Source organism: Hemitrygon akajei, chromosome 2 (genome assembly GCF_048418815.1).
Source record: "Hemitrygon akajei chromosome 2, sHemAka1.3, whole genome shotgun sequence".
NCBI classification, from domain to species: domain Eukaryota; kingdom Metazoa; phylum Chordata; class Chondrichthyes; order Myliobatiformes; family Dasyatidae; genus Hemitrygon; species Hemitrygon akajei.
Genome location: NC_133125.1, coordinates 189,624,867 through 189,685,814, shown reverse-complemented (window position 1 = coordinate 189,685,814; position 60,948 = coordinate 189,624,867). Strand labels below are relative to the sequence as shown.

The window sequence follows — 60,948 nt, the reverse complement described above, 5'->3', positions numbered from 1 at the left end:
CAGATGGACATGAAGTGGACATGAGTTAGCTTTAGGGGGTCAGATAAAGGTGATTCCAAACAGATTCTTTGAGTCTGTGGGAAACAAAAGGGTAACTGGTGAGGGAATATGCCCCTTGAAGGATCAGTGTGGTCTTCTATGTGTGGAGACACAGCTGATGGGTGAGTCTGAAATAAATACTTCTCATCAGTATTTACTGTGGAGAAGGTGATGGAAGCTGGGGAATTCCGGGAGGAGAATACGAATGTCCTGAAACATGCCGACATTACAAAGGAGGCTGGCCAGCTTAATCACAGAAAGCTGAATAAATCCCGGGGTCTGACCCAGTGTATCGTCTGACATGGTGGGAATCCAGGGAGGAAATTGCTGAGTCCCTGGCTGTGATATTTCAAACACTGAACACAGAACAGTACAGTACAGAAACAGGCCATTCGGCCCACGATGTCTGTGCTGACCATGATGTAATCACATTTGCCTGCAAATGACCCAAACCCTCCATTACCTGTCTGTTCATTTCCCTGTTTAAATGTCTGTTAAACATCACGATCGTATCTCATTTCAGCACTCCCCATCCCGGCCGTGCATTCCAGGAAGATACCACTCATTGTGTCCAAAAACATTCCTTGAACATCCCGGTTCAACTTTGACCCTCTGACTTTAAAGCTTTACCCTTCACGTAGTGTCCTCGGGGAGATTACACTGACTGAGACTGTCTGATAATTAGCAGAATAAGAGGTGTTCTCACTGGCACAGACACAGTCTCGCTGGGTATTGACAGGGTAGAGGCAGGAATGATGGGGTGTGGAACCGGGGGTCACAGACTCACAATCAGAGGTCCCCTCAGCAGGACTGAGATGAGGAAAACTTCCTCTCCCAGTGTGTGATGGAATTCTCTACAAAAGATTTCTGGATTTAAGGGGACGAGAAGATGGGATGGTGCAGGAATTTGTCACTGAAGTCAATGATCAGCCAAGTTCTGAGTGAAGAGTAGAACAGATGAAAGGGGCCGAATGGCCACTTCTTGTCCAGTTTCTTACTTTCATGAAACACAAATCGATCTTGGTACCTTTAACGTTTTGATGTTCAGTCTGTCGGATTACACAGGGGAGCGGTAACCAATGCACTCTGTGTAGAGCATCCTCTGTACCCGTGTTGACTGTATTCACTCCACTGGCCCCAGTGTTTGTAACAGGATGCAGAGTTTGTTGTATTCTTCCCTCATCAATCTCCTATAAACCTTCTCCTCTCACCTTGTATTTACTCTCTGTAGTATTTGACATTCCCACACTGGGAACAAGGAGAGTGATTCCTCACAACTCCTGCTGGACAGTGGGGAGCAGCGGGTGTGCACTTGGCATCTGCTGACACACTCCGTCCCGACAGGGTGGGAGCAGAGAGTGAGAGCGAATAACTGGAGCAATTCCCCCACCGCACAGGTCTCTCTCTCTCTCTCTCTCTCTCTCTCTCTCTCTCTCTCTCTCTCTCTCTCTCTCTCTCTCTCATCTCTCTCTCTCTCATTACAATTTTCAATTAAACTAAATAAATAAGTATACATAGAACATAGAATAGTACAGCACAGTACAGGCCCTTCGGTCCACAATGTTGTGCCGACACGTAAACCCTACCTCCCATATAACCCCCCCACTTTAAATTCCTCCATATACCTACCAGTCTCTTAAATTTCACTAGTGTATCTGCCTCCACCACTGACTCAGGCAGTGCATTCCACACACCAACCACTCTCTGAGTGAAAAACCTTCCTCTAATATCCTCTTTGAACTTCCCTCCCCTTAACTTAAAGCCATGTCCTCTTGTACTGAGCAGTGGTGCCCTGGGAAAGTGACGCTGGCTGTCCACTCTGTCTATTCCTCTTAATATTTGTATACCTCTATCATGTCTCCTCTCATCCTCCTTTCCAAAGAGTAAAGCCCTAGCTCCCTTAATTTCTTATCATAATGCATACACTCTAAACCAGGCAGCATCCTGGTAAATCTCCTCTGTATCCTTTCCAATGCTTCCACATCCTTCCTATACTGAGGCGACCAGAACTGGACACAGTACTCCAAGTGTGGCCTAACTAGAGTTTTATAGAGCTGCATCGTTACTCCGCGACTCTTCAATTCTATCCGTCGACATATGAAAGCTAATACCCCGTATCTACCTGTGAGGCAACTTTCAGGGATCTACGGACATGTACCCCCAGATCCCTCTGGTCCTCCACTCTGCCAAGTATCATGCCATTTACTTTGTACTCTGCCTTGGAGTTTGTCCTAATCGCCGGCGCTGTAAAGCGATTGCACTACCGCCAGGTTGCCGTGCCCAACTACCATAAATGTTCACACAACAGCAGAACATCATTTTCCTGTAGGAATCGGTCTCTACGCGAATCCCTTTCCCACTCGTCAGTCTGCACTAACCCCAACCTGCAACATTTTGTTCCGACTCCTCCTGCGGTACCGGTGTCCAGCAGCAGGTGGCGATCCTGCACCGTGAATCTGCGCAGATCTTTATGCTGCTCGCCATCGCCACCGTCTGGTTGCAAACGGCAATGCAATGAACTCACCTCGGCGCTGAACCGATTCCACAACCTCTGGACTCACCTCCAATGATTCGACAACTCATGTTCTCAGGATTATTTATTTATTCATTTATTATTTTCACAATACATTGGTTGTTTACCAGTCTCTGTGTGGATTTTCATTCTATTGAGTTTCTGCGTACTTACAGTGAATACCCGCAAGAAAATTAATCATAGGTCAGGATAGAATCTGGTGACACTGACAGACATTGATAATAAATTTACTTTGAATGTTTGAACTTTATGGCTGACCCGACCACAGAGGGTGATTTATCTCACAGGTTTCCCAAATGTCCTTGTTGACGGAGTTTTGCTGGTGCATCGTGTGTTATTTGATGTGTAACCTTGGCTTGTGCTCAACACCCTGACTGACGAGAGACTGCAATGAAAAACGTTTGGCCCGAAGGAATTAAAAGTGTTGCGAGGGAGAATTTGAAAGCTGCTTTATGGAGATGGAATATGGCATGAATTAGACGTCAGTGCGATAATGGAGGCTGAATTCCGATGGAGAAACAAAGGCCAACAGGATAATGAGTTCCACAGTTTAGTTTGAAGGCATTCAGGATGATGTAGGAAATTGGATCAACATTGGCTCAGCGGGTGAAGCCAGAGATGTTCCCTCTCTGACCGGAGAGCAGCACGAGTGAACACCAGAGGGTAGGACAGAAATGAGCGAACACAGGAGGGCAGTACTGCCTCAGCGTCTCCTCCCCTGAGCGACTGCCACAGGCCACCCGCAGCCTCGGCCTGGGCCTAGACCTTCCCATAACCAATGAAATGCCCCTCTCCCACCATCGGTCTCTCCAGTGGACCAGTGACCCGGTGACCCTTCTGCTGGGATTTGGGAATGAGGTTTAACTGGAGGAGGAACGGGACATAAGTAGAGATGGGTAGAACGGTTAAAACAGGAGTGAGTGGAAGGTGAGCACTCCACTGACTCCTATGCCTCCGGGCCCACTGGGCGCCTCTCCACTGCCTACACACATTTTAATTATATTTTATTAACTTACTTATGGTAATTTGAGCCATTTTGTGTGCGATACATGTGGGTGCTTGTAGTCTGGAGAAATGTTGTTTCATTTGGTTCTATATCTGTACAGACGGATGACAATAAATTGAATCTGAGAGGAAATTTTTTTTGAAACATTTCAGACGCTGTGTTGACCTGACAGGTTAAATACTGAGAGGATATTTGCCCTGGTGGTGCATGGTGCGAGGGGTGTGTCGGGGTTTTGAATAGCAGTTGGATCAGAGTCATCAGAAATTCTGCAGATGCTGGAAATCCAGAGCAACACACACAAAATGCTGGATGAATTCAGCAGGTCAGGCAGCATCCATGGAGAGGAATAAAGAGTCGACGTTTCAGACTGAGATCTGAAGATTTTTTTCAGATTCAGATTGGGTTTATTTGTCACATGTAAAAGGCAGCATACAGTGAAATACGTTGTTCGTATTAACAACCAACACAACCTCAGGATGTGCCGGGGGCAGCCCGCAAGAGTCACCACACATCCCAGCACCAACTCAGCATTTGCATGTCCACAATGTTCAGTAAAGCTACACAGACCACAGAGACAACACGACACAACAAACAACAACAGCAAAACAAGCTCCTTGCTGCTCTCCCATTCACCCTCTCACACACAAAGTCCGACAACTACAGGACCGGCCTCTGGGCCTCCTGTCCAGGAGTTGCCCATCCAGTTGCAACTTCCGGACTTCCCAAAGACCGTTTGGGCTTTGAACGTCAGTATCCACTCTCACATTGATTGATGACGGGCGGCTGATTTGGTGTCATCGGCAAACTTACTAACCAGGTGATCTGCATTCTCACTCTCATCGTTAATATACAGGACACGAGTAACAACGGTGACCCAGAACTGATCCTGTGGTACAGGCTTCACAGGTCACAGGCTTCTAGTCTGAAAAAGAAACCTCCACTCTCACCCTCTGAATCCTCACAACAAGCTGATTTTAGAACACAGAATGATTTTAGTACGGGGGCGCATGGTAGCACGGTGGTTAGTGTTAATGCTTCACAGTGTCAGTGACCTGGGTTCAATTCCTGCCGCTGTCTGTAACGAGTTTCAATCATCGACACTCTCCTCAGCACTGAACTCACCCCGTGGCTACGGCCTGTGGCCATCGGGCTCCTGGACCAGTTTCCCTCACTGTCCCTGACCAGACGAAGGTCATCGAGCCGCATCTCCAGTTCCGTGACCCGGTCCCTAAGGAGCTGCAGCTCGACGTACCTGGTGCAGATGTGGCCGTCCGGGAGGCTGTTCTCACTAATATACCCTCTCTTTGGCTTTTACTGATAAGTCTGATTTAGCTTCTTCTCAGATTTCAGGGTGAATTCGATCACATTATGGTCACTTTATCTGAAACCCTCTGATCAATCCTGGTTCAGCGTACAACACCCAATCCGGAATTGCTGATCCCCAAGTGGGCTCGACCATGAGCTGCTGTAAAAAAATCATCTCGCTGACACTCCAGCAATTTCCCTGCTGGAGTCCAACACCAATATACCTGCATATTGAAACCCCTTTGACGATCGTAATATTGCCCTTTTGACATGCATTTCAGTCTCTTGTGTAATTTGTAGACCGTATCCTTACCACTGTTTGGGGTTTGTATGCAATTTCCATCAGGGTATTTTTACTCTTGCCGTTCCTTAGCTCCGTCCCCACTGATTCAACACCTTCCGACACCATGTCACCTCCTTCTAATGATTTGATTTCAGTTTTTATTACCAACAGAGTGACACCCCCCCCCCCCACGCCTTCCTGTCTGTTCAATCTGTACCCTTGGACATTAAGCTCCCAGCTATAATCTTCTTTCAGCCGTGATTCAGTGATGCCAATACCTGCCAGTCTGTAACTGTGCTACAAGTTCATCTCCTTTATTCCGTATACTGCACACATTCAAATATAACACTTTCAGTCCTGGATCCTTTTCAGTTTTGTCTGCCTTTTACATTACAACTCATCCAGTTGATTTTAGTTTTGCCTTATCGACATCCTCCCCTCACTACACATTGCCTCTGTTTGTAAACCAGCCACCTCATCTTCAGCCCTGTCACCTGCCTTTCCTACGACACTTCTTGCATTGAAATACAGGCAGCTCAGGACACTGGATGCACAATGTCCAGCCTTTCATTCCTGACTTTGAGGTCTTACCAGCATCTGCCTCCACAACCTCTCCACGAACTGTTCTGACACTCTGGTTCCCATTCCCCCGCAACTCTAGTTTAAACCCCACTGTATAGCATTAACAAACCTTCCTGCCAGGATATTATTCCCCCTCCAGTTCAGGTGCAAACTGTCCCTTCTGTACAGGTCCCACCTTCCCTGGAAGAGAGTTCAATGATCCAAAAACCTCTGCCCTCCTTAACACAGCAACTTCTTAGCCAGGTGTTAAACTGCATAATCTTCCTAGTTCTGACCTCACCAGCACGTGACATGTGTAGCAATACTGAGATCACAACACTGGATGTCCTGCCCTTTAACTTATCAGTGAACTCCCTGTGCAGAGCCTCATCGCTCGTAAATAATACTATTGTTGTCTGCGTGATTTGTTTTCTCTCTCTGCACATTGGGTGTTCAATGTCTTTTCCTAAAATGTGTTCTGTTGGGTTTTTGTTCTGTGGCTGCCTGTAAGGAGACAAACCTCATGGTTCCATAATGTATACGTACTTTGATAATAAATGTACTTTAAACGGTGAAATCTGAAAGCCTCCTTCCTACACCAGCTCCTTAGCCAGGCGTTAAACTGTATGATCTTCCTGTTTCTGGCCTCTCTAGCACGTGGTACGGGCAGCAATCCTGGGATCAGAACCCTGGGTCCTGTCCTGGAACTTAGCACCGAACTCCTTAAACTCAGATGGAGGGACTGCTTTGTCGAGCACTTTCACTCCATCCGCCTCAAAATGCACCATTTCTTGGTGACCTCCTATTTCAACTCAATCTCTCATTGCAGAATCTCGTGTTAAACGCTCGAGAAACTAAATCAAAAACAGAAAATATCAGAATCCACAGGACGGGTGGTGTTTGAATAAAAGATGCTGGAAATCGAGAGCAACACACACAAAATGTTGGAGAAACTCAGCAGGCCAGGCAGCGACTATGGAGAAGTGTAAACAGTAGACGATTCAGGCTGTGACCCTTCATCAGGGCAGGAAAGGAAGGGGAAAGGTGGGGGGAGGGGAGGAAGAAGTACAAAGTGACGGGTGATAGGTGGAGATCTCGGGAGAGATAATCGGTGTGAAATATGAACTCCATGGATTGTGACTGACCGGGTGAATGCTTCCGACATTTTACCCTCCTCACCCACCCTCTCCATCTGCCCATCATCTTTGTCACTGCCACCTCTCACCTCACAGCTTCTGACACATTTCCACACTCCACCCCTCCCTCGTGTCTTTATCACCCCCTCACCTGCCAGCTCTTACCCTGGCTTTCCATCCAAATCCTACACCGGTCATCTCCGCTCTCACTTTCAGTCCAGTGGGAGGACATTGAGCCAAAATGTCAATTATCCATTTCCCTCTATAGATGCTGCCTGACACGCTGAGATTCTCCAGCCTGTTACCGTCATGTGTCCCGTCTCCCCAAGGTTCACCTTGACCTCCCTGTCCCAGTCAGCATCACCACCACTTGTCCCACTTCACCTGTCTCGGTGCGGGTGGACTTTAGCACCCGGGGGAGCCCAGGACCCGCCGCCCGCGGCTGCTGCTGAATCCGCAGTGTTTCTGTTCCGTTGACGGATGCGGTGAACGAGTTAAAATTAATGGATCGATAATTCTCACATCGTGTTTATTTCACTCTCCGCACATTTATATTTACACTGACTTACTCCTGACGCCGGTCCCGGACCCGACCCGTTTACAGACCCGGAGCGGAACCGGAGCAGATTCTCAGACACTCGTTTTTATATCCAGACCAGAAGAAAGGATAAAGTTTGTCCGTGAATTTATTCCCAGTGAAGGTGTGGAGATGGGACTTGGTCTCTGCGTTGTAAAATGAAACTGTCCCGGACTCGTAACGGAGATAAACTCCCACCCTCCCGGGGATGGGACCGGCAGGGAGACGGGACTCAGGGGAGGTGAGAACCCGCATCTCGTCATCACGCCGCGCGATGATCCAGAATCCGGTCTCCGGACTCAGACTGACCCCTCCCTTCCTGTCCACAGACTCTGCGGCGACTCCCAGACCCCACCACCGATTCCCCGTCACCTCCACCTCCCAGTAATGTCTCCCCGATGTGAATCCCTCCGATCCCAGCACACAGGCCCGGTTTGTGAACCTCTTCCCGGTGTCAGGGAGATTCCTCCGGGTCCGGGTCAATCTCACACTCTTCCGATCCTCAGACACCTCGAGCCCCGGATGCGCCGTTTCCACATCCAGGGTGACAGAGACTGCGGGGAGAAGCAGAGAATTAGAGAGTCCCCGGGATCGGGGGCAGACTCGGGCAGCGCGTCCCCGGGGACCGGCGGAGACTCGGGCAGCGCGGCCCCAGGACCCGGGGGGACTCGGGCAGCGCGTCCCCGGGGACCGGGGGAGACTCGGGCAGCGCGGCCTCGGGACCGGGGGGAGAATCGGGCAGCGCGTCCCCGGGGACCGGGGGAGACTCGGGCAGCACGGCCCCGGGATCGGGGGAGACACTGGCGGCTCCGGAACCGGGAGAGAGGCCGCTGGGCCTCAGGCACAGTCGGGTGGCGACCGGAACCTTTCCCGGGGATTTACCCAAACACAGCGGATGGACAACCAGCACCTTCCCGAGGTTTTACCTCCGGATTGGAGAGCAGAATTTTCTGAACAACACAGGGATGATTTCCTGTCACAGTATGTTGACAGGCCGACTAGGGGGAATACCATACTAGATCTAGTATTAGGCAATGAACCGGGTCAGGTCACAGATCTGTCAGTGGATGAGCATCACCGCTCAGTGGACAGAGATCACCGCTCCCTGACCTTTAGCATTATCATGGAAAAGGATAGAATCAGAGAGGACAGGAAAATTTTTAATTGGGGAAGGGCAAATTATGAGGCTACAAGGCTAGAATTTGCGGGTGTGAACTGGGATGATGTTTTTGCAGGGAATGTACTATGGACACATAGTCGATGTTTAAGGATCTCTTGCAGTATGTTAGGGATAAATTTGTCCCGGTGAGGAAGATAAAGAATGGTAGGGTGAAGGAACCATGGGTGACAAGTGAAGTGGAAAATCTAGTCAGGTGGAAGAAGGCAGCATACATGAGGTTTAGGAAGCAAGGATCAGATGGGTCTATTGAGGAATATAGGGTAGCTAGAAAGGAGCTTAAGAAGGGGCTGGGAAGAGCAAGAAGGGGGCATGAGAAGGCCTTGGTGAGTAGGGTAAGGGAAAACCCCAAGGCATTCTTCAATTATGTGAAGAACAAAAGGATGACAGGAGTGAAGTAGGACCGATTAGAGATAGAAGTCTGAAGATGTGCCTAGAGGCTGTGGAAGTGAGCGAGGTCCTCAATGAATACTTCTCTTCGGTATTCACCACTGAGAGGGAACTTGATGACGGTGAGGACAATATGAATGAGGTTGATGTTCTGGAGCATGTTGATATTAAGGTAGAGGAGGTATTGGAGTTCTTAGAATACATTAGGATGGATAAGTCCCTGGGGCCTGACGGAATATTCCCCAGGCTGCTCACGAGGTGACGGAAGAGATTGCTGAGCCTCTGGCTAGGATCTTTATGTCCTCGTTGTCCACGGGAATGGTACCGGAGGATTGGAGGGAGGCGAATGTTGTCCCCTTGTTCTAAAAAGGTAGTAGGGATAGTCCGGGTAAATATAGACTAGTGAGCCTTACGTCTGTGGTGGGAAAGTTGTTGGAAAAGATTCTTAGAGATTGGATCTATGGGCATTTAGAGAATCATGGTCTGATCAGGGACAGTCAGCATGGCTTTGTGAAGGGCAGATCGTGCCTAACAAGCCTGATAGAGTTCTTTGAGGAGGTGACCAGGCATATAGATGAGGGTAGTGCAGTGGATGTGATCTACATGGATTTTAGTAAGGCATTTGACAAGGTTCCACACAGTAGGCTTATTCAGAAAGTCAGAAGGCATGGGATCCAGGGAAGTTTGGCCAGGTGGGTTCAGAATTGGCTTGCCTGCAAAAGGCAGAGGGTTGTGGTGGAGGGAGTACATTCAGATTGGAGGGTTGTGACTAGTGGTGTCCCACAAGGATCTGTTCTGGGACCTCCACTTTTCGTGATTTTTATTAACGACCTGGATGTGGGGGTAGAAGGGTGGGTTGGCAAGTTTGCAGATGACACAAAGGTTGGTGGTGCTGTAGATAGTGTAGAGGATTGTCGAAGATTGCAGAGAGACATTGATAGGATGCAGAAGTGGCAGATGGAGTTCAACCCGGAGAAGTGTGAGGTGGTACACTTTGGAAGGACAAACTCCAAGGCAGAGTATAAAGTAAATGGCAGGATACTTGGTAGTGTGGAGGAGCAGAGGGATCTGGGGGTACAAGTCCACAGATCCCTGAAAGTTGCCTCACAGGTAGATAGGGTAGTTAAGAAAGCTTATGGGGTGTTAGCTTTCATAAGTCGAGGGATAGAGTTTAAGAGACGTGATGTAATGATGCAGCTCTATAAAACTCTAGTTAGGCCACACTTGGAGTACTGTGTCCAGTTCTGGTCACCTCACTATAGGAAGGATGTGGAAGCATTGGAAAGGGTACAGAGGAGATTTACCAGGATGCTGCCTGGTTTAGAGAGTATGAATTATGATCACAGATTAAGGGAGTTAGGGCTTTACTCTTTGGAGAGAGGGAGGATGAGAGGAGACATGATAGAGGTGTACAAGATATTAAGAGGAATAGACAGAGTGAACAGCCAGCACCTCTTCCCCAGGGCACCACTGCTCAGTACAAGAGGACATGGCTTTAAGATAAGGGGAGGGAAGTTCAAGGGGGATAGTAGAGGAAGGTTTTTCACTCAGAGAGTAGTCGGTGCGTGGAATGCACTGCCTGAGTCAGTGGTGGAGGCAGATACACTAGTGAAGTTTAATAGACTACTAGACAAGTATATGGAAGAATTTAAGTTGGGGGTTATATGTCCTTGTGAAGTACAGATGTAATGTTAAAATTTATAAAGCACTGGTGGGGCCTCACTTGAAGTATTGTGAAGTATTATCTGAGAAAGGATTGGTACTGAAACTGGAGAGTGTTCAAAGGGGTTTCACAAAAATGATTCCAGGATCGAATGTCTTGTCATATGAAGAGCGTTTGGTGGCTCTGGGTCTGTATTCACTAGAATTCAGATGAATGATGAGAGACCTCATTGAAACCAATCAAACGGTTAAAGTGGATGTGGAGAGGATGTTTCCTATGGAGGGAGAGTCTAACACCAGAGGACACAGCCTCAGAATAGAGGGGCGTCCTTTTACAATGGAGAATTTCTTTACCCAGAGAGTGGTGAATCTGTGGAATTCTTTGCCACAGGCAGCTGTGGAGGCCAAGATTTTATGTATGATTAAGACAGAGAGTGATAGATCCTGCCGAAGGGTCTCGGCCTGAAACACTGACTGTACTGTTTCTCACAGATGCTGTCTGGCCTGCTGAGTTCCTCCAGCACTTTGTGTATGTTGTCTTGATAGATTCTTGATTGGTCAGGGTACCAAAGGATACGGGGAGAGGGCAGGAGAGTGGGAGGAAAATTGGATCAGCATGATGAGATAGCAGAGCAGACGATGGACCAAATGGCCTAATTCTGCTCCTATATCTTATGCTCATATGGTCTTATCTGAGGGGTGAGTTTATTGAACAGTGAGTGGGTGATGTTGGAACTTGCTGCCAGAGGAGGTGATGGAATCAGATACAATCACTGTGTTTAACAGACACTTCAATCGGGAAGGCACTGAAGGAGACTGACCCAATGCCAACCAATGGGATGAGTGTAGTTGGTAAATAGGTCAGCACAGAGGTGATGGGCCGAAGGGCCCATTTCTGTGCTGTACAACAATGACTCTGTGACTTTAAATGGACTAAATCACTGAGAGCCCACAACCCTCCGGTTTAGGAAGTTCGAAAGATACCCCATCCTCTGAGGGTCCACCCCATCCTGAGACAGTGACCCCTGACCCTCGACTCCTCAGACAGGGGAAACATCCTCCCTGCATCCCGTCTGTTGAGCCCGGGAAGAGTTTTGTGTTTCCCTGAGATCTCCTCTCATTCTTCGAAACAGGGAACAGAGAACATGGAACAGTACAGCACAGGAACAGGCCCTTCATTCAATGTGACAGAGACTGGTCGATGTCAGCATCAATTCCACATCTGTACCAGTTCCCCAAGATCTCAATTCCTCATCCCAGTTCGCCAAAACTTCAATTCCACGATCTTTCAAAATCTTTCTCTAACTCCACCTTAAACATATCCAATAATCAGGCCTCACACAATCTGCTGGAGGAACTCAGGGGGTCGAGCAGCATCTGTCGGAGAAAGGGACTGTCAACGTTTTGGATCAAAACCCTGTATCAGGACTGAGAGTGGAGAGGGTGATGGCCGGTATAGAAAGGAGAAGGGGAGTGATAAGACAGGAGTCTGAGGTGACTGTGGACTGAGGAGGGGTGAGGGATGATGAGACGAGTCTGAGGTAACTGTGGACTGAGGTGTGTGAGGGATGATGAGACGGAGGGGTGAGGGATGATGAGACGAGTCTGAGGTGACTGTGGACTGAGGAGGGGTGAGGGATGATAAGACGAGTCTGAGGTGACTGTGGACTGAGGAGGGGTGAGTAATGATGAGACGAGTCTGAGGTGACGGTGGACTGAGGATGGGTGAGGGATGATGAGTCTGAGGTGACTGTGGACTGAGGACGGGTGAGGGATGATGAGACGAGTCTGAGGTGACTGTGGACTGAGGATGGGTGAGGGATGATGAGTCTGAGGTGACTGTGGACTCAGGAGGGGTGAGGAAGGATGAGTCTGAGGTGATTGTGGACTGGGGAGGGTGAGGGATGATGAGACGAGTCTGAGGTGACTGTGGACTGAGGATGGGTGAGGGATGATGAGTCTGAGGTGACTGTGGACTGAGGAGGGGTGAGGAAGGATGAGTCTGAGGTGATTGTGGACTGGGGAGGGTGAGGGATGATGAGACGAGTCTGAGGTGACTGTGGACTGAGGAGGGGTGAGGGATGATGAGGAGTCTGAGGTGACTGTGGACTGAGGAGGGTGAGGGATGATGAGGAGTCTGAGGTGACTGTGGACTGAGGAGGGGTGAGGGATGATGAGGAGTCTGAGGTGACTGTGGACTGAGGAGGGGTGAGGGATGATAAGACGAGTCTGAGGTGACTGTGGACTGAGGAGGGGTGAGTGATGATGAGACGAGTCTGAGGTGACTGTGGACTGAGGAGGGGTGAGGGATGATGAGTCTGAGGTGACTGTGGACTGGGGAGGGTGAGGGATGATGAGGAGTCTGAGGTGTCTGTGGAGTGAGGAGGGTGAAGGATGATGAGTCTGAGGTGACTGGACTGAGGAGGGGTGAGGGATGATGAGGCAAGTCTGAGGTGACTGTGGAGTGAGGAGGTGTGAGGGATGATGAGACGAGTCTGAGGTGACTGTGGACTGAGGAGGGGTGAGGGATGATGAGACGAGTCTGACGTGACTGTGGACTGAGGAGGGGTGAGGGATGATGAGACGAGTCTGAGGTGACTGTGGACTGAGGAGGGGTGAGGGATGATGAGACGAGTCTGAGGTGACTGTGGACTGAGGAGGGGTGAGGGATGATGAGGAGTCTGAGGTGACTGTGGACTGAGGAGGGTGAGGGATGATGAGGAGTCTGAGGTGACTGTGGACTGAGGAGGGGTGAGGGATGATGAGGAGTCTGAGGTGACTGTGGACTGAGGAGGGGTGAGGGATGATGAGGAGTCTGAGGTGACTGTGGACTGAGGAGGGTGAGGGATGATGAGGAGTCTGAGGTGACTGTGGACTGAGGAGGGGTGAGGGATGATGAGGAGTCTGAGGTGACTGTGGACTGAGGAGGGTGAGGGATGATGAGGAGTCTGAGGTGACTGTGGACTGAGGAGGGGTGAGGGATGATGAGACGAGTCTGACGTGACTGTGGACTGAGGAGGGGTGAGGGATGATGAGACGAGTCTGTGGTGACTGTGGACTGAGGAGGGGTGAGGGATGATGAGACGAGTCTGACGTGACTGTGGACTGAGGAGGGGTGAGGGATGATGAGACGAGTCTGTGGTGACTGTGGACTGAGGAGGGGTGAGGGATGATGAGGAGTCTGAGGTGACTGTGGACTGAGGAGGGTGAGGGATGATGAGGAGTCTGAGGTGACTGTGGACTGAGGAGGGTGAGGGATGATGAGGAGTCTGAGGTGACTGTGGACTGAAGAGGGGTGAGGGATGATGAGACGAGTCTGAGGTGACTGTGGACTGAGGAGGGTGAGGGATGATGAGGAGTCTGAGGTGACTGTGGATTGAGGAGGGGTGAGGGATGATGAGACGAGTCTGAGTTGACTGTGGACTGAGGAGGGTGAGGGATGATGAGGAGTCTGAGGTGACTGTGGACTGAGGAGGGGTGAGGGATGATGAGGAGTCTGAGGTGACGTGGACTGAGGAGGGTGAGGGATGATGAGATGAGTCTGAGGTGACTGTGGACTGAGGAGGGGTGAGGGATGATGAGACGAGTCTGAGGTGACTGTGGACTGAGGAGGGGTGAGGGATGATGAGACGAGTCTGTGGTGACTGTGGACTGAGGAGGGGTGAGGGATGATGAGGAGTCTGAGGTGACTGTGGACTGAGGAGGGTGAGGGATGATGAGGAGTCTGAGGTGACTGTGGACTGAGGAGGGTGAGGGATGATGAGGAGTCTGAGGTGACTGTGGACTGAGGAGGGTGAGGGATGATGAGGAGTCTGAGGTGACTGTGGACTGAGGAGGGTGAGGGATGATGAGGAGTCTGAGGTGACTGTGGACTGAGGAGGGGTGAGGGATGATGAGACGAGTCTGAGGTGACTGTGGACTGAGGAGGGGTGAGGGATGATGAGATGAGTCTGAGGTGACTGTGGACTGAGGAGGGGTGAGGGATGATGAGACGAGTCTGAGGTGACTGTGGACTGAGGAGGGGTGAGGGATGATGAGACGAGTCTGTGGTGACTGTGGACTGAGGAGGGGTGAGGGATGATGAGATGAGTCTGTGGTGAATGTGGACTGAGGAGGGGTGAGGGATGATGAGGAGTCTGAGGTGACTGTGGACTGAGGAGGGTGAGAGATGATGAGACGAGTCTGAGGTGACTGTGGAGTGAGGAGGTGTGAGGGATGATGAGACGAGTCTGAGGTGACTGTGGACTGAGGAGGGGTGAGGGATGATGAGACGAGTCTGACGTGACTGTGGACTGAGGAGGGGTGAGGGATGATGAGACGAGTCTGAGGTGACTGTGGACTGAGGAGGGGTGAGGGATGATGAGGAGTCTGAGGTGACTGTGGACTGAGGAGGGTGAGGGATGATGAGGAGTCTGAGGTGACTGTGGACTGAGGAGGGGTGAGGGATGATGAGGAGTCTGAGGTGACTGTGGACTGAGGAGGGTTGAGGGATGATGAGGAGTCTGAGGTGACTGTGGACTGAGGAGGGGTGAGGGATGATGAGGAGTCTGAGGTGACTGTGGACTGAGGAGGGGTGAGGGATGATGAGACGAGGCTGAGGTGACTGTGGACTGAGGAGGGGTGAGGGATGATGAGACGAGTCTGAGGTGACTGTGGACTGAGGAGGGGTGAGGGATGATGAGGAGTCTGAGGTGACTGTGGACTGAGGAGGGGTGAGGGATGATGAGACGAGTCTGTGGTGACTGTGGACTGAGGAGGGGTGAGGGATGATGAGATGAGTCTGTGGTGACTGTGGACTGAGGAGGGGTGAGGGATGATGAGGAGTCTGAGGTGACTGTGGACTGAGGAGGGTGAGGGATGATGAGGAGTCTGAGGTGACTGTGGACTGAGGAGGGTGAGGGATGATGAGGAGTCTGAGGTGACTGTGGACTGAGGAGGGTGAGGGATGATGAGGAGTCTGAGGTGACTGTGGACTGAGGAGGGTGAGGGATGATGAGGAGTCTGAGGTGACTGTGGACTGAGGAGGGTGAGGGATGATGAGGAGTCTGAGGTGACTGTGGACTGAGGAGGGTGAGGGATGATGAGGAGTCTGAGGTGACTGTGGACTGAGGAGGGGTGAGGGATGATGAGACGAGTCTGAGGTGACTGTGGACTGAGGAGGGTGAGGGATGATGAGGAGTCTGAGGTGACTGTGGACTGAGGAGGGGTGAGGGATGATGAGACGAGTCTGAGGTGACTGTGGACTGAGGAGGGTGAGGGATGATGAGGAGTCTGAGGTGACTGTGGACTGAGGAGGGGTGAGGGATGATGAGGAGTCTGAGGTGACGTGGACTGAGGAGGGTGAGGGATGATGAGATGAATCCGAGGTGACTGTGGACTGAGGACGGGTGAGGGATGATGAGATGAGTCTGAGGTGACTGTGGACTGAGGAGGGGTGAGGGATGATGAGGAGTCTGAGGTGACTGTGGACTGAGGACGGGTGAGGGATGATGAGATGAGTCTGAGGTGACTGTGGACTGAGGAGGGGTGAGGGATGATGAGGAGTCTGAGGTGACTGTGGACTGAGGAGGGTGAGGGATGATAAGGAGTCTGAGGTGACTGTGGACTGAGGAAGGTGAGGGATGATGAGGAGTCTGAGGTGACTGTGGACTGAGGAGGGGTGAGGGATGATGAGGAGTCTGAGGTGACTGTGGACTGAGGAGGGGTGAGGGATGATGAGATGAATCCGAGGTGACTGTGGACTGAGGAGGGCTGAGGGATGATGAGACGAGTCTGAGGTGACTGTGGACTGAGGAGGGGTGAGTGATGATGAGATGAATCCGAGGTGACTGTGGACTGAGGACGGGTGAGGGATGATGAGGAGTCTGAGGTGACTGTGGACTGAGGAAGGTGAGGGATGATGAGGAGTCTGAGGTGACTGTGGACTGAGGAGGGGTGAGGGATGATGAGATGAATCCGAGGTGACTGTGGACTGAGGACGGGTGAGGGATGATGAGATGAGTCTGAGGTGACTGTGGACTGAGGAGGGGTGAGGGATGATGAGACGAGTCTGAGGTGACTGTGGACTGAGGAGGGGTGAGGGATGATGAGGAGTCTGAGGTGACTGTGGACTGAGGAGGGTGAGGGATGATGAGATGAATCCGAGGTGACTGTGGACTGAGGACGGGTGAAGGATGATCAGCCGAGTCTGAGGTGACTGTGGACTGAGGAGGGGTGAGGGATGATGAGACGAGTCTGAGGTGACTGTGGACTGAGGAGGGGTGAGGGATGATGAGGAGTCTGAGGTGACTGTGGACTGAGGAGGGTGAGGGATGATGAGGAGTCTGAGGTGACTGTGGACTGAGGAGGGTGAGGGATGATGAGGAGTCTGAGGTGACTGTGGACTGAGGAGGGGTGAGGGATGATGAGGAGTCTGAGGTGACTGTGGACTGAGGAGGGTGAGGGATGATGAGGAGTCTGAGGTGACTGTGGACTGAGGAGGGGTGAGGGATGATGAGGAGTCTGAGGTGACTGTGGACTGAGGAGGGTGAGGGATGATGAGGAGTCTGAGGTGACTGTGGACTGAGGAGGGGTGAGGGATGATGAGACGAGTCTGAGGTGACTGTGGACTGAGGAGGGGTGAGGGATGATGAGACGAGTCTGAGGTGACTGTGGACTGAGGAGGGGTGAGGGATGATGAGGAGTCTGAGGTGACTGTGGACTGAGGAGGGGTGAGGGATGATGAGACGAGTCTGTGGTGACTGTGGACTGAGGAGGGGTGAGGGATGATGAGATGAGTCTGTGGTGACTGTGGACTGAGGAGGGGTGAGGGATGATGAGGAGTCTGAGGTGACTGTGGACTGAGGAGGGTGAGGGATGATGAGGAGTCTGAGGTGACTGTGGACTGAGGAGGGTGAGGGATGATGAGGAGTCTGAGGTGACTGTGGACTGAGGAGGGTGAGGGATGATGAGGAGTCTGAGGTGACTGTGGACTGAGGAGGGTGAGGGATGATGAGGAGTCTGAGGTGACTGTGGACTGAGGAGGGTGAGGGATGATGAGGAGTCTGAGGTGACTGTGGACTGAGGAGGGTGAGGGATGATGAGGAGTCTGAGGTGACTGTGGACTGAGGAGGGGTGAGGGATGATGAGACGAGTCTGAGGTGACTGTGGACTGAGGAGGGTGAGGGATGATGAGGAGTCTGAGGTGACTGTGGACTGAGGAGGGGTGAGGGATGATGAGACGAGTCTGAGGTGACTGTGGACTGAGGAGGGTGAGGGATGATGAGGAGTCTGAGGTGACTGTGGACTGAGGAGGGGTGAGGGATGATGAGGAGTCTGAGGTGACGTGGACTGAGGAGGGTGAGGGATGATGAGATGAATCCGAGGTGACTGTGGACTGAGGACGGGTGAGGGATGATGAGATGAGTCTGAGGTGACTGTGGACTGAGGAGGGGTGAGGGATGATGAGGAGTCTGAGGTGACTGTGGACTGAGGACGGGTGAGGGATGATGAGATGAGTCTGAGGTGACTGTGGACTGAGGAGGGGTGAGGGATGATGAGGAGTCTGAGGTGACTGTGGACTGAGGAGGGTGAGGGATGATAAGGAGTCTGAGGTGACTGTGGACTGAGGAAGGTGAGGGATGATGAGGAGTCTGAGGTGACTGTGGACTGAGGAGGGGTGAGGGATGATGAGGAGTCTGAGGTGACTGTGGACTGAGGAGGGGTGAGGGATGATGAGATGAATCCGAGGTGACTGTGGACTGAGGAGGGGTGAGGGATGATGAGACGAGTCTGAGGTGACTGTGGACTGAGGAGGGGTGAGTGATGATGAGATGAATCCGAGGTGACTGTGGACTGAGGACGGGTGAGGGATGATGAGGAGTCTGAGGTGACTGTGGACTGAGGAAGGTGAGGGATGATGAGGAGTCTGAGGTGACTGGACTGAGGAGGGGTGAGGGATGATGAGATGAATCCGAGGTGACTGTGGACTGAGGACGGGTGAGGGATGATGAGATGAGTCTGAGGTGACTGTGGACTGAGGAGGGGTGAGGGATGATGAGACGAGTCTGAGGTGACTGTGGACTGAGGAGGGGTGAGGGATGATGAGGAGTCTGAGGTGACTGTGGACTGAGGAGGGTGAGGGATGATGAGATGAATCCGAGGTGACTGTGGACTGAGGACGGGTGAAGGATGATCAGCCGAGTCTGAGGTGACTGTGGACTGAGGAGGGGTGAGGGATGATGAGACGAGTCTGAGGTGACTGTGGACTGAGGAGGGGTGAGGGATGATGAGGAGTCTGAGGTGACTGTGGACTGAGGAGGGTGAGGGATGATGAGGAGTCTGAGGTGACTGTGGACTGAGGAGGGTGAGGGATGATGAGGAGTCTGAGGTGACTGTGGACTGAGGAGGGGTGAGGGATGATGAGATGAATCCGAGGTGACTGTGGACTGAGGACGGGTGAGGGATGATGAGGAGTCTGAGGTGACTGTGGACTGAGGAGGGTGAGGGATGATGAGGAGTCTGAGGTGACTGTGGACTGAGGAGGGGTGAGGGATGATGAGATGAATCCGAGGTGACTGTGGACTGAGGAGGGGTGAGGGATGATGAGACGAGTCTGAGGTGACTGTGGACTGAGGAGGGGTGAGTGATGATGAGATGAATCCGAGGTGACTGTGGACTGAGGACGGGTGAGGGATGATGAGGAGTCTGAGGTGACTGTGGACTGAGGAAGGTGAGGGATGATGAGGAGTCTGAGGTGACTGTGGACTGAGGAGGGGTGAGGGATGATGAGATGAATCCGAGGTGACTGTGGACTGAGGACGGGTGAGGGATGATGAGATGAGTCTGAGGTGACTGTGGACTGAGGAGGGGTGAGGGATGATGAGACGAGTCTGAGGTGACTGTGGACTGAGGAGGGGTGAGGGATGATGAGGAGTCTGAGGTGACTGTGGACTGAGGAGGGTGAGGGATGATGAGATGAATCCGAGGTGACTGTGGACTGAGGACGGGTGAAGGATGATCAGCCGAGTCTGAGGTGACTGTGGACTGAGGAGGGGTGAGGGATGATGAGACGAGTCTGAGGTGACTGTGGACTGAGGAGGGGTGAGGGATGATGAGGAGTCTGAGGTGACTGTGGACTGAGGAGGGTGAGGGATGATGAGGAGTCTGAGGTGACTGTGGACTGAGGAGGGGTGAGGGATGATGAGATGAATCCGAGGTGACTGTGGACTGAGGACGGGTGAGGGATGATGAGGAGTCTGAGGTGACTGTGGACTGAGGAGGGTGAGGGATGATGAGGAGTCTGAGGTGACTGTGGACTGAGGAGGGGTGAGGGATGATGAGATGAATCCGAGGTGACTGTGGACTGAGGACGGGTGAGGGATGATGAGGAGTCTGAGGTGACTGTGGACTGAGGAGGGTGAGGGATGATGAGGAGTCTGAGGTGACTGTGGACTGAGGAGGGGTGAGGGATGATGAGATGAATCCGAGGTGACTGTGGACTGAGGACGGGTGAGGGATGATGAGGAGTCTGAGGTGACTGTGGACTGAGGAGGGGTGAGGGATGATGAGGAGTCTGGGGTGACTGTGGACTGAGGAGGGGTGAGGGATGATGAGGAGTCTGAGGTGACTGTGGACTGAGGAGGGGTTGAGGGATGATAAGCAGGTTGCCCCAGGTAGGGAAGGGGTGGGGATGTGGGCTGGAGTTGGGAGACATTGGGAAGTGAATGATAGATGAAGACAGACACAGAGACAAAATGGTGAGAGGAAGATGGACGAAGTTTCGGGGGAGGGTGGGGAGTCTGAGCTGATGATGGGAACCATTAGGGGAGAGATGAATGACAGATGGAACCAGAACCAGGTGGGGGAGGTGGAAAGCCTGTGGGTGAACTGTGTGTGGAGTGGGAACTCGAAGGTGGAGGGGAATGAAGATGGATGATTTGGGTCGATTTGCCCCTTTCTATAACCCCAACCTCCTCAGACCCTCATTAGGATAAGGGTTTCATTTACGGGGGCACTGGCAGATACATTTGCTTTGCATTCAGCCACAGCTGATGTCCCAGATGATTGGAAGGTGGCTGAGGTTGTGCATTTCGTTAATGGGGCTGGAAGATCACTCCAGGGAACTCCAGGACACTGAGTCTAACGTCAGTGGTTGGGAAGTTTCTGAGGACAGGATCGAGCAACATTTGGAAAGGCAAGGATGACGTTGTGCTCGGGAAATCACGTCTCACAAATCTGATTGAGTTGTTTGAAGAGGTGACGGAGGATTGTCCAGGACAGGGTAGTAGACATTGTCCACATGGACTTCACCAAGGCCATTGACATCGAGGGTAGACCACACTCGGAGTACTGTGTACATTCCTGGTTCCCGGACTATGGGACGGATGTCATTACACTGGACAGGAAGCTTCAGGAGGATGTTACCAGGACTGGAGGGCTTGGCTTAAAATGAGAGAGTGGATAAGCTGGGGCTATTTCCCTGGAGTGTAGGGGTGACCCCTAGTCAAAGTATATAAAATCATAGGGGGCATAGATAATGTGTCTTTTTCCAGAATAAGGTGTCCAAAACCAGAGGGTGTAGATTTAAGGTGAGAGGGGAATGATTTATAAGGGATCTTTGTCCCCCTTCCCACAAACCCACTCCCCTCACGGCCCCTCATCACCCACACACTCCACTCTCTGTCTGGATACAGGGTTTTTCATTAAGGATCAGTTTAATAGACACAGAGGGGAATCGGCCCTTCCAGCCCTTCGAACCACACCACACAGCAATCCCCTGATTTAATCCCAGACGCATCATGGGACAATTTACAATGACTGACCAACCGGTACATCTCTCAACTGTGGGAGGAAACCGGAGCACACGGAGGAAACCCACACTGTCCCGGGGAGAATGTACAAACTCCGTGCGGGCAGCAGTGGGAATTGAACCCTTGTCACCTGTACTGTGAAGCGTTGTGCTAACCACTGCACTACCGTGCCACTCCACCTGGAGTCACAGGAGATGGGAGAGGCCCTCAGTGTATTTCCCAGAGACATGGGTATGCAAGATAATGAATAATGAGTAGACCAGAGGAGCATAAGATACAGGAGTGGAATTAGGCCATTCAGCCCATCGAGTCTGCTCTGCTGTTCCGTCATGGCCTATCCCAGATTCCACTCAAACCCACTACATCTGCCCTCTCCATAAACCGACCAATCAGAAAACGATCAATTTTCACTTTAAATATACCCACCGTCTGGTCTTCCACAGCTCTCTGTGGCGGAACATTCCACAGATTCATTACACTCTGACTAAAAAAAAATTCCTCCTCATCTCTGTTCTAAAGGGTCACCCCTCAATTATGAGGCTGTGCCCTCAAGTTCTGGACACTCTCACCATTGGAAACATCCTCTCCACATCCACCCTATCGAGTACTTTCAACATTCGGTAGGTTTCATGAGATCCCCCACATCCTCCTAAATTCCAGTGAGTACAGGCCCAAAGCTGACAAACACTCCCCGTGTGTTAACCCTTTCATTCCTGAAATCATCCTCGTGAACCTTCTCTGGACTGTACTTATCCTATCCAAGATAACGGGGTTTGAAATGCGGAGACTATCCAATGAGAGAAATTTTCTTCTTTCTTGTGATTCTGGAGAAGAGAATTCCAGTCTTTTGCTGGGGAGAGATTAGGAGAGAAGATGTGAACAGAGAGTGTTGGTAGACCGCCGGAGGGAGTGGACTTGGAGTGAGGGTCCGAAGGTGAGTGACAATCGGAGGAGGTCGATGGTGGACAACTGGCTTATCAGTGAGCTCCAGAGTTGTGCATTAGACTGTTTCATGAGAAGCGGCCCTTTTTCTTTTCCTTGTTTCCTTTAGTAACCATATAGTCAAATTAAGAATTATAAAGCTCAATTGTTTAATCACATATTCTGTACTGTGTGTTATTGCGGGGTACTGATTTGTAACGGGAACACATCACGCAGTATCCACCCAAATGAGATTTCTTAAGTTTGGCCGGGCTGAGGACTATCACCCCCAATATTAAGCTGCTAGCTGAAGCGAGAGTTACACCAACATTGCATTTGCCATCTTTACCACAGACTCCACCTGTAAATTAACCTTCGGGGAGTCTTGCATGAGGACCACTAAATCCCTCTGCACCTCTGATGTTTGAATTTTCTCCCCATTTAGATAACAGTCTGCACTATTGTTCCTTTCACCACAATGCATTATCATACACCTGACATTATCATAGACTGTCACCTCTCTTTTACTCTTTATGTATCTGAAAATCTTTTCAGATCCTCATCCAATCGATGGATTCACTGTCAAGGACTCCTCTTCCCAGGTTCTTGATATTTATCAGTATTATTTCTTTTTTGTTGCTTCTTTTTGTGTTTGTTGTCACTGGTTGTCCCTGTTAATGCAGTCTTTCATTGCTTCTATTATGGTTATGGGATTTACTGAGTATGCCCGCAAGAAAATGAATCTCATCATTGTATATGGTGACACATGTCCTTTCAGAATAAAATTACTTTGAACTTTGAACCATCCCTGAAGGTGTCTCCTTCCCATCAGCTTTGGCCAACTCCTGTCTGATGCCTCTGTAATTCCCTTTACTCCACTGTCACACTAATACATCTGACTTTATCTCCTCCCTGTTAATCTGCAAGGGTGAATTCTCTCATGTTATGATCACTATCTACTAAAGGTTCCTTTACCTTAAGCTCCCCAATCAAATTCGGTTCATTACACAACACTCAATGCAGAATACATGATCTCCTTGTATGCTCGAGCACAAGCTGCTCTAAAAGCCATCTTATAGACATCCTCCAAATTCCATTTCTCAGGCTCCAGCTCAACCAGATTTTCCCAACCCAGTTACATATTGAAATCCCCCATAATTATCGGAATGTTGCCCGTATTACAGGTCCTTTTTATCTCCCATTGTAATGTATATCCCATATCCAGGCTACTGTTTGGAGGAATGTGTCTAACTCCCAACAGGGTCTTTTTACCTTTGCAGTCTCTTAGCTCGACCCACAAGAATCCAAACCTTCCAATCCTGTGTCACCTCTTTCTGAGGATTTGATTTCAATTTTTACCAACAGAGCCACCACACCCACTCTGCCTACCTGCCGGTCCTTCCGATGCAATGTGTATCCTTGGATGTTCAGCTCCCAACTATGATCTTCTTTCAGCCACGATTCAGTGATGCCCACGATGTCATACGTCTCTAACTATGCTACAAGATCATCTACCTTATTCTCTGTCCCGAGTGCATTCACCTTCAGTCCTGTATCAGTCACTCTTTCTGATTTTGCCCCCGTTTGACTACAGCTCATCCCACCGACTGCAATTCTGCCCCATCATCTGTCTGTTCTTCCTCACAGTCCCACTACACAATGCATCAACTTGTATATCAACTGCCCCTTCCTCAGCCCTGTCACTCCCGCCCCCATCCCCTTCCACAATAGGGATTTTCCCCATCCTCAGCCCTGTCACTCCAGTCCCCATCCCCTTCCACATTAGGGATTTTCCCCTTCCTCAGCCCTGTCACTCCGGTCCCCATCCCCTTCCACATTAGGGGTTTTCCCCAGGGAGGGTGTGTGAAGAACAGGAGTGCAAAGGTTTATGATCAGAGGCGATGGATTTAAAAGGGACATCTGGAACTTTTCTTCACACACAGGGTGGTGCATATTTGGAATGAGCTGCTGGAAATAAGCAACGTTTAAAAGAATCTACAGTGGATAGTACCTGGATTGAAGAGTTTTATTGGGTTTTGGACCAAATGTGGGCAGATGTCACCAGCTCACTGGGCAAAACAGTCAGCATGGACATTGGGTCAAATGTATGACCCCCTGACTCGAACAGGTCACCCTGAGGGTCAATGTGGTCATCCATAAAAGGAGAGGGGGGAGGTTTTAAATGAATATTTCCCAGGGAGAGGGTCACGGAAGCTAAGGAATTAAGGAAAATGAACAGTAATGTCTTGGAACATATCACAGTGCAAAAGCGAAGGTGTTGGAGGTATTAGAGGTGGATGAGCCCCAGACCGTGATCTGCTCTGTCTGATACCTCGACTAGGGAACGAATTCCAGGGCCCTGGAGGATAAATTTGCTTCACATTTCACCACAGGTGAGCTGCTGGAAGACAGGAGGGTGGCTCAGGTGTTGTCTTGAGTTCAGAAGGATGGGAAGGTCAAGCCAGGGAACTCCAGGCCACTGAGCCTAACATCAGTGGTGGGACAATTACTGGAATGGACACTGAGAGACAGATTTACCAGCATTTGGAAAGGCAGGGACTGAGTCAGGATAGTCAGCTCTGTTTATACCCGGGAAATAGTGACTCACAAATTTAATTAATTTTTCATTGATGAGGGGACAGAAAGGATCGTTGAGAATAGGGTGATGGACATTGTCCACATGAACTTCAGCAGGACCTTTGACAAGGTTCATGGTGAGTGAGTTTGCAGATGACAGTAAAATTGGTGGTATAGTGAACAGTGGAGGTGTTTATCTAGATCACTACAGGATCACTGAAACATTTTTGATTATTTACAATGTTATTTATCCTCATTATTTATAATTATAGTATGGACAAGATGGGCTGAAGGGCCTGATTCCATGTTTATTTCTCAATGACTGGAATGAGATATCGACAGAGGATGTGGGGGTGTTGCTACAGCTTTTCACTGAATGTCCTGTTTCTCAACTCGATAAAAGATCCACCCGAGGGGAGGGAACGAGGATCTGACAACCGCAGAAACACTGGGGATTCAGTGTAGGGAGGTGCCGGCTTCTGAAATGATCAGATCTCCGTGCAGTCAGATTTGTGGGGAGAGGAGAAATAAAGTGAACGAAAGCTGTAACTGGAGCCTCAGTGAACAACCACAGAAGGTTCACAGTTTACTGGCCACAAATGTGTGTTGTTGTCCCTGTGAATAAACTTCTGCCAAACCCCTTCCCAGATCATCCTCCTGAGGAATCTCACCCTGGAGCCTGGCTGTGTTGAGGAATTCCATGGAAAGGTATAAACTTCTAACAAGGCTCGATGGGCTGGATGCAGGGAGAATGTTTCCCTTGGCCGATGAGTCTGGAACCACGGCTCACCGACTCTGAATAAGGGAAATGTCATTCAGGATTGAGAAGAGGAGAACTTTCTTCTCACAGAGGGGTGTGAATCTTTGGAACTCTCTATCCTGGTGGCTCTGGAGTCTCAGTCACTGGGTTCACTCACAACCGGAATCTTGCCGGCCACACACACAAAACGCCAGACAAACTCGAGTCACGCACGGTTTACGGAGGGAAATGAACACTTTGGGCTGAGACCCTTCACTCAGACTGGAGAGGAAGGCAACAGGATGCAGAATAAGAAGCTGAGGGAGGGGGACGAGCAAAAGCTGAAAGACTCACCAGGAGAGTCCAGGCGAGGGAGAAGGTAGGTGGAGGGGAGAGGGGGGATGATAGGGAACGATGTGAGAAACTGCGATGTGATAGGTGGAAGACACAAAGGTCTAAAGAAGAAGGAATCTGATTAGGGAGGGCAATAGACCTTGGAATAAATGGAAGGAGGTGGGGAGGAGATGAGCAGGTCATGAGGTACTTGGACGCTTTGTTGAGGATTTGGCCACAGTCTGCCAGTCGGTCTGTGTATGTACGTGAGGGAGCTTTGCCAGTCCGGCTATGATGTATGAGCTTCTCCCGAGATGAAATCTGGACCAATGTCAATGCTGGTTGCTGTGTCCGGGCTCAGTCTGACAACGCTTCAATGTGGGGGTTTGATAATAGTGAGACTCGTGAGTCCAGCAGGGGGCAGACCTGAGTCAATCAGAGTCTGCAGTCACGGACGCTTCAGACAGGCTGAGTGACGCAGATTTCCTTCTCTGAAGGACTCGTATGTATTTTTCTGAAAATCCCAGTCACATGACAGACGCCAGCTTTTATTACCTGGTGATGTCTTGGTGTGTTTATACAGTGTGAATTGGTTCAGGATTCAGTGGGCACTGAGCATCATAGGAAGTCATTCCTGCCTGTGGCCATCAAACTTCACAACTCCTCCCTCGGAGTGTCAGACACCCTGAGCCAATAGGCTGGTCCTGGACTCATTTCCACTTGGCATAATTTACTTATTATTATTTAATTATTTATGGTTTTATGTTGCTATATTTCTACAGTATTCTTGGTTGGTGCGACTGTAACGAAACCCAATTTCCCTCAGAATCAATAAAATATGTCTGTCTGTAATCTAATAGTCCTGTGTATTGGTTGTATCGTCCCCCTGTGTAGGTGTGTTCGGGGTCTGACATCTCCAGCTGACCATGTGACAGTGATGTCTTCACCCAGAGTTACAGAGAGTCTTTGTGAGTAAATATCACTTAAAATTGTTCACAAACAAGGAGAAAGGAAACTGTAAATGTTTACCTCGCTTAATTGTATCAGACATTTCTCTCAACGTTGTGTTCAACAAAAAGGGGTGATTGAATTTTTCAACAGGTAGGGTGCCATGTGTCACTGACAGCACCTGTTCATCATCACTGATCCTGTAAATATTACACAGCCGGTCATAAACTGAGCATCAGTGATATTTGAACTATTTTACAAATCCACACTATGTTTCAGTAAAGACCATGTCCTACCTCCTCTTCCGACGAGCGTTCTCCTGAAATAAACAAAACACAGATCTCAATTGACTGACTGCATCCTGGCCGCAGGAATTTGAGCCAAGTTATTACAAGCTGCTGAAATTTCCCACTTCCCAGCTCTCTCTCACTGACACACACGGAGAAAGGGGAGACTGTAACAAGGGGCACAGAACCCGGGAGAAAGTTGATAATTATCCCATAACTGAGAGGATGGAACTGACGGGAAAGACTGGACAGGCTGTGAATGTTTTTCTGGATACGATGTCAGGGAGGATCAGATGCCGGAATTTAAGATTAGTGGTGGATTGGACTGGGTGTGGATGGAGAACACATCTCTGCTTGAAATGTAGTGAAGGGAATGTGGAACTCACTGTCACAGGAGTGGTTGAAGTGGAACAGCAGAGATTGAATGTGATGGGGAAGCCGGATAAACACATACAGACCGGTCCAACTGAGCGTGTTGTTGGGGAGAGTGTGAGAGTGAGAGAAACAGGTTTGGCTGGTTTGGCCTGTAGCATTCTTTTGCTCTATTTTAAATCACAGACACGACTGCTTCTATAACTTGTGTTTGGTCACCTTACAGGGGCAGCAAAGGAATATTTTTCTGGCCTATCCCTTGTTTTGAGCAGCCATGCATAAGCAGTTCACAGCACCCATGGTAACAGAGGCACTGAGCGTGTTTTATCAAAGACAGAAAGCCAACCAATGATGAGAATAGTGATGGGATTGTCGCAGGACTAACAAGGCGGGACTAATAGTTGCTTCGCAGTGTAGTTTACTGGTGGACAGAGCAGAGTTTACCGATTTTGGCTCAAGAGGCTTCGGTGAGGAGGAACAGTTGATTAGCTGGTAGAGGGTTTGTAGTGGATGAATAAAAAGTCACGAAACTACAACTAATTACCGTAAATAAAGTAGGGATGGTGCAGGATCGGGTGATGTGCTGTAGCTGCATGATGTGGGAGCTGGTGGGCCCCATTGCGGTTCCTGGTGACCACATCTGCAGCGAGTGTCGGCTGCTCGAGGAACTCGGGCTCAAAGTTGATGACCTAGAATCTGAGCTTCAAACACTGTGGCACATCAGGGAGGGGGAGAGTTCCCTGGATTCTCTGTTTCAGGAGGTAGTCACACCCATTAGATTAGCTGCCACAACTTCGGTCTGTGTCAGGGACAAGAGGGTGTGACTGTGTGTGAGGCAGGTAGAGGTTACAAGAGACAGTGATGGAGGAGCCTCAGCCCTTCAGCTTGTCCAACAGGTCTGAGATTCTTGCTCCCTGTGTGGATGAGAGTGGGGGCTGTAGGAAGGATGAGCAACCTAACTGTGGCACAGTGGTTCAGGGGGCCATTCAAGAGGGGGGAGAGAAGAGAAATGTAGTGGTGATGGGGATAGTATAGTCAGGGAACTGGACAAAGTTCTCTGTCGTGAGAATAGAACGTCCCAAACGTTCTGTTGCTTTCATGGTGCCTGGGTTTGGGACATCTTATCTGACCTGAGGAATTTGCAGTGGGGGGGAAAGATCCATTTGTCATGGTCCATGTGAGTACCAACAACGTAGGTAGAATGAGGAAAGAGGTTCTGCTGAGGGAATTTGAGTAGCTAGGGACTAAATTATAAAGCAGAGCCAAACATTGGTCTCCTCTGGATTCACCTGCAAATTGGCACAGGGTTAAGAAGATTCAGAGAGCTTAATGTGAGGCTCCACCATTGGTGTGGGGGAAGTGGGTTTGAATTCACGGGAAACTGGCACCAGTACTAGGGGATGGAGGGAGCTGTTCCATTGGGATCAGCTGCACCATTGGTGTGGGGGAAGTGGGTTTGAATTCACGTGGAACTGGCACCAGTACTGGGGAAGGAGGGAGCTGTTCTATTGGGATCGGCTCCACCATTGGTGTGGGGGAAGTGGGTTTGAATTCACGGGAAACTGGCACCAGTACTGGGGAAGGAGGGAGCTGTTCTATAGGGATCAGCTCCACCATTGGTGTGGGGGAAGTGGGTTTGAATTCACGGGAAACTGGCACCAGTACTGGGGAAGGAGGGAGCTGTTCCATTGGGATCAGCTGCACCATTGGTGTGGGGGAAGTGGGTTTGAATTCACGTGGAACTGGCACCAGTACTGGGGAAGGAGGGAGCTGTTCCATTGGGATCGGCTCCACCATTGGTGTGGGGGAAGTGGGTTTGAATTCACGGGAAACTGGCACCAGTACTGGGGAAGGAGGGAGTTGTTCCATTGGGATCGGCTCCACCATTGGTGTGGGGGAAGTGGGTTTGAATTCACGTGGAACTGGCACCAGTACTGGGGAAGGAGGGAGCTGTTCTATTGGGATCGGCTCCACCATTGGTGTGGGGGAAGTGGGTTTGAATTCACGGGAAACTGGCACCAGTACTGGGGAAGGAGGGAGCTGTTCTATTGGGATCGGCTCCACCATTGGTGTGGGGGAAGTGGGTCTGAATTCACGGGAAACTGGCACCAGTACTGGGGAAGGAGGGAGCTGTTCTATTGGGATCGGCTCCACCTTTGGTGTGGGGGAAGTGGGTCTGAATTCACAGGAAACTGGCACCAGTACTGGGGAAGGAGGGAGCTGTTCCATTGGGATCGGCTCCACCATTGGTGTGGGGGAAGTGGGTCTGAATTCACGGGAAACTGGCACCAGTACTGGGGAAGGAGGGAGCTGTTCCATTGGGATCGGCTCCACCATTGGTGTGGGGGAAGTGGGTTTGAATTCACGGGAAACTGGCACCAGTACTGGGGAAGGAGGGAGCTGTTCTATTGGGATCGGCTCCACCATTGGTGTGGGGGAAGTGGGTTTGAATTCACGGGAAACTGGCACCAGTACTGGGGAAGGAGGGAGCTGTTCTGTTGGGATCGGCTCCACCATTGGTGTGGGGGAAGTGGGTCTGAATTCACGGGAAACTGGCACCAGTACTGGGGAAGGAGGGAGCTGTTCTGTTGGGATCGGCTCCACCATTGGTGTGGGGGAAGTGGGTCTGAATTCACGGGAAACTGGCACCAGTACTGGGGAAGGAGGGAGCTGTTCTGTTGGGATCGGCTCCACCATTGGTGTGGGGGAAGTGGGTCTGAATTCACGGGAAACTGGCACCAGTACTGGGGAAGGAGGGAGCTGTTCTATTGGGATCGGCTCCACCATTGGTGTGGGGGAAGTGGGTTTGAATTCACGGGAAACTGGCACCAGTACTGGGGAAGGAGGGAGCTGTTCTATTGGGATCGGCTCCACCATTTGTGTGGGAGAAGTGGGTCTGAATTCACGGGAAACTGGCACCAGTACTGGGGAAGGAGGGAGCTGTTCTATTGGGATCGGCTCCACCATTGGTGTGGGGGAAGTGGGTCTGAATTCACGGGAAACTGGCACCAGTACTGGGGAAGGAGGGAGCTGTTCTATTGGGATTGGCTCCACCATTGGTGTGGGGGAAGTGGATTTGAATTCACGGGAAACTGGCACCAGTACTGGGGAAGGAGGGAGCTGTTCTATTGGGATCGGTTCCACCATTGGTGTGGGAGATTGGGGTTTGAATTCACAGGAAACTGGCACCAGTACTGGGGAAGGAGGGAGCTGTTCTATTGGGATCGGCTCCACCATTGGTGTGGGAGAAGTGGGTTTGAATTCACGGGAAACTGGCACCAGTACTGGGGGAAGGAGGGAGCTGTTCCATTGGGATCGGCTCCACCTGAACCAGGATGGGACCCGGATCCTGGTGAATCGCATACCTGAGACTGCGGGTTCGGCTTTAAACTAAATAACAGGGGGGTAGGTTCAACAGATCGGAGAAGTATGGACAAAGTAAAACAGAAAAGCAAAGATAAAGATAAAGAAAAAGCAAAAGTTAAAAAAGAGAAAAGTAAGGGCAGAATAGACAAGTGCAAAAGATGCAAAGGTTACTGGATTGTAAGGACACTTTACCTGAATGCCCAGAGTATTCGTAACAAGGTTAGTCAGTCGTGGCACCAGTCAGTATAAAGGGGTATGGTTTAATGGCCATCACAGAAACATGGTTGCAGGGTGGAGAGGATTGGGAATTTAATATCCAAGGATATCAGGTAACACGGAAGGATAGGCAGGAAGGTAAGGGAGGTGGGGTAGGGCTCTTAATTAAGGATGAGATCAGGGCGATAGTGAGAGACGATACAAGATCTAAGGAGCAGAATGTTGAATCCATCTGGGTAGCGATTAGGAATCGTAAAGGGAAAAATCACTGGTGGGAGTTGTCTATCGGCCACTGAACAATTACATCACAGTGGCACAGGCAATAAACGGAGAAATATCTGAGGCACGAGCAGTTATCGTGGGGTAGTTTGACTGGGTGAATCAAGTTGGTCCAGGCAGTCCTGAGGAGGACTTCACAGAATAATATGTGATAGCTGTCTTGAACAACATGTTACTGAACCTACAAGGGAACATGCTGTCTTGGATCCGGTCTTGTGCAGTGAGAAAGGTAAAATTAGCAATTTGTAGTTAAGGATCGTTTTGGGAAGAGTGATCATGCTATGGGTGAGTTTCTCATACAAATGGAGGGTGCAATAGTTTCATCTTAAACCAGTGTATTCTGCCTAAACAAGGGAGGGAGGAGGGAGAAGTTGTACAGGATGGACTGGGAACACAGGATATATGGTGGGATGGTTGAGGAACATGGTGCTCAACAAAAGGATGTAGGCAAAAGGCAGGTAACTATAGGCCAGTTAATTTAACGTTTGTAGTTGGGAAAATGCTTGAAGCTATCATTAAAGAAGAAATAGCAAGAAATGGACCCATCAGGCAGAGCAGCATGGATTCAGCAAAGGCAGGTCGGTTTGACAAACTTACTGGGGTTCTTTGAGGATATACCGGGCGCAGTGGATAGAGGGGAACAGATGGATGTCATTTACTTGGATTTCCAGAAGGTGTTCAATAAGGTGCCACATGAAAGACTTATCCATAAAACAAGGATGTATGGAGTTGGGGGTGATGTATTAGCATGGATAGAGGATTAGTTAACCAATAGAAAGCAGAGAATTGTGAGACATGGATGTTTCTCTGGTTGGCAATCAGAGGTGAGGGGTGTGTCACAGGGGTCGGTGAAGGGCCCACAACTGTTGGCGATAGACATTAATGATCTGGAAGAGGGGACCGAGTGTAACGTATCTAAGTTTGCTGGTGACACAAAACTGGGAGTAAAAGCATATTGTGCAGAGAGGTTTACATCGGTTAATCGAGTGGCCGAGGGCCTGGCAGATGGAGGACAGTGTTGGTCAATGAAAGGTTTTGCCCTTCACCGACTGGATTTTCATCCAAAATATGTGACTGGTACTCAAAGGCCTATAAAAGATCCTTCCCCTTGGAAGCTGGTCTCGCCATCTTTGGATGTTGGCAATCCACTCTACGCTTCCCTGCAGCCATACAACAGTCTCTGATGCCTGGGATGACTGTCGCTAAAGACTCATCCTGAGGGAACGGAAATCACCCTCTCCCCCTTCTCTCCGGAGATGGACGGCTGACATGATCTCAGTCGTACAGATGGAGAGACTCAGGTTCTTGAGAACCAATTCAATTAAAGATTTTCGGCCGTCTGGGATCCATTTCTTGCCGACCTAGACGAGGCCGGGGGCAGATGAAGAACTTCCCCCCAGCTCATCTTTCACGGCACTCATTTGAGACTTAATGTTTAGCACTTTTGAGCACTCTGTACAACAGGCATCCCTTATGTCCTTTAATTTTGTTCACTTTATTTTCACATATGTCTGAGCTTATGTGTGCTTGTTGATTTTATTGTTTCTTGAAAATTTTGAAAATAAAGTAATTAAAAAAAGAAAAGCAAAGGGAATGTGACTTTCATTGCTGGAGGGATTGTATTTTAGAGCAGGGATGTTATGCTGCAACTGTACAGGGTACTGGTGAGGCAACTGTACAGGGTACTGGAGTACTGTGTGCAGTTCTGGTCTCCTTACTTGAGGAAGGAAATACTGGCTTTGGAGGTGGCGCAGAGGAGGTTCACCAGCTTGATCCAGAGATGAGGGGTTAGACATGAGGAGAGATTGAGTCACCTGGGACTGTCCTCGCTGGAATTCAGAAGAATGAGAGGAGATCTTGTAGAAACATAAAATTATGAAAGGGATAGAGGCAGTAAAGTTGTTTCCACTGATACGTGAGACTAGAACTAGGGGACATAGCCTCAAGATTCAGGGGAGCAAATTTAGGACAGAGATGAGGAGAAACTGCTTTTCCCAGAGATTGGTGAATCTGTGGAATTCTCTGCCCAATGAAACAGAGGAGGCCACTTCAATAAATATACTTTAGACAAAGTTGGATAGAGTTTGGCATTGTTGGAGAATTACGGGGAAAAGGCAGGTAGGTGGAGATGAGTCCAGGATCAATAGGATCAGACATGATCCTGTTGAATGATGGAGCAGGCTCGATGGTCCAGGTGGCCTACTCCTGCTCCTAATTCTTATGAAATTCAGGCATTGTTGCCAGCAGTGGTGATAGGTGGGAGGTTGCTTGTGAAGTAGAGAAGTTGATAGGAGAAGAAGGGTTGAAAGACCTGTCTATTGTGTAAAATGGGATATAATCCAATGAAGAATATGTCTGAAAAAGAAAGACAGGGCAATAGTCTCTGAAACGATGAGCTTGATGCAAGCTGGATATAGACATTAATAGGATGCAAAACTGGGCTGAGAGGTGGCAGATGGAGTTCAACCCAGGTAAGTGTGAGGTGGTTCATTTTGGTAGGTCAAATATGATGGCAGAATATAGTACTGATGGTAAGACTCTTGGCAGTGTGGAGGATCAGAAGGATCTTGCGGCCCAAGTCCATTGGACAGTCAAAGCAGCTGCGCAGGTTGACTCTGTGGTTAAGAAGGTGTATTGGCTTTCATCAATCATGAAATTGAACTTAGGAGCTGAGAGGTACTGTTCCAGCTCTATAGGACCCTGGTCAGACCCCACTTGGAGTACTGTGCTCAGTTCTGGTCACCTCACTACAGGAAGGATGTGGAAGTCGTAGAAAGGGTGCAGAAGAGATCTACAGGGATGTTCCCTGGATTGGGGAGCATGCCTTATGAGAATAGGTTGAGGGAACTTGGCTTTTTCTCCTTGGAGCGATGGAGGATGGGAGGTGACCTGATAGAGGTGTATAAGATGATGAGAGGCATAGATCGTGTGGATAGTCAGAGGCTTTTTCCCAGGGCTGAAATGGTTGCCACAAGAGGACACAGGTTGAAGATGCTGGGGAGTAGGTACAGAGGAGATGTCAGGGGTAAGTTTTTTTTACACAGAGAGTGGTGAGTGCATGGAATGGGCTTCCAGCAACGGTGGTGGAGGGGGATACGATAGGGTCTTTTAAGAGACTTAGATAGGTACATGGAGCTTAGTAAAATAGAGGGCTATAGGTAAGGTTAGTAATTTCTAAGGTAGGGACATGTTCGGCACAACTCTGTGGGCCGAAGGGCCTGTATTGTACTGTAGGTTTTCTATGTTTCTATGCTTAGAAAAAGTATTCACTGCCCTTGGAAGTTTTGATGTTTCATTGTTTTACAACATTGAATCACAGTGGATTTAATTTGGCTTGTTTGACACTGATCAACAAAGACACACCAGTGTCAAAAAGGTTCTTTCATGTCAAACTGAAAATGGATCTGTACAAAGTAATCTAAATTATTTAAAGCACATAATAATTGATTGCATTAGAATTCATCCTCCTTTAATATAACACACCAAATTATCACTCGTGCAGCCAATTGGTTTTAGAATTCACATAATCGTTTCAATGGGGATCTGTTTTTTGAGACCTGTGTGCAGTGAAGGTGTTTCAACTGACTGTAGTTAAATTACACCTGTATCTGGAATCTCCAACTGCTGGTGAGTCAGTATCCTGGCAAAAACTACACCATGAAGACAAAAGAACACTCCAAGCAACTCCACAAAAAGGTTATTGAAAAGCACAAGTCAGGAGATGGACACAGAAAATTTCAAAGTCACTGAATATCCCTTACAATACAGTTTCAGTAATCATCATGATGTGGCACAGCTGTAAATCTGCTGAGAGCAGGCTGTCCTCAAAGACTGGGTGTCTGCGCAAGAAGGGGACTCGTGAGGGAGGCCTCCAAAAGACCTATGACAACTCTGGAGGAGTTACAAGCTTCAGTGGCTGAGATGGGAGAAACTCTCACGCAACTGTCGACCAGTCACAGCTTTATGGGAGAGTGGCAAAGAGAAAGCCACTGTTGAAAAAAGCTCACATGAAATCTCAGCTAGAGTTTGCCAGAAGGCACACGGGAGACTGAAACCAGCAGGACGAAGGTTCTATGGTCTGAGGAAACCAAAATTGAGCATTTTGGCCATCAGTCTACATGCTGTTTTGGGCCTGGTGGTGGCTGCATCATGCTTCACTGCAGCAGGCCCTAGAAGGCTTGTAAAGGTAGAGACTGAAATGAAGGCAGCAAAATACAGGGAAATCCTGGAGGAAAACCTGATGCAGTCTGCAAGAGAACTGTGACTTGGAAGAAGATTTGTTTTCCAGCAAGACAATGACCCCAAGCATAAAGCCAAAGCTACACAGGAATGGCTTAAAATCAACAAAGTTAATGTCCTGGAGTGGCCGAGTCAGCGTCCAGTCTCAATCCATTGAGAACTGTGGCTGGATTTGACGAGGGCTGTTCACTCACGATCCCCGTGCAATCTGACAGAAATTGTGCAGTTTTGTAAAGAAGAATGGGGAAAGATTGCAGTGTCCGGATGTGCAAAGCTGATAGAGACCGATCCACACAGGCTCAAGGTTGTAATTGCTGCCAAAGATACATCTACTAAATACTGACTTCAAGTGGACGAATACTTATGCAATCAGTTATTTTGTGTTTTATATTTCTAATTAATTTAGATTAATGTAGAGATCTGTTTTCACTTTGAGACAATGAAACATGAAAAACAATGAAACTTCCAATCTGGTGGGGGGGGGGGGGGTTGGTGGTAAATACTTTTTATAAACACTGCAGATGCTTAATCTGATGTGTGGGCGTCATGGTCCGGTCCGTGAAGTCTGCGTTCTGTCTCACATTCCAGTCCGTGGACTCCAGACTCCGGGTCTTCCGGCGTTCCCTTGTCTCATTTGGGCTTAATCGTAGGCACCTGATTCTCGTCTTGGGGCCGGGAATATAAGTGGCTCTGGGGTCAAGGGTGGTTGCTGGTTTGTCTCGTCAGTATCCTGTCCTTGTCTTTGTGTGGGTTTGTTCTGTTGGTATCCTGTCCTCACTTCCGTAAGGTAAGTCAGGTTGTCCTTGCTGTTACCCCACGGTGGGATCTGTCCCTCCCGGTCCTTGCCTCTGTTGGTTAAGTCAGGCCGTCATTGCTGTTACCCTGAGGCTGGACTGTTCCCTTCTTTCCCTCCGAAGCCCTGCCTGCAACCTTGTCTGGAGCCTCCCCTTGCCTCTGCCTGGAGCCCTGCCCTGTTTGGAACTGTCTGTCTGTGTCCACACCTTCGCTGGGTAGGTCTATCCATTTTGCCGCTACCTAGCGTTGGGAACTGCCTCTCCATGTCCATCCGTTCGCTAGGTAGGTCTGGCTGTTTTGCCACTACCTAGCATTGGGAACTGTCTCGTCGTGTCCAGTGTTCTGTGTAATGACCCCTGGCCCCACGTCCTGTACACAAGGAGGGTCCCGGCTCAGTGTTCCATGTTCCTGTCTCTCCCTTGACCAAGGCTCTGGGTTCTCCTCATGTCCATGTGCCTCTCCCAGCCCAGGAGTACCTTGCCCAGCCCGGTGCTGGGATTCCCTCGTCCTGTGCTGGGATTCCCTTGTCCTGTCCAGGAGTCTCATGTCCAGTCCTGTGCCTCTCATCATCCTGCAGCCACGTCTTGTCCTCGCCTGGTTCTGGAGTCCGAGCCCAAGTCAAGACACAGGTTCTGGGTCTTTGTCCAGTCTCTGGCTCGGAGTCCAAGCCCAGGCTCCTAGTTCCCAGTTCCAGTTCCTGGTTCCACTATCCTCATCAAGTCCTAGCCCAGGCCCGAAGTCCTTGTCTCGTGCGGGGCCTGTGTCGCGTCCAGTGTCCTTTCTTCCTCAATTCCCCTGCTTCCTTCTCACGCCTAGTCCTGTTCTTGGTAGTTCAGTGTCTGTGTCTTGCTTTTGGGTCCAATCCCAATGCACCCAGTATGACAGTGGGTCACATTCTGCAATTCAATCTCAGTTGCCACTGATCGACGGAGTGACACTCACACCCACCACACCAGACACACTGACAGCCTGTGACTGTAACTGGGTGTTACTCTGAGTATCGGGGATATTATACGTGGGAATCACAGAAACGGTCACCAGCTCAGTGCTCTGATCAGAGTAACTCATTCCCGAGAAGGTTGCAGACTGTCCTGTGATGTACAGATGCTACGGGAGGCCGGTTTGGGGAACACAACAGTCCTGAACAGTCAAAACATCTGTCCGGTTTAAATCTGTTTATAATGATTGTATCTGTAAATACCACACTGAGTTAAAATACATCATTTTGAGACAGTGCACTTTTACAAAACCAAACTGAAATCTCACCATGAGAAATGTCACATTGTCTTGTTGATCCATCTGTTCCTGTAACTTTGACATTTTCTCCCGGATAGAATTTAAATTCTCTTGAATCTCTCGAAGATTTTTCTTCATCGGATTCAGAATCCTCTCCTCCTCTTCCCTGAGATCTCTGAGTAAACGCTGCTCTTTCTCAGTGATAATCCGGCGCAGTTCATCAAACTGGGATGTGATGTGGGACTGAACACTGTGTGACTGTTCCTGTCAAATGAAAGGAGAGGCTAGTTTATTATTTGGCTGTAAAGTATTTCCCTATGACATGGAAGGAGACCATTCAGCCCACTGGCCCTATGCTATTTCTCAGATATTCAATCCCATTCATTCACGTCTCCCTGAAACCTATTCTTCCTCACTGATCCATCAACTCCCACCTGATTCACAGACCACCCGCCATCACAGGGTTAATTACAGCACCGAATTAAACATTCAACCTCGATTTCTTGGCAATGCCGGTCCACTGTGATCTCAAGGAGAACATGCAAACTCCACGCAGAGAGCACCAGAGGTCAGGATCGAATCCAGGTCACTGGAGCTGCGATACTCTGCTACTCGGCATTAAAGGGAACAAAACTACACAATATTATTGGGAATTCTTCTCAGGGAGGCCTTACCCGAACTCCGGAAACCTTCTCTTTCTGTTGCCGCTCCATGTCCTCGAGCTCGCATTTCTTTTCTGTGAGAGAGTCTAACGCAGATTTAACCCGTTCCTGGGAAGCAGAGAGTGAAGGAATTAGACAATAAAGATGCAGTGCTGAGTCCAGCCAATTGATTGCCATATACAAATAAATATAAAATGAAAAAACATCAGGTGATCAAAATCGATTTGATTTTACCTTATAGTCTTCAACAGCTTCTTTAATCGGCAGGAAGCGGTGCTCCCTGTGTTCCCGCGAATCTCTACAGATCAGACAGAGCAGTTTCTTGTCCGTCTTACAGAACAGCTTCAGTTCTTCCTCGTGTGCCTCGCAGTGAAGTTTACTTTCCTTCCCTGTGTGATTCAGGTTTAGTTTTCGAGCTTTCTCAGACAGATTTGCCAAGGCCCGATTGACCCTGACGGTGCGGTCTGAAAACTCCTCTCTACATTCCGGGCAGGAGTTTCTCTCCTCCCTTTCCCAACACCGAGTGATACAGGAGCGGCAGAAGTTGTGCCCACACTCCAGTATAACCGGATCGGTGAAGAAATCCAGGCAGATGGGACAAATTGCCTCCTCGCTCCAACTCTCGACCTGTCCTTTCGAATCCATGTTAACTCCCGGTACTTCCGGGTTCAGGATATTTTCCCTTTCGGGGAGCTGCTGAACCCTGCGGTACCGCGATTTCCACCAGGGGCGCTGCGGTCCCGGGACTGTCCACTAGGGGCACTGCGGTACCGGGATTGTCCACCAGGGGCGCTGCGATACCGGGACTGTCCACCGGGGCGCTGCGGTCCCGGGACTGTCCACCAGGGGCGCTGCGGTCCCGGGACTGTCCACTAGGGGCGCTGCGGTCTCGGGAATGAACGTTGTGTTGTTGCAGGTGAAACCATTTCACTGGGAGTGTCTGGAGCTCCTCGCAAACAGCTACCGGACTCAGCGGCGAGAAAAACACTTCTCCCACTCTCTGTATCTCTAGGGTAGATATGACTTGGTCCCCTAAACCCATGAGGTTGAATGTCTCGCCCATCCGAACCCTGATCTGTGTAACTGTATCCAGAGATACCGGCCACGTGACAGATGCACTGCCACCTGGCTGGTCGGAGGACACACCACATGCCAATCAACATTTGGTCCCTCCCAACTAATCAATGCACACCTAAATTATTGGTCACCTTAATTGGATTATCTCGCCCAGCCCCATGCTTTAAAAGGTGAGACTTGGCCTTGGCTTACCCTGTCTTACAGACCACCACATTGGAGGTAAGCGCATTGATTTATGTTTGGGAAGGTCTATCGTTTGTCCTGGTAAGGGAGCCGCAGCTATCCAAGATCAAGGGGGATAGCTGTTGTAGTGCTTTTCCCTTGTTCTTTGTTTGTGTAACCGTACCCTGTCCCCACACCGCTTCCTGTGTATTGTAGTTGCTTGTGTTGACCCGACTTCCCCTTGTAAATAAATTCCTTATTATTAAAACTGAGTGTGTCCAGGCCTCTACTGTTGAGACTCTTAAGAACCAGTTATTTTCTATCACAACATTTGCCGCTGCGAGCAGGGCCTTATAGGTTTTGGCTGGACACAAGCACAGGGGATAATGTTCTGGAATAAGGGGAAGAAAGCCAGTGCAGGCACCCAGGATAAGATCCCCGGGTGGGCTGATGAAAGGGAGGGATTTGAGAGTCTGGCCAGCATGCTGGCAGACCAGGGAAAACCAGTGGACTGGTCTGAGCAGTTAGAACCCCGTGGAGAGAAGCTGGGCCATCATGTGGTCTCCCTCCTGAAGGAATCAGGGTTCCCCAAAGCCAAGGGGAGTCAAAGGGGTGCCTTCTGGTTGTTTGCGTCCCTGCTGAGACACCAGGTTAGAATTACTGATCACCTGCAGCACTTGTGTGGTCGGAAGGACAGGGAAATTGAAGACCTCAGTCAGTGTTGTTGCACGCTGAAGGAAGCAGCACAGGCTGCCCAGGCCCGAGCCAATGACCTTGAAGTTAGGGGAACTGAACTTGCCTGTCGCCTCATAAAACTTCAGCAGGCCAGGGCAGCCCGTCGGTCTGGCTGGCTGCCAGACCCATTACAGATTCGAGCCTTAGTCCAGTGTGGCGACAAGCTGGACGCATGGTTGGGGGATGGGGACATCTGGCTGGATAGTGACAACGAGAGAGTGCCCGAGGAACCAAGGTCCCACAACCACCCTTCCCCCTTCTCACCCGAGCTCCAACATGCCCGACCCGTCACCACGCGGTCCCAGGTTCACCGCAGGGAGAAAGGGAACGAGGGGGAGTCGGCCGGACCTTTCACTAGTCATTCGGAGATCACGGAGACCCGGGACCTCTCCCCCAAGGAGCTGACCCAGTTGGCAGATCGGTACCGCCAACGACCAGGTGAGCACCTCGCTGCCTGGCTGCTCCAGCTGTTGGACAAGGGGGGGCCCAACCTCAGCCTCTCCCATCAGGAGGCAAGCACCCTGGGAAGCCTCTCTGACCAGCAGAGCAAAAACAATGTGCTGCGGGCGCCACAAGCAGAAATCCGCGACGGCACAACCCTGTGGGATCGGGTAGTGACCGCGGTACGAGCTCGCTATCCCACACTTCTGGAGTGGGATCTACACGGGCGCCCGCAATGGGGTACGGTCAGTGAGGGCACCTGGGTTATCAGGGAATGGGCACTAGTCAACGCATCTATCAAGGTGCCTGCGACCGTAACTTCCTTGAAAACACACGAGTGACCGGTGCCCTAGCGGGATACTTGGTCACTACCGCACGCCCCGATCTGAAGTCGGTAATCCTGCCCCTCATGGCACCAGCCAGCGGTAGGACCGTACGGGATGCCATCACCCTCCTGGAGGGATTAGAATATATGCACAGGGGGGGCACCTACGCAGGTCCGTAAGACCGAGACAAGGGCCCAAGACACTATCCCTCTCAGATATACACGCAGGCAGCTGTACATGGACCTGCTGCGTGCAGGGGTGGATCGTAACCAGATAGATGGCATCCCCATCCCCAACCTATATGCCCTGTGGAAGGAGCATTGCAGGGGGAAGATTACTTACAAAAAGACCACCCACACCGAGCCACCCTCCGCGCCTCCCCTGCCTGAAACTGTCTCGAAGGCCCTCGAAGCACAACTCAGACAGCTCGTCAGGCAGGAAATGTCCCACCTCCACCAGCAAAGTGCCTCACCCCCGGCGTGGCAACCCTCTTCCCCCCTCCCATAGGTTGAAGGCCAGGGCCCCCGGCACATTTGCTCTCTCGCCCGGGGGACCTGAGGCCACATATACCCGTCACAGTACACCGGGGAAAGGGAAACACACAGAGGTGTATGGAGCTTGTCGACACAGGCGCCCAGCACACCATTATCCCAGGCAATCCTGCCTTATGGAGGGGTACGGACATGCAGATAGAGGGATTGGGGGGCTCCCTGTTACCAGCTAGGGAGATCACCCTTCGCCTAGCCATAGGCAACCATTCCCCCAGACGTGTACAAATCCTTATTGCCTCCTCCCTGGAATGTATCCTCAGGATCAATGTTTTAAAGGGACAATCACTTGAAACAAACAGGGGCAAGTTCACCTTCGGCATCGCAGAAGACACTACTGTCATCGGGGTGGCTAAGTGGGAGCCAATTGTTATTCCCCCTCCCTCCAAGATCATCTGTAACAGTCAGTACAGAGTGCCGGGGGAGGGGGGGGGGGCGCCAAGAAATCGCAGACTCCATTCAAGCCCTGATACGGGAAGGAATTATTAGAGCCGCTGCCTCGCCTTTCAATAGCCCCATTTGGCCCGTCCGTAAGAGGAACGGCTCCTGGCGGATGACCGTTGATTATAGACGATTGAACAAGGCTGCACCCCCCTCGCCGCCGCTGTACCTGACATTGTCACCCTTATTGAAGACATCGCAGGCCGTCCCCATAAACCCTGGTACGCTGTTGTCGATTTAGCGAATGCATTTTTCTCGATTCCCCTGCACTCAGATAGCCAAGACCAATTTGCCTTTACTTGGGATAGCAGACAATACACCTTTTGTCGCTGCCCCAAGGCTACATTCACAGCCCCACTATCTGCCATGGCCTTGTCTCCCGCGATTTACACAACATCTAATTCTCGCCGGAGATTTCGATTGCCCATTATATAGACGATATCCTTCTCCAAGGTCCTTCTGAGACCATTGTGTCAAAGGCACTTCGCATGCTAATCGAATCCCTCAGGGGACGGGGCTGGGCCATTAATATGGAAAAGATACAGAGCCCCAGCCAGGGTGGCATTTTCCTTGGAGTACAATGGAACTCCAGGCACAGAAGCGTACCCGATGCCGCTAAAAATAAAATTTTAAATTTTGCCGTCCCCTCGAATAAAACTGACACACAGAGATTCGTGGGGCTCCTGGGCGATTGGCGGCAGCATATTCCCCACTTGACCATGCTTCTCCGGCCGCTCTATAGGATCTCCAGGGAAAAATCCACATTTCTCAGGGGCCCAGCGGAACAGGCTGCCTTTGATGCGGTGGAACAAGCCATGCCACTTTCTTCCCGCCAGGCGGGTCTGCCTTTTGAGTTACAGGTCTCAGCGAGCGAGACGGTCGCCGAGTGGAGCCTCTGGCAGAAGACCCCAGGCTGTAGAGTCCCCCTCGGTTTCTGGACTAAGTCCCTACCTGAAGCGGCAGTGCGCTACAGCCCCTTCGAGCGCCAGCTACTAGCCTGCTACCTGGCGCTCCTCGCCACAGAACACCAAACCAGCACCGACCATGTCGTCCTTCGCCCCCATCTCCCCATAATGCGATGGGTCAAGTCCCCCGATTCTACCCACAAGGAGGGCCGTGCCCAGAGGTCCTCCATTGTCAAGTGGAAGTGGTACATTGCGGATCGGGCTGAGCCCAGTCCTGAAGGGGTCAGCCACCTCCATGAACAAGTCATAGCTTTCCCCCAGTCCCAGAACCCTGCCCCGGACATCCCCGAGGTACAACCCTCCCCAGCATGTTGGGGTCAACCCTTCGATTCCCTCGACCCCGACAGCAAACTGCGCGCCTGGTTCACAGACGGCTCCAGCCGCTGGAAAGGGGGTAAACAATTTTGGGAAGTGGCAGCACTTCATCCCGCCACGGGTAGAATTTTAACCACCGAGGGAGGGGGGTTCCAGTCAACTTGCCGAGCTGGCGGCAGTAGCCCTCACCCTCCAAAACTCTACCGGACCAGTCCACATCTATACTGATTCCTGGGCAGCAGCTAACGGCATTGCAGTGTGGATGGCCCGGTGGCAAGACATGGGGTGGGAAATACACCGATGTCCCCTCTGGGGACAGCACCACTGGCGTTTCATTTGGGACCAGGCTACCCACCGGAAAATTTCTGTCCACCATGTGGATGCCCATACCCGGAACGATAATGAAGAGGCAACGTTTAACGCTGCTGTGAACCAGGCTGCCCAAATATCATCTGCCACCACTTCCTCCCCTGACACAGACCCCAGTGCACTAGCTGCGTGGGCACACAGACCCCAGTGCACGAGCTGCGTGGGCACACAGACCCCAGTGCACTAGCTGCGTGGGCACACCGACCCCAGTGCACGAGCTGCGTGGGCACACAGACCCCAGTGCACTAGCTGCGTGGGCACACCGACCCCAGTGCACGAGCTGCGTGGGCACACCGACCCCAGTGCACTAGCTGCGTGGGCACACCGACCCCAGTGCACGAGCTGCGTGGGCACACAGACCCCAGTGCACTAGCTGCGTGGGCACACAGACCCCAGTGCATGAGCTGCGTGAGCACACAGACCCCAGTGCACTAGCTGCGTGGGCACACCGACCCCAGTGCACGAGCTGCGTGGGAACACCGACCCCAGTGCACGAGCTGCGTGGGCACACCGACCCCACTGCACTAGCTGCGTGGGCACACCGACCCCAGTGCACGAGCTGCGTGGGCACACCGACCCCAGTGCACGAGCTGCGTGGGCACACCGACCCCAGTGCACGAGCTGCGTGGGCACACCGACCCCAGTGCACTAGCTGCGTGGGCACACAGACCCCAGTGCACGAGCTGCGTGGGCACACAGACCCCAGTGCACGCGCTGCGTGGGCACACAGACCCCAGTGCACGAGCTGCGTGGGCACACAGACCCCAGTGCACGAGCTGCGTGGGCACACCGACCCCAGTGCACTAGCTGCGTGGGCACACCGACCCCAGTGCACGAGCTGCGTGGGCACACCGACCCCAGTGCACGAGCTGCGTGGGCACACCGACCCCAGTGCACTAGCTGCGTGGGCACACCGACCCCAGTGCACGAGCTGCGTGGGCACACCGACCCCAGTGCACTAGCTGCGTGGGCACACAGACCCCAGTGCACTAGCTGCGTGGGCACACCGACCCCAGTGCACTAGCTGCGTGGGCACACAGACCCCAGTGCACTAGCTGCGTGGGCACACCGACCCCAGTGCACTAGCTGCGTGGGCACACAGACCCCAGTGCACGAGCTGCGTGGGCACACAGACCCCAGTGCACTAGCTGCGTGGGCACACCGACCCCAGTGCACTAGCTGCGTGGGCACACAGACCCCAGTGCACGAGCTGCGTGGGCACACAGACCCCAGTGCACGAGCTGCGTGGGCACACAGACCCCAGTGCACGAGCTGCGTGGGCACACCGACCCCAGTGCACTAGCTGCGTGGGCACACAGACCCCAGTGCACGAGCTGCGTGGGCACACCGACCCCAGTGCACTAGCTGCGTGGGCACACAGACCCCAGTGCACTAGCTGCGTGGGCACACCGACCCCAGTGCACTAGCTGCGTGGGCACACTGACCCCAGTGCACGAGCTGCGTGGGCACACCGACCCCAGTGCACGAGCTGCGTGGGCACACAGACCCCAGTGCACGAGCTGCGTGGGCACACCGACCCCAGTGCACTAGCTGCGTGGGCACACAGACCCCAGTGCACGAGCTGCGTGGGCACACAGACCCCAGTGCACGAGCTGCGTGGGCACACCGACCCCAGTGCACGAGCTGCGTGGGCACACAGACCCCAGTGCACGAGCTGCGTGGGCACACCGACCCCAGTGCACTAGCTGCGTGGGCACACCGACCCCAGTGCACTAGCTGCGTGGGCACACCGACCCCAGTGCACTAGCTGCGTGGGCACACCGACCCCAGTGCACTAGCTGCGTGGGCACACCGACCCCAGTGCACTAGCTGCGTGGGCACACAGACCCCAGTGCACTAGCTGCGTGGGCACACCGACCCCAGTGCACTAGCTGCGTGGGCACACCGACCCCAGTGCACTAGCTGCGTGGGCACACCGACCCCAGTGCACTAGCTGCGTGGGCACACAGACCCCAGTGCACTAGCTGCGTGGGCACACAGACCCCAGTGCACTAGCTGCGTGGGCACACCGACCCCAGTGCACTAGCTGCGTGGGCACACCGACCCCAGTGCACTAGCTGCGTGGGCACACAGACCCCAGTGCACTAGCTGCGTGAGCACACAGACCCCAGTGCACTAGCTGCGTGGGCACACCGACCCCAGTGCACTAGCTGCGTGGGCACACCGACCCCAGTGCACTAGCTGCGTGGGCACACAGACCCCAGTGCACTAGCTGCGTGGGCACACAGACCCCAGTGCACTAGCTGTGTGGGCACACCGACCCCAGTGCACTAGCTGTGTGGGCACACCGACCCCAGTGCACTAGCTGCGTGGGCACACAGACCCCAGTGCACTAGCTGCGTGAGCACACAGACCCCAGTGCACTAGCTGCGTGAGCACACAGACCCCAGTGCACGAGCTGCGTGGGCACACCGACCCCAGTGCACGAGCTGCGTGGGCACACCGACCCCAGGGCACTAACTGCGTGGGCACACCGCAAAGGTGGCCACTGAGGGGCCGATGGCACGCGGCGCTGGGCTGAACAATTCGGTGTCACCTTGACACTCGATCAATGTAAAACCTCTGTAGATAACTGCCCCATCTGCCAGCTAGTCAAGCCACGGGACTGGCCGATAGGGCCACCGGGCCACATTCGTCGCGGCACGGGTGTGGGTCAGGTATGGCAAATTGACTATATTGGACCGCTCCCACAACAGAATAAGAAGCAGTATGTCCTCACAATGGTGGACACATACTTGGGTATCCTGGTGGCGGTGCCCTGTGAGAGGGCCGACCAGAACGGCACCATCAGAGGATTACAGCATCTCTCTTCTCTCTATGGGGTCCCATGGGAGGTACAATCCGATCAGGGCTCACACTTTGCTGGGACCAAAGCCTAGACCTGGGCAGCTGAGGCGGGGATCTCGTGGCTGTTCCATATACCCCACCACCCCCAGGCATCGGGCTTAATTGAAAGAATGAACGGCCTGCTCTAGGAAAAAATCCGCACTCTGACACCCTCTCGCGCGCTGCAGGGGTGGCGAAGTGTCCTTCAGCAGGCCGCTGACCAGTTAAACACACGGCCCACTAGCCAAGGGGGATTCCCCACTGGCCCGCCACCTGGCACAGTCCCCATCTCCCGACTGGGAAACCACCGAACCCCCCCGAGACCGAGGACTCGGGCAGAGAATGGATCCGACAGCCGCAGAGCCTCCCCAGAAAGGGAGAAATTGTCTCGTGCGGTCCAGGGGACACCCGCTGGGTTGCCATTCCGGGCAAATCTGATTTGTCCTGTATACATACCCGGCATTTAACCAGACGGGAATGAGTTTCCTCCTACACCTACACCTACCCCCACCTCTCCACCCCCGTCTCCCTCTACAGGACAATGGTGCGACTCCGGTCGTCCCTCCTGGTCGCTGCGATGCTCGGCTCCATGACAGCTGCCAACACCTTCCTCAGGGTCGCTTATGAGTTTGCCAGCAACACCAACAGATCGGACTGCTGGATCTGCTTGCGGGCCCCAGCAGACGCTGATGATGCGCTGCCACTCACGCCGATCCCGCTGGATGACATTGAGATGAACTGTTTACACAGACTGTTTGCTCCTGCTGGTTTTGGTATATCTGTTTGGGGGGGGGGCCCTTCTGGCAGTCCCCCACCACTCTCCTCCCCACTCCACAACATCTCTTCCCTTGACCCCCCGATGGGGTGGGTGCTTCGGGAACTGGTAATTCCCTCCCTACAATTTGACCTCCACCCGAGTCCCCACCCTCAGAGTTATTCCACAGCCACTGAGTATACCTAACGAATGCTGGTGCAGAGCCCGCAATGCGCACACTTCTAACTTTTCCGTTGGTCACAGCAACTGTCAGCGAAACTGGTATCTGGGTGCCCCAGTGACCACTGCCGACGATGCCGCTAAGCTGGGAGCTCCCTGGTCTCTAAACGGGACCCACTGGATCTGCGGCCACCGCACCTACCCGTGGCTCCCCACGAGCTGGTATGGCTGCTGCTTTCCAGCATATGTGGTGCCCTTCATCCACCCCCTGAATGCCCTTGGGGAGCATCCGGCATACAGCAGCCACCGGGACAAGAGGGCCATTACAGAGGCAGAGAAGCTCTGGATGATAGCCTTTCCCAGTTATGGTACGGTCCGGCTGTCCTGGGAGGTGATCCAGATGACCAATGTGCTCGAGACTCTGGCCAATGAGACGGCAGTGGCACTGCAACTCACGGAGGATGCCCTCACCCGAACGGCGGCAGAACTGACAGCTGTCAGGATGGTCGCCCTGCAGAACCGAATGGCACTGGACTACCTACTCGCTGCTGATGGTGGAACGTGTGCAGTGGTTGGTAAGAAATGCTGTACCTTTATCCCTGATGAGTCCAGCAACATCACTCACTTGGCCGCTCACATTCGGGGCTCGGTGGCTAAAATTCAAAAATCAAGGGACCAACTCCTCCAGCACAACACCTCATGGGGCAATTGGTGGCCGTTTGGGTCCCTAGGGGGGTGGTGGGCAACTGTCATTCACTGGTCCATCGCACTCATTCTTGTAATCATAGCCATTTCTATACTATGTTGCGCATGCCAGCAGATTAAGAGTGTCTCTGCATTTACTTAGCTGCTCAAAATTGGTTATTTCTGGTATATGCGATTTTGTTTCACCCTCTTATGTGTGTTGGCTATGTGGTGCGTCTTCCGAGGGGTGGAGTGTATCCAGAGATACCGGCCACGTGACAGACACACTGCCACCTGGCTGGTCGGAGGACACACCACATGCCAATCAACATTTGGTCCCTCCCAACTAATCAATGCACACCTAAATTATTGGTCACCTTAATTGGATTATCTCGCCCAGTCCCATGCTTTAAAAGGTGAGACTTGGCCTTGGCTAGCCCGCTCTTACAGACCACCACATTGGAGGTAAGCGCATTGATTTACGTTTGGGAAGGTCTATCGTTTGTCCTGGTAAGGGAGCCGCAGCTATCCAAGGTCAAGGGGGATAGCTGTTGTAGTGCTTTTCCCTTGTTCTTTGTTTGTGTAACCGTACCCTGTCCCCACACTGCTTCCTGTGTATTGTAGTTGCTTGTGTTGACCCGACTTCCCCTTGTAAATAAATTCCTTATTAAAACTGTGCGTGTCCAGGCCTCTACTGTTGAGACTCAAAGAACCAGTTATTTTCCATCACGACAGTAACTTACTGTAACCATGCAATCACCCGGTGGCACAAATAACAGACCATACACTGCATACAATTCTCTAGAAAGTACAGTGGCATGCAAAAGTTTGGTCAAAATTTCTGTTACTGTGAATAGCTAAGCGAGTAAAAGATGACCTCATTGTGTATTCTGACGTGTGTTTAGGATCATTAACCTGTTGTAGAAACCATTCTCTCTTCATCTTCAGCTTCTTTACAGACCGGTGTGATGTTTGCTTCCAGAATTTGCTGGTATTTAATTGAATTCATTCTTCCCTCTACCAGTGAAATGTTCCCCATGCCACTGGCTGCAACACAAGCCCAAAGCATGATCGATCCACCCCCGTGCTGAACAGTTGGAGAGGTGTTCTTTTCATGAAATTCTGCACCCTTTTTTTCTCCAAACACACCTTTGCTCATTGCGGCCAAAAAGTTCTGTTTTAACTTCATCAGTCCACAGGACTTGTTTCCAAAATGCATCAGGCTTGTTTAGATGTTCCTTTGCAAACTTCTGACGCTGAATTTTGTGGTGAGGATGCAGGAAAGGTAACTCTTTCATAAAGGTCATATTTGTGCAGGTGCATATTTTGGGTGTATGGGATGTCAGGGAGGGGTAGCACCTCTGGTGGGGGAATATGTCGCGTCCTTTTCAGGTGGTTTGTCCACCGTTGGGCCCCACCTGGCACTCAGCTCTCACCTGTGGCTCCCCGTAGCTGATTTCATGCGACAGCGGTCACACCCCGGGCAACGGCCTCGACAAGCCGGCTGAACCAGGTGAGGCTAGCCGACGGGTCTCAAACCCTCGGTGAGATAGGGAGTTGTCTATCCCAGCACGTGAAGACAGACTCCAGCGGATTGAGCGGACGAGACCAATGGAAGGTCCAACGGTCAAGAAGGCGGTCTCTGCAATGCGTACTACACGACAAGACACAGAAGATGTCCTGGTCATCCACTGTACCTGGTCCCATCTCCAGCCGTCTCGACTCTTGTCTTGCCACTGGATCCAGATGGGAATTGGGAAGAGAGAGTGAGGCTGACTCTGCACAACTCTCCGTCACTTAAATCCAAATCAAACGCCAGTCTCGACACCATCACCATTAATGGTTTTGAGGTCTTCATCGATGATGATGGATGAACAACATTTGTGCAGGTGTTGCTGCACAGTAGAACAGTGCACACCACTCCAAAGTCTGCTAAATCATCCTGAAGATCATTTGCAATCAAATGGGTGTTCTGATTTGCCTTTCAAGCAATCCTATGAGCAGTTCTCTTGGAAAGTTTTCTTGGTCTTCCAGACCTCCACCATTCCTGTTAACTGCCATTTCTTAATTACATTATGAACTGAGGAAATGGCTACCTGAAAACGCTTTGCTATCTTCTTATAGCCTTCTCCTGCTTTGTGGGCATCATTTATTTTAATTTTCAGAATGCTAGGCAGCTGCTTAGAGGAGCCCATGGATGCTGATTGTTGGGACAAGTTTTGAGGATTCAGGGTATTTCAAATTTGCATCACCTGGCCTTTCCTAACGATGATTGTGAACAAACCATAGCCCGAACAAGCTAATTAAGGTCTGAGACCTTGGTAAAAGTATTCTGAGAGCTCAAATCTCTTGGGGTGCCCAAACTTTTGCATGGTTCTCCTTTCCTTTTTTTCCACTCTAAAATTGTACAAAACAAAAATAATTCACTAATCTTGCTTAAATGTTGAAAAGAATGTTTCATCTTTAACTTTATGACTTTTGGAGATCAGTTCATCTTCTACTCACTTAACTATTCACAGTAACAGAAATTCTGACCCGGGTGCCCAAACTTTTGCATACCACTGTATAATTATGAATGTTCACTTAACCAAACAGTTATCAAAGGAAAGAAACATAAGGGCCCATCATAAATTGCACGTAAGTTGGTGCTCATCCTGAAGTTGTCTTTACTCACACGTTGGACCCGCGGTCTGTGTGAAACCACGCACCACCTTCCGAATATCTCTCGAAATCCATCTCGAACAAACGGACTCTCCCTCGGGAGCACAGGTCCTTTCTCCTTGAAGCCATTCAACTCCATGAACAACATTGTGCAACGGGGAAGGCATCCTCAGTCAGCTTCCCTCCTGTCTTCTCCCAGCTCCCGCCAGAAAGACCTCGACCCACACCAGTATCCGCACAAAAACCTCTCCGCCCGGCTTTCTCTAGAACCTTCTCCCAATTCCACCATCCTGATTGGCTGACACAGCATTTCCAAGTTGAACATCAAAGCCCCTTATCTTAGCTCAAACCCAAACAGGTCAGAAAGCAGAACAGAGTGTTCTTCCAGAACTGAAATGAAATACTTACAGATATCGGCGTTCTTTTACATTCATTAAAACCCACAAGACTATTGCCGCTCATGTGGTGCCCAGGCTGGTTCATTCCGACAACAACAGAGAGGCTTCCTCCCGTCCAGTGGGAAAGGAGCCCCATCCCTTCAGTGCTTTTTTATACCAGGGACAAGCTCAGATGATGGAATAATAGAGAGGCTTCCACACCCAACCCGGCCTCTCCCTGCCCAGTGGGAAAGGAGCTTCATCCCTTCAGTGCGTCCCTGCAGTGTGGAAGGTGTCAGTCGGCTACTCTCCTCTGCAGCTCGGGCTCCCAGGCTTTTTTATACCCCGGACCGAGACGATTAACGAGGGACAGTGGACCCCAGGTTGGGAACCCCTGTCTATGGACACTTCGGTGTGATCTCCGTTTTCCTGAGTGTAACACTTACCCAACAGGCTGGTATATGTCTAGGGGAAAAGGAGATCCAGCCACACACCAACCCCGCCTCCCGTTCACGCAGGTGCTGTGAGAATCGAGTTTATGCCTCGCGCCCCCGCCGGCAGTATCAAACTCACAACAAATACCATTATGAAATACACTTTAAAGAGTTTACTAAAATTAAAAGAGTATTAGGCAGTACAATATATATATATATATATATATATACAAGAAAAAAACAAAAGGCGCCAACTTATCAAAGTTCAGTCAGTTTAGTGCACATCGGTGGAGCTCATCCAGCGAACCATTCGACTCCTAGGTGGTCGTCCTCCCGAAACTCCCACTTCGGACTCCCCGGTGGTCTCCCGAGCGCACGTCCTCCTTCCTCGGCGTCTCCCTCCGGACTCCTCAAGCCCGCGCAACCCCTCCCCCAAGGTCCCAGCCTCACAAAACACAATAACATTCCCCATTGATTAACAAATGAATACAAATACCATATCAGCCATTCTAAAGTGAAACAACGGCAAGAGAAACTTTTAACAGACAAAGAAGCATTCCTACTCGTAACAAACCAAAGAAGCCCTTTTTAGTAACATACACAGGACATTGTACATTCTCTCCCCACCAGCAAATGTCATGCCCTCATGGCATTACTAGAGTTCCCCAAAGCTTCTTGCAACACCCAAAACCCAACCCAGGTGCAGAAAGCAGTGACATAACTACCCAGAGCAGTAGAAATCACACTCGGTTCTCCGGGTACCACATATGTCAACCGCTCTGGGGGCGCCTAATCCTCTGAGATCTCCATACCCCTTCTGCCCCCCTGGGCTCCCTCTCCACCTGCGAACCCACTGTCTCGGACACCCCAGGTCTTCCTGACAGACCCTCACCCCCTTCCTCACGGGGGTCCTCCCTCACCTGAGATCTCTCCGGCTCACGCTCAGGTTCCACCCACTCTCCCACCAATGTTGGCTGCCTCTCCATCTGACCCTCAAGACCTTCCCTCCTCTCACCCAATTCAGTATGGGAAGGGCCAGGAGCCTCCTCTCCGGGTACTGGAGCACCAGCGAATGGGAACAGGGGCCACTCATCTGAGTCGTCCTCTTCCGAATCAGTAGCCATTTCCGGGCGAGGGACCCGTCCCCGCTCTTCAGCAGCGGTCTCTTCCCTTTCTCTGCACCCTCGCAGAGTCCTTGTACTGGACGTAACCTCCCACTCTGGCTCCGTATCCACCTACACCGCTTGACCCAGTGGCAGCAGGTGATTCCGATGGAGTACCTTGATAGGCCCTTTCCCATCCTCAGGTTTCACCCGGTAAACTGGCAGGTTTGGCATCTGGCTCTCTATTACATAGGGGCTGGCCGCCCATCGGTCTGCCAACTTGTGCTTACCAGGGAGTCCCAAATTCCGTAAAAGGACCCGGTCGCCCGGCAATAATTGAACAAACTTCACCTTTCGATCATACCGCATCTTATTCCTCTGGTTTTGTTTGGTAGCCGCCGCCTCGGCCAACTCGTACGCCCGCTGTAACTCCCTCTTCATGTCAGACACATACTTTAGATGGGACTTCCCGGGTAATTCACCCACTTCACCCTCAAAACACAAGTCAATGGGCAACCTCGCTTCCCACCCGAACATCAGATAATAGGCGAATATCCTGTAGCATCATTGCGAGTACAATTGTAACAGTGAACCAATTGTCCAATATGACGACTCCACCTGCTTTTCTGCCCAATCTCCAGCGTCCCGAGCATATCCAACAGGGTCCGGTTGAATCTCTCTGGCTGCGGATCTCCCTGTGAGTAATAAGGGGTAATCCTGGATTTCTCAACCCCAAGCATAGTCAGTAATTCACGGATAAGGCGGCTCTCAAAGTCCCGCCCCTGATCGCTATGGATTCGCCTGGGAAGGCCGTAATGAACAAAATACTTCTCCCATAACACCTTCGCCACTGTCGTCGCCTTCTGATCCTTAGTGGGAAATGCCTGAGCATAGCGAGTGTAATGATCGGTGATGACTAAGACATTCGCGGTGTTGCTGGTGTCAGGTTCAATCGACAGAAAATCCATACATACCAGGTCCAGAGGTCCCGCACTCTGCAGGTGCGACAGTGGAGCCGCCAACGCGGGCAGGATCTTCCTCCGGATGCAACGACTGCAGCCCCTACAGTATTCTTCGACTTCCCCCCTCATCCGGGGCCAGTAGAACCGGTCTTTGAGTAATCCATAGGTCTTTTCCACCCCCAAGTGTCCAGAATCATCATGTAAGGCCTGGAGTACAGCCTGCCGATACTCCTCCGGCAGGACCAGTTGCCAACAGTGGGGTTGGTCCGGAGGCGCCGTTACCCGGTACAAGATTTTATTCTTTAACTTCAACCGAGACCACTCCTTCAACAACAGGGGCACGAATGGGTGTTTCGCCTTCTCAGCCAATGCCCCATCCCCCCTCTCGACTGCTCTCCACACTGTGCCAATGCCCGGGTCATTTTGCTGAGCAGCGGCCACTTCCCCCGGACTCAGTTCCGGCAACTGTTTAGTCCGTAGTGCGGTCAGGTCACAGTAAGCTAGGGGTATGGCGTCGTCAAAACCCCCCAAATGGTCCACGGCTCGTTCCAGCCTCCCTCTTCCCTCGGCCTTCACGGTGATAGCAAACTGGCACATCGCCTTCACTCCAGGGGCAGGGACACTCTCCCACTCCTCATCCCTCTCCTGTTCCCCCGGCTCCCGACGAGACAAAGCATCCGCATCGACATTCTTGCTTCCGGGCCGGTACCTCAGGCTGAAATCATATACCGACAAGGCCGCCAGCCACCGATGTCCTGTGGCATCCAGCTTTGCCGAAGTCAAAATATAAGTGAGCGGATTGTTATCCGTTCGCACCTCAAACTTAGCTCCGTACAGGTAATCGCCCAACTTGTCCACCACCGCCCACTTCAGCGCCAGGAACTCCAACTTGTGAGTGGGATAGTTTCTCTCCGATGGCGACAAGCTTCGGCTGACAAAGGCTACCGGTCTCAATGCTTTGCCATGCTCCTGGTACAGAACAGCCCCGAGACCCTCTCGACTGGCATCTGTGTGCAGCACATATGGCTTCTGGGGATCGGCAAAAGCCAACACCGGGGCCTGGGTCAGTGCTCTTTTCAAAGATTGGAACGCCTCTTCACATTGATCATCCCATCTCGAGCCAAAAGGTTCCGCCGGGTTCCAGTATCCTCCAGCGTCCTGCCTCTGGTCCCCCGTCCGTTTCTTTCCCACCGGGGGATAGCCACACAACAGCTGAGTCAACGGATGACACACTTTGGCGTATCCTTTCACAAATCGCCGGTAATACCCACAGAACCCCAAAAATGAGCGCAGAGCACCCACTTTCTGGGGTCTCGGCCAGGTGGTCACGGCCTCTATCTTGGTTGGATCAGTAGCCACTCCCTCTCGCGAAATGATATGACCAACGTAGTTAACCGACGACTTGCAGAACTGGCATTTGTCCAGGGAAAGCTTCAACCCTTCTTCATTAAGCCGGCCCAACACCTTCAACAGCCTCTCCTCATGTTCCTCCAAAGTCGATCCAAACACTATCAAATCGTCCAGGTACACCAGCACCTCTAACAGATTCATATCCCCCACAGTTCTCTCCATGAGCCTCTGGAAGGTGGCTGGGGCTCCCGATATGCCTTGGGGCATTCGTTCGAACTGAAAGAACCCCAGCGGGCAGATAAAAGCGGTCTTCTCTTTATCGGCCACACTCATTGGGATCTGGTAATACCCACTTCTTAAATCCAGCACACTGAACCACTTCGCACCACTCAGGCAGGCCAGCGCATCCTCCACTCTTGGGACAGTATATTGATCAGGGACAGTTCGCCGATTCAACGTCCTGTAGTCAACACACATGCGCACTCGCCCATTCTTCTTCCGTGCCACCACTATTGGGGACGCATAAGGACTTCGGGACTCAGCTATGATTCCGGCCTCCTTCAACTTGCGCAGGTGCTGCCGCATGTCCTCAACATCTGCCGGAGCCAGCCGCCGGGATCTCTCTCTGAACGGGGTGTCCTCCGTCACCCGGATGGTGTGGCGAGTGCTTTTGGAGCAGCCAACATCAAACTCGCCCTGAGAAAAAACAGCTTCCATCTTCAGCATCTTCTCCACTAGTCTGTGTTTCCACTCCGGCAACACAGGGGAATCCCCGAAGTTAAAGACTTCAGCGGTCAGCTTCCTTCGATGCTCCGATCCCTCCACGTTAGGGGTCCTCACCGGTGCGCTAGACATTACCGTCACCGGGAACAGATGTGCCAGCGGCATTCCCCTCTTAAAGGTGATTTCTCTTGCCGTGGTGTTCCTGACACTTATAGCTATACGCCTCGCATGTACCACCCCTGGTCTCTGCACTTCGGGCCTCACCAGCGCCCCCGCCGGAAATCGTGTCTCCCCTTCAAGATCATCCGGGGCGTCTACTAACAGGGCTTCGCCCGTCGGCACTCCTGGGAATCTGGGGGTCCCCATCACTAGTGCTACCTCCCCGGGTCGGATCACCTTGGGCCTCGCCTGCGTACACCACACCGTCCCGCGTTTACACTCCGGGTCCAGTCCTAGTGAGGCAACCCCTTCTTCGAACACTGCTCGAAACACTGGATGCACCGAGAGGGTCTCCAGAAAGTCTTCCCCCGCTTTCTCTTTACAAGCTCCCAGGAGCCGTCGCACAACGGGGGAATTAGTCCCCACCAGGAGGGCAGCACCACCAGTTTCAACCGGGTCAGGACACACCAACACCAACGTCTCAATAGCTTCGGACACTCCCACATCGCCCTCCGAGAACTCCAATCTCACCGATAGGTACCCATCGTACGGGTAGTCACCCTCGCTCACACCCCAAATCTGCAGGGCATCAAATGGGGTTATGGGCAAATGCTTTAGATATTGGTGGTAGAAAGACCGGTACAATAAGGTCACCTGCGATCCCGTATCCAGAACGGCTTTTGCGTAAACTCCCTCTATCCGTAGACCCACACTGGCACGGGGTCCTACCAGCCCATCTGGAATAGAGGGGTGGGCACCCGGTGGTCCCCTGGCTGATCTCTGGGAACGTGTTCCTCCAGAGGCTCCAGTCCGTTCCCTCACTGAGCCTCTCCTAAGTTTCCCGACACCTCCCCCTTCTTAGTCGCAGGGGGGCTTGTCCTCCGCGGAACTCCTTGTCTCTCACAGTCCCACCTAAAGTGTCCCTCCTCTCCACAACTATAGCACACCCTCGGCTGCCCACAGTCCCGCCTGAAATGCCCCTCTTTCCCACAGTTAAAGCACACGCTGCTTGCCACCCCTCCTCTCCCAGGACGACTCCCACTCCCAACCCACGGCACTGGTCGCCCCTGAGAGTGGGTACCTCCCCTGTCCCTCCCCTCCAGAGGGGATTCTCTACCCCTCAGTGGGTTGTCATTCCTCCACCCAGCCACCACTTCCTGTATCAACGCCCCAACGCTCTCTCCTCCTCCCGCACCTCTCTAATCAGTTGCCCGAACGATGGAGGGGGGCCTTTCCTATAAGCCTGCCGGATAGTCCACACCACCTTGTCCTCCTCCAGAGAGCCACTGAATAACTGACTCATCCTCATGCTAGCCACGTCCGGTGCCTTCACTACCCCCCGGCGCCACAGCCCCGAGAGCATCCCCTCCATCCTAAATATGTACTCGGAGAGCTTTTCCCCTCTCTATTGTTCCAGGCGTTGGAACTCTGCTAAAAGCAGCCAGGGTTCCCCTGACAACCCAAACGCTCCCTCCAAAGCTTCTATACATTCCTCCACTGAGGCCCCAGACTTTTCAGCTTTCAACTCCCGAACTGTTTTGGCTGCTAAACCCCTCAAACTTCCCACCAATCGCTGCCGCTTCTCCTCCTTCGAGCCTGGCCACTCCTCTAACATCAAGGACGTATGCTTGATCCAGGTCTCATAGTCCACCTCCCCGTCCGGAGTAGGCTTGGCTCCGGAGAACACCCCCAGCTTCAGCCGTGGCCTCTCGGCCACTCCCATCAGGGAGTTAAGTGCGGCTGCCAGCTCGGAGGCTTCCACCCTACCTGGGGAGCGGGGCCTAGTCACGACCCCCTCCTCCCTCCTCCCTTTGCTAGTGCCTGCCACCTCTCCGGGGTTTTCCTCTAGCTCTAGCTCCTCCTCCAATGTCTCCTCATCCTCATCCTCGGAGAGAGTGTGGAGCCCCCACAGCCCCTCCTCCCCCGCAACACTGACCATCGCCGGCAGTTCCAACATCCTGACGTCAGCACTCGTACGAACCAACACCCAGCTAGACTCCATCACTTTACCACACCGTCTAGCTACCAATTCTACCTGCCCCATACCCTTCACCAAACTTAACCCCCGCACTACCGCGTCTCCCGAAACTCGAAAATCCACTCCGCTCACTACGCATGCGTACTGTACCGGTACATCTTCAAATCGGCACCAGCGAACAATTTTCTCTCTCTCCATTTCCCTCACTACCTGCGCGATTCCACAGCCCCCTGACAATCCAATCCCGGACGAGCCCCCACAAATGTAACACTTACCCAACAGGCTGGTATATGTCTAGGGGAAAAGGAGATCCAGCCACACACCAACCCCGCCTCCCGTTCACGCAGGTGCTGTGAGAATCGAGTTTATGCCTGGCGCCCCCGCCGGCAGAATCAAACTCACAACAAATACCGTTATGAAATACACTTTAAAGAGTTTACTAAAATTAAAAGAGTATTAGGCAGTACAATATATACAAAAAAGGCAGTACAAAAAAACAAAAGGCGCCAACTTATCAAAGTTCAGTCAGTTTAGTGCACATCGGTGGAGCTCATCCAGCGAACCATTCGACTCCTAGGTGGTCGTCCTCCCGAAACTCCCACTTCGGACTCCCCGGTGTTCTCCCGAGCGCACGTCCTCCTTCCTCGGCGTCTCCCTCCGGACTCCTCAAGCCCGCGCAACCCCTCCCCCAAGGTCCCAGCCTCACAAAACACAATAACATTCCCCATTGATTAACAAGTGAATACAATTACCATATCAGCCATTCTAAAGTGAAACAACGGCAAGAGAAACTTTTAACAGACAAAGAAGCATTCCTACTCGTAACAAACCAAAGAAGCCCTTTTTAGTAACATACACAGGACATTGTACATGAGCGTCCTGGGAACAGCCTGAAGATCAGTGTCACTCGGCTGCCGTGGCACAGACCCTTGCATCTTTCTCCACATCCGTCCGCAAAGAGCTGAGAGACGGTCTCATCTCCACTGCATCAATCTCGGGGCAGCGCGCTGAGGGAGTGATGCTCCGGTGTGCAGCAAGGATCAGACTGGGAGGGCTCCTCTCACCGCCGGCCAGGCGAGGTCTTGGTGACTGACGGTGAGATCTGCTGATGGTCCGGACTGTCGCTCAGGGAACCACCACACCAGGTACATCCAATCGTTGTCCTGCAGTAACTGCGGGGCATTCCGTGCTGACCACTGCCTGATAGACCTGTGGTCAACGTGCTGGTCTGAATGAATGTAACCCATTTCATTAACACAGGGTTCACATCGAGAGTGCGATGAAGCTACAAAAGGTAGTGGATTCGGCCCAGTACATCACAGGGAGAGCCCTCCCAACCACTGAGCACATCGACATGAAATGCTGCCGGAGGAAAGCAGCGTCCATCATCAGAGATCCTCACCACCCAGGCCGTGCTCCCTTCTCGCTGCTGCCATCAGGCAGAAGGTACGAGAGCCTCAGGACTCGCAGCATCGGGTTCAAGAACAGTTACTAGCCCCCAAAGATCAGGATCTTCAACAATAGGGGATAAATACACACACCTGCCCGTCCATTGAGATGGTCCCAAAACCAGAGTCACGCAGTGAAAGACACTGTCATTTCATCTTCTTTATTTATTTGTTTGTATTTGTACAGTTTGTTGTTTTCTGCACACTGGTTCATCTTTCATTGATCCTGTTATAGTTACTATTTTATAGATTTTCTCAGTGTGGCCACAGGAAATTAAATCCCAGGGTTGTATGTGCTGACATTTCGGAACTCTGATGATAAAATGTACTTTGAGCTCGAGTTTCGGGAACTTCGTTCTCAGCCACACTCACAGCCAATCAGCGAGCAGTGCTGGGAGAGGCCGCCTCTCATTGGCTGCGGTCGGTGCCAGTGGGCGGGACGCAGAGCGTCCGGAGCGGAATGCGGTCCGGTGTTTGGAACCGGGAGCGATTGGACCCGGGGCGAGGCCGGAGATCGGGGGCAGCTCCTCGGGCAAAGGTGCAACACCGGCCGGGGTTCCGACTGCGGAGATGGAGAAAATGGTGGGGATCGCATGAGATGATTCAGGTGCACGGAGGGTGCCCGGCCTTTCTCCCCGGTGGATCGGGGCCTGTTGCCCGCAGCTGCCTCCGAAACCCGCCTCCTGCCGCCGGGAGACCGGAGCTGCCCCGCAGCGGCTGCTGACGGATCTCTGGTTCCCTCACCTCTCTCCTGTGCAATCCGGTAGACTGAGGGCGAGGGTGAACGAGACACAAAGTGTTTTCGAACAGGAGCCGGCGTGGCCATTCGGCTCCTTGCGCCAGCTCTGCCCTTCACTCGGAGCATGGCTGATCTTTGACCTCAGTGCCATTTTCCTCCCAAGTTCCCGTCATCGCTGAGCCCCTAAGTTTGCCGTTTGAATTTAAAAACCTCGTGGAGACACTTCCAAAGGTTCACCACACTCAGGGTGAGGAAATCTCTCCTCATCAGACTTGCTGAGGTGGCCTCTTATTTCCAGTCTCTGACCCCCAGTTCCACACCCACAGGGGAAACATCATTCCTGCCTCAACCTGTCAATATTCAGTGAGACTGTGTCTGTGTCAGTGAGACCACTGATTTCTCTAATTGTGAGACAGTCCCGGTCAGTATAATCTCTCTCAGGACACGACCTCACCCCCCAAATCAATCTGGGAAACCTTTTCATTCCCTTCATCCCACAGGCTGACTCTGGGAGGGAGACCGGACCTGTACACAGTGTTCCATGTCCGCTCTCACCAGGACCCCAAATACCTTCAGAGGAGATCTGTGTTCTTATATTCAAACCTTATATTCAGTGCTCTCCATCGAATATAGAACTCAACAGTGAACAGATGCACCCCCTCAGACGGGAATTGAAAGGGCAAGTGTTCCCACAGTTAGAGCTTCAGGCCGAGAGCCTCGGAGTAGGCAGAGAGACACAAG

The 60,948-nt window shown here is 51.7% G+C and overlaps 1 protein-coding gene across 1 annotated transcript; it reads right to left on the bottom strand.

Annotated features, from left to right (window-relative positions):
- Nucleotides 1-7,378: 7,378 nt before the first annotated feature.
- Nucleotides 7,379-39,074, bottom strand: LOC140738131 (zinc-binding protein A33-like). Its single transcript, XM_073065280.1, has 6 exons — nt 38,664-39,074; nt 38,442-38,537; nt 37,798-38,031; nt 27,274-27,296; nt 27,059-27,177; nt 7,379-7,994 (listed from the first exon to the last, which is right to left on the bottom strand). The coding sequence occupies exons 1-6, from the start codon at nt 39,072-39,074 to the stop codon at nt 7,462-7,464; spliced, it is 1,416 nt and encodes a 471-aa protein (XP_072921381.1). The 3' UTR covers nt 7,379-7,461.
- Between the last annotated feature and the right edge of the window lie 21,874 nt (nt 39,075-60,948).

Bases quoted from the DNA above. Each gene is read 5' to 3' on its own strand.
- LOC140738131 (XM_073065280.1), bottom strand. From the start codon at position 39,074: ATGGATTCGAAAGGACAGGTCGAGAGTTGGAGCGAGGAGGCAATTTGT. The intron at 38,032-38,441 runs GTAAGGCCTCCC...TTCATTTGACAG, and splicing joins AGAAGGTTTCCGGAGTTCGG to GAACAGTCACACAGTGTTCA. The intron at 27,297-37,797 runs GTGAGATTTCAG...TGTTTATTTCAG, and splicing joins ACAATGTGACATTTCTCATG to GAGAACGCTCGTCGGAAGAG.